The sequence below is a fragment of the Benincasa hispida genome, chromosome 10 (assembly GCF_027475165.1).
Source record: "Benincasa hispida cultivar pf3 chromosome 10, pf3_genome.v1.1, whole genome shotgun sequence".
In the NCBI taxonomy this organism is placed as follows: Eukaryota; Viridiplantae; Streptophyta; class Magnoliopsida; order Cucurbitales; family Cucurbitaceae; genus Benincasa; species Benincasa hispida.
Window position 1 is genome coordinate 31,894,354 of NC_143487.1, and position 72,089 is coordinate 31,966,442.

The window sequence follows — 72,089 nt, forward strand, 5'->3', positions numbered from 1 at the left end:
AAAAAAAAAAAGGATGGGGGGAGGGTAAGGGTTAGATTGAGATGTCAAAATCAGTCCTTTTAAAAATGCAGCTAAGCTAAGGGCTAATAGGAGTATAGGACTAAATTCAGTCCCATGGCTGCCTGGGTTGGGTACTACCCCCTCTTTACCTCTCTACTACTGCTCAACTCTGTTTAGGAATTAGCCCACACCTGACTGCTTCCTTTACACACTTAACATTATTATTTCATTAATTTACTTCTTTTTTTTTTTTTTTTTTTTGGGAGAATCTGACTACCTTAATCACTATTTATTTGTATTGTCAAGTTACATTTACACCCTCCCCACTTCAATAACTCTTTTTTATTTACCCTATTACTTTTTTTTTTTTTTTTTTTTTTTAATTAAAGAATAAAGGTCTAATTTTTTAAGTTTATCAACAGAATGAAAGAGTGGTTTAATTAATTAGAATTGCAAATAATGGGAGAGAGAACTGAAGTTAAAATTACACCTGCCCAGCCAACCAAATGCTATCTATGCTTTGTCAATTTTCTGATATATATATATATATTTTTGTGGTTTTTAAAATTTTATTTTTATGCTAAAGAAACTTTTTTCCCCTACTCTAGATTAGATAGATAGACCTTAATATATATGCCCATGCCCAACCCCTCTCTGCATTTACTCCCAATTTCACTTTCCAATATCCTTCTGTTCTGCCTTACTACATTTATTTCTAACCTTTCTTCTTTTATTTTTGTTTCACTTGGTTCCACCTTTTTCCCCCACTGCCACCACTTCAACTAATATTGTCCATGTGATTAAATACAAATACAACTATGACACCTTTTTATTGTTTGATTCCATGATACATATTGCATTTCAAAATCAATTGATAATAAGAGAAATAGTTCATATATATTTTAATTTTTGTGAGGTCCCCTTATCTTTTCGATGTCGAATCATCAACATATCTTTCAAGATAGTGTCTGTTTAAGCTTATTATTCTTAGATTGGATCTTTTTTTTTTTTAAACCAAATATTCGTTTGGATTTCATGAGCTTTGTACCATATTAAATAAATAGGAGGTTTTAATCTCAAAACTAGTTGACAATAAGAGAAGTAACTCGTGTATGTTTTAAAGATTGTGAGGTGTTCTCGTCTTTTCAATGTAGAATCCTAATCAACATGTGTTATAACCCATGTAACCTTATTTTTTTCATAAAATTTGCTGACACTCTAAGTAGAAAGTCAAATAAGTTGAATCAACCAATTTTAATATTGGCCACCAAGATGAATATTGTTGAGAAATGTTAAAAATGTAAATTACTAAAACAATAGGAGTTATCCAACCATGGGAGACTAGAACGTGTATTTAGCCTTTGATAATATCACATTATAGATGGATGATTTTTTTAATCTACAATATATAAGAAGTTACACTAATGACTACTTAAACCATTCTTAAATTATACAAAAATAGATGTTATAGAAGCTAAATTTATAAAGGTTACATGTAACTCGATATTAAAATTAGTGGGTGAGAAATATTAAGTAGATACTTACCTAAGTATAGGATCTAATTTAATAAAATGGAGAGTTAACATAAATTAATAAAATAAGGACAATTATCTCTATTAATACAAGATTAACATATATGAAGTTTAATTGAGAATGAAAGGTCATGAATTGAATTGGTGGGGTGAATGAACGCGCGGAGGCGGAGCGCGTGAAAAAGAGAGGGAAGAAGGTGGGGCCAGGAAAAGACAGCCGTCCTTTTTGACTAAAGGGCAGGACATGCTCATGTCTAATCAAGGATTCTGTATGGATAGAAGAATATAACTGCAATATCTTTTCCTTTTATTTTCCTCATTATTATTATTTCCCTTTTTCTTCTTCTTTTTTATTTTATAAAAATTAATAACATCTACGACTAAATTCAAGAATTATTAACCAATTCTAAAATATAGAAACTAAAATAATATATTATGAACTATTTGGAGCCTCGAATTGATTATTATAATCTGTAAATCATAGTAGTCTATGTTTGAGATGTAGACTATTTTAATATAGATTATAATAATATGTACTTGGGGTGCAGATTAATTTAGTATGAATTACAAATGAGGAGAGAAGATGATTACGAAAATACAGTAGACAATGATAATTTTACATATATATTACAATACTTTCAACTATTATAACAGGAGATCGAAGTCAAGTTGGGGCCCAAATATTCCATTGTTTTTTCTTTTGATTTTTTTTTTTTTACAAAATAAAATAAAAATGAAAAAGTGGTATGTTTATTTTGTTGTTGAAAGTACAAAGTTGAAGAGTTGGTGTGGTCAGACACTATTTTCCTCTCTCAACGGTCCCCTACCATTGTAGCCTTCCTGCCCCCCTCCCTCCCTAATATATAGACAATATTTATATTTATTCATTTATTTTGTAGTACAATTGAAGGAATGTAAATTCAAAACATGAACTTCCAGATTATTATTGCATTTATATGTTAATTGAGTTATGTTTGTTTTGCGATATTTATATTTGTTTATTGTGTCTCATTTGATTTTAATCTTAATTTACATAAAATATATCTAAACTATGTAGTTTTATTTAATCATGTTTTTCATTTTTATCTTTGTACTTTTACATTCATTTTGCAAAATATTCTTCAACTTTGAAATGGTTGATAAAAATATACTTTACATCATAATCAAGAAAGATAATTGACTTGGAAGCTGATGTGTAAATATGATAAATTGTAAACTATGTTAAGATTAAGATTGTTTTTATCATTTATTTCATAGATAGTTTCCATAACCAATTTTTAAATATTAGCAAACGTGTCAATTTCTGTGATTTTGTGGAATAAAATTTAAAATTTATAGATAAAAATAAAAACTTTTTGTTAGAATCTAGGGACTTAATTAAAAAAATACCCAAAAGTTTTAGAAGTATATTGTTGAGTGCCTTTTTCTTTTGTTTAATATCTTGGTTGAAGATTTGAGTTTGACTTGTGTAGTCAACACCATCCCTTGTCTTGTAGTCGTAGATTTGTCAAGTTTGAAGTTTGTTGGGATGAACTTATATGTTTTTGTATTATTACTTTTTATTTTATTTTTGGGTAAAATAATTATGAAGATGATGATTTAACTGAGTACATGTCAATATCATTGAGCCAAACTCACTCTGACATTATTATTATTATTCTTTTACTTACTTCATTGTATAGTTTTTCGAAACTCAAACTCCTTAATTAACCTCTAAACATAGTTTATTAAATTTGGATTTTATAAACCTTCAATTTAAATGCTAAATTCTAAACCTAGGCCCGAAAGTTGGTTATCGAAGAAAATGGCTCATTTATGTTTTTGGATCAAGAGACCCATTTAAAATAACTAGTATTTTACAACCATTTTGACATTTAGATAATATGAATACTACATCAAATAAAAATGTGGGTCAAAATATCAATTTTTACGACCACTCATTCAATTTTATAGGGAACATTGGTACAAAATTTATGAATATTTATTTATATTGTATTTGATAAGGGAAGTGATAAATGTAATTTTGTATTTTGGTGATTTTGGTGTTTGTTTTGTAAATACCCCTTCTTCCTACTCTGAAAAAATTTGTAGGGTCATTTTCATAGACTATGTTTGGTTCTCCTCTACTATCAATGAGGAGGCTTTTGTCTCGGACTCTCGTTAATTTTTTTTATATATATATATATAGATATACAAAATCCTAACATCACATTCATAACCAATAGGAAAAAAAAAAAAACTTAAGAGACATTTTTTTTTCAAAGACAACATTTAAGCCTCATTTGAAAACTATTTGATTTTTTTATTTTCAATAATAAAAAATGATAATTAATATCTTATATTTGTTCCAAACTTATTTTAAATACATAGTTATTTGGTTGCATCATATTTCAAATGATTCTAGCGATCATAAATATGTTCTTATTTCTTACTACATATTTTGAGGATTTTTTGGTTAATGACATTAAAGTCATTTGGATAATTCATCTTTCAAGTGTTTCTTGAAAAGAAGTTTTTAAATAATTCAACTTTTAACTACTTTTTATTTACTAATACTTTTTAAAACCCACATTCATAATTATAAAGTATGAGATGAAGGAATCGAACCTTTGATTTTGAGATCGATGGTACAAACACTATATTAATGGATAATTATATTATATTCTAAAAGAATTTGAGAATCACCTTATCATTAAAGTTTGTTACGTAGTGGTTCGTTTGAAATAGAAAGTCTTCAAACTTCTCCAAAGTGAGCATAATGACTACACAGACCCACACTTAGAATTTGTACAATTTTTTTTTTCTTAATTCATATTTTAAAAATATTATACCATATAGGCTTTCCACTTAAATTTAAAATTTCTTTACTCTAGATTATTTGTTATTATAAGAGAAATATGTGCATTTTTTTTAAAAAAAAAGAATTAAAAAATATGGTATTATTTATAGAAAAAATTGATAGGATTGAACTAATCCATTTAAAAATTTAGGGTACAGAAATTAGTTGTGTGAACAAATACACAAAATAAAATTTAAGTCATAAAATATGGAAAATTGTATTGTATGGCATTTTAATAAACCAAAACCATGATTTCAATTTTTTTGTAATTGCAGGTGTGACAACCATATGACAATCATATAGAAACCAGAATCAAATTTTCAAACAGAAGTTTTTTGATATGTATTCAAAAAAGTAAAACCTAGAGACACACGCTCAATTTTCAAATTTTTTTTATTAAAATTGCAATTGTTCCATAAAAAACTAATTAAAAATAACAGTTGAATCTACTCTAAAAGCTAGTAGCTAACACATTTTAAAAATTGTGAGAATAAACGTGATTAAAAAAGTGAATTTGAAAAATTTATTCACAATCAATCTTACTAAATACACGAAGTAGTTGAGATTTTTATATAATCACTTTTTAACGACTCATAGAATTTCTTCCTCACCGTCTCCCTATTGGATACATCCCTACATGGAATTTTGGACCTCCATAAGCGGCCCAACAATATGGGCTCGGCCCAATTTAGTTTAAGCACTTCTTAGGCCCATCATGATTCAACTCTTTCGAAAGTGTTTGGAAAATCATGGGCTGATTGATGAATTTGATTTCCAGCCTGTCTTCCCTGCCCTCTCCTCAAATTTCTTGACTTAAATAATTCATGTGTGTGGTTTATTTAGAATGAATTTAAATAAAAATTATATGTAAATGATTTATACTACTTTTCACGAAGTCAGAGGTTTAAAATTTTATATACTCACTTGTTGTACTAAAAAAAAATACTCGTTTTAATTTCTTACAAATGTACAACTTCTTTCCCTTTATAACCAATCGATGCTATTTTACTCTTTTTATTTTTTCAATATGCGCTTTTTCTCATTAGTTTCTCTACAAAAGTTTTTATTATTTTCATCTACACATTCTATAAGTGATTTATTAGGCAAAGTTTTTTCTAAACTAAATTCAAACTTAAATATTGTTAAAAAAAAAAAGAAGTTAATTCATTAAATCTAGTTGAATAAAATATTTACTTTTTAAAATCTAACATATAAACATTACTTCTATTTATAATTTTTAATTTTTATTAACTATGTTTTGAAAATTATTTTAGAGGCATTGACAAATTTTTTAAGACTATAAAAAAATGTTTTAAAAATACTTAATTTAGTTATTAAAATTTAGCTTAGAATTGGAATGTGTTTTTAAAGGAGGTGAGAAGCTTATTAAAAAAATTGTGACGAAACAAATATAATTTTCGACAATATAAAGCTAAAAGCAAAATAGTAATCAAAGAGGATCCTAGTAACCAAAAATCAAAACTCAAATTCACTCATTATGAGTTGATTTGGAATAATTTTTTAGGGTAATTACAATGGATATCATTTTTAGGGATAATAATTAAGTGTATAATAACATTAAAAAAATTGAAAATATAGCAAAGTCTATCAATTATACGGTCTATCCCTGATAAGACTTTTACCAACGACATGATCTATTACTGATAGACTTTTACCAGTGTTATGATCTAGCACTGATAGACTATCTAAGTTTTGTTATATTTGTAATTTTTTTGGTATTGTACTATATCTGCTAATAATTTGGACTTGATGGCAATATTTACAACTACTTAACTTAGGAAGTCATTATAAACAATTCTTAAATAAACCGCCAAAAGAAGCCAAAAACCAAATTTTAGAACTCCTAAAGTCAACAAAAATAAACATTAAGAAACAACATAGATAAAATCAATCTTGCTCCACTATAGAACACACTTGCAAACTTTTGCTATTCAAATTTATAGTTGAAAGAAAAGCCATAGATGAGACAAGATTATACAAGTATTAGTAATAAAAAGAGTAATGAAATTTGATTTATAGAGAAGAAGATGAGTTGAGATCCCATAGCTTCATGGTTGAAGAAGCAAAAAGGAGAAGCAGAAGCAGTTAAGGGAAAGGGAAGATGCGATTAAAATTAAGAATAGCATTTGATTTTAGAAGAATTGATTGTTATTTGGTTTGTTTGTTTTTAGAGTCGTCTTCTGTTTACCTTTTCTCTACTTGCTTTTTCGTTTTCTTCATGTTGTTCCCAAGTACTTATCATTATGTGTTTTGCCACCAACAAACTTCTATTCTTTTTTCTATTATTTTAGTTTACCCCTTTAATCATCATTCATTATCCTTTTTTCCATTACTTTACCATCCAATTATCAATTTTCTTTTAAATATAAATAAATAAATAAACGTTAGCTAGGTTCCACAAAGTTGGTCCTAATAGTTTTGTGGTTATTACAAATTATTGGATTATACTAGTATGTGAACTTGAATAATTTACGTTTATGGTGTAGAGTATTTTAGTCTGGTATAAGAAGTTAAGTAATGATATGTTAAATATAGTATTTTGTAAATAATTCGATCTTCTTTTAACATAAAAGACTTGAACTAAGATATGTTTGAATTGCTTAGAAAAAAGTGTATTTCAAAAGCCATTTTCATTTAAAAACTGTTTAAAATAAAAGGCACTCATGTGTTTGATTACATTTTCTCAAAAGTACTTATTGGAAAAATTACTGATAAATTGTGTTTTGATAGAAAGATAAGTGGGGTATTTATGGACTACTTTGAATCTACAAAATTAAGTAATTAAATTTTTTAACACCTTTGTTACGGTTTTCTTCTTTTAACAAAGTACCGCTACAAAATTTAACTCAACATTTGCTCTCTAGAAACTCATATTCAAAAAACTGTTAAATATTGAAAATGTTACAAGAGTGAATTTCTATGAAACACAAACACAGATACAGTTAAACAATACGAATACGATCAGATATGACGATCGCCAATTTTTAAAAAACTAATATACAAATACGTATAAGGATACACCATGGTTTTAATATATATATTTCTAAAAAAGATGATACTGGTATATTGAAGATATATTTTCTTTTTCTTAAAAAAATCTAGGATATAGATAAATTTAGCATACATGTTAATAATAATAGCACAAAATAGAATACAAATGCTAAAATACAATACAAAAAAGGCAACATTTGCAACATCTAAGATGTTGAAGTACAATAGTTAATAAAATGGAATAGAAAAGTTATTCATATTATGGTATGCAGAAGTATGAAGATAAACAAATAACTTATTCATTGAATTGTTGAAGATATCCGAACGGTTTATATTTTGGTGGACTTGTAGGAATTCAAATGTGAGGATGAAGATTAGATGATTCTAAGGTTTGACCTTTTATTTATTTTTTTCCTTTTAGTTTTGGACTCGAGCAATAAGCTTTTTAAATATGTTGTCTAGTTTTATATTGAAAAAGATTAGATGACTTGCTTGTTTTTTTTTTTTTTTTTTTTTTTTTTTTTTTTTTAAAAAAAATGCACGCGTAGAAATAGATACGTATCTAGGAAGTATCGATATTTGATACGTGTCTGATACGGATTCTTTGCCTCACATAAAGTAATTGTACTTCATAAGTGATTTTCTATCCAAGATTGTTTGGTTTTCTATGAACTCAAAATATTTCAATTGATGTCATATTAAATATAAAAGTAGACTATTAAACACCAAGACTCCGTTTGGTAACCATCTAATTTTTAGTTTTTATTTTTATTTTATTTTATTTTTTTAAAAAATTAAGTGTATTACATTATGTCCACCTCCAAATTTCTTCATTTGTTATTTGCTTTTTACTAATGGTTTAACAAACTAAGCTAAATTTTGAAGACTAAAAAAAATAACTTTTAATTTTATTTTTTTTAGTTTTTCGAAGAATTCAACCATTGTACATAAGAAAAATGTAAATCATTGTAAGAAAGAGAAAATAGACTTAATTTTGAGATCTTTCCTAGAATTGGCAGTCAGAATGATCATTAAAGGTGATTTCCGGAGTTAATTGTCAAATGTGGTCGCTAACGTTGGAAGGTGAAAGAGTTGGTTATGTAAATGCTGAGTTATAAATTGTATTACGGTAGAAAAAGGGGAGTTAACAAAAATCTTTAGCCCCATTTTCTGAACACACTCCACACTCCTCGAATGCTGAGTGAGCTAAGCCTATTCCAAATTGGGGGCCGAAACGGCCCTTAATGTTTACCATTTTTACTAATTATTTTTTTATTGTTAGTGAGGTGACCAATTAAAAAATCATGTTCTTGTTCTTAAGAGAGAGAAATTCCTCAAAATTTGTTGAATTCCAATTCAATTCGTAAACTCCTATGCCTCACTTTAGGTTTAATATTTTACAAAAAAAACTGCCACAAATAAAAATAGATGAGTTCAACATTTAGGTTTGATTTAATAATGATTTTAGTTTGAACATTGCTTCCCAATTTTTACACTTTTTTTTTTCACATTTCTTTAAAAAAAAAAAAAACACTTGCATTTTTAGTCGAAACAAATACTTTTGAAAGCTATTTTTTAGTTGACAAAATTTGACTTGGTTTTTGAAAACCATGCTAGAAAGTAGATGACAAAATAAAAAAACCTACAAGTGGAAAACAATGTTTATAAGCTTAATTTTCAAATCATAAAACTCCATCCCCTAATTAATTAAAAAATAGTGAACTAATTTCAAACATAGTTCACTGTTAAGCTTGTTTCTAGTGACCTAGTAATAGTAGAATTCTGAGTTTGAAATATAGTAGGTTTTGAAACTTATCAAGACCTAAGTTCTTGTGTTATATGCAAAAACATCCAAAATCTACCTTACTTTTAGTACACATATATATTCAAATTTCAAAATCGCATAAAAACAAGTATCTACATACAAAACCAAATCACGTGCACAAATTTGACATGAAAAATCAATATCAAAGCATTTCTAGGACCATGGAGGGTAAAACAAATATATGAAACGAATGTATAATTTACCATTTTTCTATTTTATTGCATAGGCACACAATACTTTCAAACATAGAAATGTAAACAAACGCAGAGTTAACAAAATATTATGCAAATCAGCAAGAGGCAGTACACATTTCATTAAAGAAATTGTTGTTCTAAATTGATGAAACCCCCAAAAAGTGAAAGAAGATTTACAGCAAAATGGGAAAATGTCACTGTCTTGTGATTAAATAAATATTAAGCTCATACAATATAAGTAAACACGGTATTAGAACGCAAATGTATGCATGGAAAATATTAAAAAATAAAAAAGGGGGGGAGTTAAATAACTTGAATTGCAATATTAAGCTGTAAAAAAGGAAAAATTACAAGATGATGATGACAAGAACTCTACAACAACAAAGTAAGTACGAAAGGCAGTCTTTTAACACAGAAGGTTAAGCAAATGAGTGAGAAAATGGAAAACGTAAGAATTTTTGTATGGGTTATTGACCTTTAGGGGTTTCTTGTTGTATTGTTGCAATTATTAAGTTCTTCTCAGCAAGACTTGGGAACAGTGCTTTTCTCAGATGAGTCCAATAGACAAGTCCAACATGAAACAAAACAACATCTTCAGAAACCCTAAAAGAATATAATATAGAGGTGGGGGCAGGGGGGGGGGGGGGGCCGCTAAGAGAATCTCCCTCCTCCTAAGTCCTTTCCCCACAACCCAACCTAAAGGGTCTTTTTATAAATCTAAATGTCAATTCTAACACCCAATATAATGATGTTTTATTTTATTATATGCTTTCTGTCTCAAAGGACTTGGGGTTTTCCTTTCTGTGACAACCCTATCAGACAATCAAATGGGCATTACCCTGTCTATGATTTTCAATGGGTTTTCTCAATTCTCAAACATATTTACATTATTTATTTATTGTTTTCTGAGGAAACCTATGATGCTTGTTTCCCTCTGACTTTTCTTCCTGCTCACAAACAACACTTCTTATTTTCAAACATTTTTTAATGCATTTTATCGTCTTCTGGTTCACCTTTTTCCCCTAAGTGCATAAAGTTCTGTCTATTTTGTTTTTAGTTTTCCAGCATATATTTCCTCAGTATGATGTGTATGTATCACTGTATCATATGAAGGCCATACCATATGAAAAAAACTGTACGTTTTGTAATAGAAATGAACCATCCAACAAGATTCAGAATTTTAAGAATAATAATTTTAATTCAAGCATACAAGTTTAATGCTAACCTCTAGATATCTCATAAGCAAAGACAATGCAAAATATACCTCTATGGTACAATTATGTGATTGTCAACACGTTTTTCATAGTCTAAAAGTTCCACCCCTGCCCCCCGGGTGTGTGTCTCTGGCCTGCCTATCCCTAAAGTTGAAAATCATTAACTCTCTCTTCAAGAGAGGGACAGGGAATGACATGACTAAAGAACGAGAGTGAGCAAAGTCTTAAGTATAACATGCCATCTACTTAAAATCTGCATCAATAAAACAGTGACATTTTTCTTTTAAAAAAAGGGAAATGGAAAAGAAAAAACATTTAGGAATTAGAAATAGAATCCCTCTGTTCTTGAGATGGAAAGAGAGTAAATGATGTGAGATTGTGGAGTACGATGGATAAGTCTTCCCAGAAATCATGGGGAGGAAAAATGGATGATTAAACTATATGAAGTGAGAAGAAAGAGGAGGTTGAGCGGAGCAATGTGATTTAGAGAGAGAGATTGAGGGTGATTCGACAATTAAGATCATAGAGTCAATAACATGTCACAATTTTAAATTCACAAACAAAAATATATCATTTAGGTAGAAAAAGAGTAAATATATGGAATAGTTTTCTGGAATAGGATAGGACTTTCAAATGATAGGCATAATAAAATAAAAGCTTGTGACATCAAATCCTTCAAAGAGATACACTATTTAACTACAACTTGTGACATCATAAAAGCTTAAAAAAAATACTTTCTTTCTCATTTGCAAGAATTTTCAAAAACACTTTTCCAGACATCTGCTTTAATTTATACTATGATTGCAAAACTAAATGCAATTATAATCAAGATTCATTGCACATATTATCTGTCATGACATCATTAACATTTAAGAATCCATAATTTGATAAGGCACTATACACAAATTGGTGTTTCATGATTAGAGTCCAGTGAACAATGTTTAGAGATGGTCCACAGTCCACACACTGAAGTTAAGAAAAGATAGGCATAATAAAATAAAGACAGTAACATATCCATGCACAGCTGATTTCAATTTCAAAGGTCCTCCCTCCTCCTTTGAAGATTGATTCCCAAATCACAAAGGACACACGCCCAAATTCTTGGAATATGCACAAACTAAATTCAACTACAGCTTCTGCTAAGCCCCAAACCAATTTGTTTTTTGAAAAAAAAAAAAAAAAAAAGAAAACCAAAGAAAGAGAAAGTTAAGCAGCATCGCATTCATTTGCATTGGTTTTGAGGTTTTTTTGGTTTGGATCTTCTTCTTTGGCCCCATCTCCTCCCCCCTCGATACCCTCTCAATCCTTCTCACAGACATTTTCACAAACACGCGAACTTCGAGACGCACAGCAAGACAAATCCTATCTTAGACTTTTTCTCCTTGTTAATGAATTTCCATCAGATCAAGCTCTCTCTCTCTCTTTCCATCTCTCAATCTAATTGTCAATTCCATATATATCAAAGAGGCATAGAGTTTCAAGTTTCACCTACCAAATTCCTAATTACTCTAGGGCTTAAACATAAACAATGCAGAAGAATCACATACCAGAGCCGAACGAGAAGAGACGGAAGTTCTTAATCAACGACAATCTCGACATTCTGATTGAAATCCTCAAGCGGCTAGACGGACCGTCGCTCGGCGTCGCCACATGCGTCTGCCGGCTCTGGTGCACCATCGCTCGAAGTGAATCGGTGTGGGAACAGGTTTGCTTCCGTCATGTAACATCGCCGCTTCCGTCGTCGGTGAAATCGGTGGTGGCCGCTTTGGGAGGGTACAAACGGCTGTACATGGTTAGTATCCGGCCGGTGCTGAGTCGACTCGGGTACTCGGACCTGGTGAGGCGAGTTTGGACTCAGGATGAGGTTCAACTTTCACTCTCTCTGTTTTGTGTGGATTATTACGAGCGACTCACTGGGAGTGGGAGAATCGGCGGCGACGCGTCCGCATTGTCCCTCATGTTCCTCTGCAACACCGTCAACGTCTGATTAATCTCAGTGGCTTTTTTGATTCTTTCTCCGCCGTCCGATCTGTAGACCAAATCCATAAAGAAAAACCAAGCTCGCTCCGGTGATTTTAGTCAAAAGGATTAAGATTAGCCTTAGCCTGGTATGAATATGAATATGAATATGAATATTATGATTTTTCTAATTATTATACACCCATTTTCTTAAATAAAAATCACAGAACCATTATTTTCTATATTTTGATTATTGCTGTTTGATTCATCTTGTGTTTCTTTTATTATTTTTATTCATTATTTCTTGTAACAAACAATTTATATATGCAATATTAGAGTCTTATTTATATCACTAATTTTTGTGCCTTTTTCTTTTCTTTTTGTTATTTTCTACATACTTTTGTTAAGAGAAAAAAAAAAAAACACAGTAACAAAATTTTGATTAACAAGGAAAATTAGTTTAATGCTAAAAAAATAAAATAAAACAAGGTATGTAAAGAACATGGTTTTGAAAGTCCAGAAGGTATTGAGAAAATTTTTATCTAGAAGAGGGCTGGCATTAGTGCTAGTTTAGAGACCAATCAAAGAATATAGACAAGACTAACATCTTTAATGAAAATATAATTCAATTGGAAAATTTATAATCATGTTTTAAAAATTATTATAAAATGCGTTGAAGAAATTGTAGAAAAAGGAACTAAATTCGATGTTTTTATTTGGGTAAAAATTGTTTTTGTTGGTTAAGTTTGTCCATCAATTAGTAATAATTTAGTTTTGTATTTTGAAATTTGTAATAATTTATTCTTTAAATTTTAACGAATAATAATGTAGTTCTTATATTTTGAAATTTATAACAATTGGATTCTTATTATAAAAAATTTTAGTAAAATTAAGTGTCAATTTTTCATCTTTAACAATTTAATCTTTATAATTTATAAATAAATCTACTTTTCTATTAATTATCAATCTACGTGGGTAAAAAATTTCATAATGATTTTTTACCATGGTTACAAATGGTAGGGACCAAAAAATATTTGCTTAACCTTTTTATTTTTGTTTGTTTGCCTCTAGACTAGAAAAAGTGATAAATGATTAGGACAAGAGAGAGATGGGAATTGACAGAAGTGGGTGGTCCAATAAATATTGGATCTTGGCTCATCACAGCAAGGCCCAATCCATCACATATCACATTTCATATGGGGTAGGGGAGGGTTTTTTGAATGTGACCTTTGGGTAGAGAAATTAAAGATGTCTTGCTTCCTTAGATAAAATGTAAGGTGGGGTGATAAAAAGAAAGAACCCCAAATCATAAAAATACATTATTTTAAATGTTAAACTCAAAAGCACAATTTCACATTAGATACTGAAATAACTCGACTGAACTCTATGCATGGCAATCGGAACATGATTAAGGTATCTTCTGATTAAAATACTTAAGGTTCGAATCTTCACTATCAAATGTTGCACTAAGCACAATGATTAACTCAACTCTATGCATGTCAACTTGAACGTGGTTAAGGTATATGCTCTTCAGATTAATATATATGTAGTTTCAAATCTTCACTGAAGGAACTTTGAAGTTCCATTGAGGAAGCGGGGATCCGTCCCAAAATTTATTTTTACATAACACAAAATTTATAGAACCTTTATGCATTATCACATCAAATTATACAGCATGCAAGAGAGGGAAAAAGAAATTTGGATTAGGGTTTCAAGAAACTTACCCTTGTAGATACCAAAACTTTCATGAACTCCCCTCTCCAAAAGGATCACAAACAATAGACCATGAACGGTAAAACCAAGGGGTACTACCACAAAAATTACCTTTGTGTTCTCTTGAGATGAGAATTTCTCAAGAGGTATGAGCTCTGAGATTTTTGGAAGAGAAGAAGAGAATTTGAGAGAGAAATTAGTGTGATGTCCTTGAGAAAATTATATAGAGTTCTCCCCATCAACCCAAAGAAGAAGAAGAAAACCACTCCCCTAAAAAACCACCATGCAATCACGTATGAAGTTGAGAGAATAGTGGATAGGGAGTTATAACTCCTTCGCTAAAAAATTAAATAATATAACAAATAATTTAATTACCATTTATCTATCACTCTCTATATATATTGGTTTTAGTTCTCTCATTATTGTATGATATTTAATATAAATTCAATTATACTAAATTTAATTATGTGAATCCAATTGACATAATTAATACTTGAATCATATTCAAATATTTATTTCCTCTCAAATAAACTTTATATAATGTATCAAATATATTATATTAATTATATCATATATAATTAAGTTAAATTATATCATATATAATTAATTCCCTCAATTAATTTGAACAATTCAAATTAATCTAAAATTAATTTCCAATAATCTCTGTTGAGTTATATAGGGGACCTTATGTGTAACGCCCGGATCCTTACACATTATGATCCGACCGCTACGACATGCATACTTAGACTTTTCTATCATGAGATGAGTTTTGGTTGAAATTTCAAAGAACAAATCTAAATTTTATTAATTAGATAGAAAAATTATATAAAAATTTATTTATCAAAACACCAGGATCCATAAAACATTAGCGTGGTGGTACAAAATGCATGTGCCTATAATAGTGAGTTTGATGGTTGGCCATTTGAGCGACGTCCAACTCTGCCATCTACGCTGCGTCCTTACCTACAAAGTCTGTAAAAATATAGGATGAGTATATAATATACCCAGTAAGTAGTTCTCACGTAGGGTAGTGACCAAATGCACAATCACAAGCAACATGTCATGAAAACATATGATTGGGACCGAAAACGTATAATAACATATGGTGGTCGGTTATGCTTCCAACAGAAATCTCTCCCCCTGATAGAAAGATGAGGACCTAAGCGAAAACTAGCCCATCTGATGATTAGCGGGTCATGCAGTCAGTAGGGCCAGAGTCGCATCCAACATCAACCATTAGCATAAACGTTATGCTTCCAACAGAAATCTCTCCGCCCTGATAGGAAGATGAGAACCTAAGCGGAAACTAACCCATCTGATGATTAGCGGGTCATGCAGTCAGTAGGGCCAGAGTCGCATCCAACATCAACCATTAGCATAACCATAAGATTAGACTGGAAGCATAACTTGCACCTAATTAAAACTTGATTTTAACGTAATCGTGAACAAACATAATGCATGGGGTCCCTTGTAGAGAAACGTGTTCTAAACATGTAATGCAATATAACAATTAACATAACCATGCAACATAATAAAGGTACACTACCATAGAACATTTAAAGAGAGGGTGAGATAAACTACTTACCTTGACTGTGATCTAATTATTCCTTATTATTCTTTATGATTTTATCAGCAGAGTTTTCCCTTTTTAAATCAAAAGAAGAAATTTGGGCAGCACTTTACCCAAGCTTTTCTCTTTTAATCTCACAGAACTTCCTCACTCACACTTACTTTTTCACACGATTCTTTGTTACTGAGATTTGTTTGAGAATGGGTTAAATCTTCGGCAAAGGGTCCTATTTATAGTAGTTTTCAGCTCTTCTCAGTGTGACAAATCATCGTACAGGTGGCTTCTTTAAAATTACTTATGGTTTATGGATTCCTCTCAATAAGACACCTAATCTTGGCTAACGTTTGCCCTTACGTCATCATTCTTTGTTTGTATTCAATTTTAGGGGTTTTCCATGTATAATCTATAAGATCGTGGCCAAATTCAACGCATAATTCGCGCTTCTGTCCAAATCTCGCTCATTCTGCTCTTAAAATCTCGCTCTCTCCCGTTTTCTCGCTAGGAATTTACTCTGTCCAGCTTTCTTGCTGAAAATCCCGCTCTTTCCACTCTCGCTCTCAAATTTTCTCTTTCGTCTCGCTTTCTCCAGCTTTCTCGTTCTCGCTCCCGCTCTCTCGCTCTCGCTCCCGCTCTCGCTCCCACTCTCTCGCTCTCGCTCGCGCTCTTTCCTACTGTCTCGCTAAGAATAGCTCTCTTTACTCTCGCTCTCTCCAACTTCCTTGCTACAATTGTCGCTCTCTCCAATTTTCCTTCAATCTCGCTCTCTTTACTCTCGCCAGCCTCAATCTCGCTAGCATCGCTCGCTGGGTTTCTCGCTCTCCAATTTTTCCTTCGATCGCGCAACTCTCTTCTCAGAATCTCGTTTTCTCCAGTTTTCTCGTTGGTGTGGCTTTCGCTCTCTCCCACTTTCTTGCTCCCGCTCGCTCCCTTATTCATTATCTTTTGAATAATGAATAAATTTTCCAATTTCCAATTTATTTATTTATTATTATTATTTTTTTCCTTCTAAATTTCCACCCCTTTAAATAAAATTTCGTCCTGCTTATTATTTGATATTTAATTTCCTGTATGCGTACAAATCTGGGTCGTTACATTATGGACCTGTAGATTTAAGCTCCAATGACATTTGAATAATGAATTAAACTTCTTTAATTAAATTATTCAACATCCATTAACTACCGATCATTCTGTTAAAGACTGACAGTTGCACTCTTCACACTACAGATATATTTCTGTGTTCATTGGATACCAAACTCTGTGTTCTGTTCATGTTCATTTTTTATATGTTTATCTTTGATGTTCTTGGAATTGTTATAACATCGTGCATAACAAATTTTGTTGTGTTAGATAACTTTTACTTTGAGGTCAAGACACAAACAAAGCACACAACCATATATGACAAGGACAAAGAAAAAAAGAACCAACCTAAAAAGATCCTAGTAAACATATTTTAAGGGAAAAAGTCTACATGAATCCTCTAATCAATGAAAGTATGTAACCATTTCGAACAACAAAAGAACACATAAATCAAACAACCTGACAGATCACTTGGGGTACAAGGTACTATGGATATGAAAGTTGTGCTCGTTTCAAAGTTAGCAGCAATACAAGTGACTCTTCAAACCTTTTGTTGCAATTAAACGATTATTTACACTAAAATAATAAATCCAAGCAAGCTTTGTGCCCTACTATGTGGTTATAAGCTAAAGGGTAGTTAAGGAATTAACGTCTTTGAACTCTAGCTTATCATTTTGAAGAACAGAAGCACTAAACATGTCAGAATACTAATGACTAATAAAATCACGATTTTGAAAAATGATATCGAACAAAAAAATTGAAAAAAAAATCATTTTGGTACTAGATTTTAAATCTAGTTTCATTTGGTTTTTAGGTTTCAAAATATTATTGTTTTACATCTAAATTTTGAAAATAGGTATGGGTGCATGTGTGCGTGCATGTGTAATTTGTCACTTTAGTCCTTATTGCAAAAAATATTATTCAAATTTAATGAAAATTCTTACACATATAGCTTGATAAATTGATCATTGAGAATCATTTTTTTTTTCATAAACTATAAAGATCAAATCATTACATAACATAAATAACACTTAATTTGAAAGAGATTTTTCATAATGGAGATTAAATTGTTATTTATTTTAAATTTAGGAACTAAAATAGTACAAATTTAAGAGTACAAAGTCTAAATCGTTAGCCACAAAATTTTAAAAATAAATTATTAGTAAAAGTTTAGAAACCAAACATGTTTTCTAACCAAAGTTTTGAAAAACCATCACACAATCATGTACGAAGTTGAGAGAATAGTGGGTACGGAGTTACAACTCCTTCCCCAAAAAATTAAATAATATAACAAATAATTTGATATATATATATATAATAACTACCTTATCATATATTATATATGTTATATAATATAACACATGACCTATAGTTTTATATTGTATCAAATACAATATAATCTATAGTTTTAGTTTTCTCATTATTGCATGATATTTAATATAAATCTCATTTATACTAAATTTAATTATGTGAATCCAATTCACATAATTAATATTTGAATCATATTCAAATATTTATTTCTTTTCAAATAAACTTTATATAATGTATCAAATACATTATATTAATTATATTATATATAATTAAGTTAAATTATATCACATATAATTAATTCCCTCAATTAATTTGAACAATTCAAATGAATCTAAAATTAATTTCTAATAATCTCTGTTGAGCTACAGAGGGGACCTTATGGACCTGTAGATTGAAGCTCTAATAGTATTTGAATAATTAATTAAACTCCTTAAATTAAATTATTCAACATTCATTAATTGTCGATCATTCCACTAAAGACTGACAACTACACTCTGCACATTACAGATATATTTCTATGTTCATTGGATATAATTAGTCAACAATACGATGACCCTTCACAAATTACTCATAAGTACAACTGGGCCAAAGTTACCGTTTTACCCCTATAGTTACATCTAACTCCTTAAGTACCACAAATCCCTCTAATGAACAATAAGTCATAGTTCAACTATGACCAAACCCCTCTCGGGCCAAGAGCGGGTGTGGAGCCACATTGTTCAAGCCTCGAAATCAGCCCTTAAGGGAGAAATTTATCTACTAATCCAGATATTAGGGAAGAAGTAAATTTTGTCTTGTATAGCTGTGTTCCCAACGAAGTAAATTTTGTCTTATATAGCTGTGTTCCCAGCTCTCCAATCAGACGAATCTCCAAAATGGTAGACTTATTGAGCCGGCGATCTGGCACTCTCACCCATACAAATCAAAGAACTGCCTTCATAGGCAGGAGTTCACAACTCACTCAAGATTCAGATCATGTTACCTATGGTCATCCTGGTGAAATGTAAGTTTCTATTATTAACGGTATTATATTATGAGACTAGTCATTTCGTAGCCTGGTCTTATACAAACTCTATTGTATAGAATACCCATGTTCATATGTCTTTACATGAATGATCAAGATCAGATCATTTGTAACACTTTATAACAATTGTAACATCTACAAAGTGGGTCGTATTCGTAGTGTCACCAAGATAAGGTACCCAACCTTATTCATCTACTACAGACCATTTAGGCTACCACTTAAACATGATCCACCTGTATATCTCTACATACATGTTTAAGCTACAGAAGATAACCTTGGATGTTAGTTTATTGGTTTTGTGGGTTAATGCTACTAAATGTCGAATAAAACATCTCATATTTTATTAAATAAATAAAATATTTGTATATTATAATTACAAACTATAGAACCCACGAGATTTAAGGCATCAACCCCAACAATCTCCCTCTTGTCCTAAAGCTAGTATTGTGTACAATATAAAAATCACACTAATATAAAAGTACACATAAAACAATAAACTAGAGCATAATATGCGCCCAGTACAAAATCTCCCATTTGCCCTAGACTAGATGTGACCTGCCACATAGACCCATACTCTGCAAGTGACTCTCAAACACCTTAGCCATGAGGACTTTTATAAATGGATCAACAACGTTATGCTCCAAAGCTATCTGCGTGACGATCACGTCCCCTCGATGCACAATCTCTCGGATGAGATGATACTTCTGCTCTATGTGCTTCTCTCGTTGGCTCCTAAAACTCATGTACTTATTGTCGAAAGTAGCAAGCATATGATAGAAGAATTCAGGATAATTAAGCACTCTAATTCATTAATTTTAGCAACAAATTAAACATGTTCATTCAAAATAAAGAGGGTTTCAAAAATACCTTTGAAGAACACCTTTGATCTTCAAATTTAGCTCTAATTTCCTCAAAAACTGGTTGTGAACCACCACAAGATCTTCCCTACTATTCTCTAGGACCTTAGATTGAGTTGTGGGGCTCAAATAAGCTGGATCGAGGAATTTTGGAGGAGAAAGCTAATTGGTTTTCTTCAAGCTAAATAACCCTTCTTCTAGCTCTTTTCTTAACCAAAATCTAATTTTCATCAATCACAATCAGCTGAAATCAATTGGTTTTATCTCTTCCAGCCATGCAACCATATTGCATTGAAAAAGGACAACTCTTACTTAGAAAATCAAAATAGAATTTTGGTGGAATTGTGATTCATGTTGGAAAAACCCACTAAAGTTGGGTTTTTCTAATTTTTCAATTAAATTCAATTTTAATCAAATTAAATCGAATTTCCCAATTGTAAAAATCAATTTCTATTTTAAAAATGATTCAAACCAATTAATTGAATTTTTATTAAAATTAAATTTTTAACCTAGTTTTCCAAATATTAAGTTAAACAAAATTGATTTTCCAATTTGAATTTTCACAAAATTCAAATTTCAATTTTAAAATTAATTGATTTAATTAATTAAACAATTTAATCGAATATATTAATTTAATATCAAATATTAAATTAATCAAACACCAACTCCACTACCATGAATCTTCTATTCATGAAATTAATATTTAAATCATATTTAAATATTATTGAATTCTTCAATTTCGTTTAATTCAATAATTAAACCAGTAATTATATCATATATAATTACTAATTTCCTTAATTCGAATTTGAACGTTTCAAATTCACTCATCACACTATTCTAAGGTTTATTTTGTTTGTGAGCTAGTAGGAGACCTTATGAACCTACAGATCATGGGCTCCAACGATCGGAGATTAACCAGTTAAACTCTTTAACCTAATTAATCACCATTTGTTAACTACCGGGCCACTCCACTAAAGCCCAATAGTTGCACTCCCTTAACTGTAGATATATTATGTCCACTTGATATAACCATAATTAGTAAGTTAATCTTTCACAGGTTGTTCGTAAAATGGCTGGGTCAATAGCTATTTTACCCCTAAGATTACCTCTTGTTCCTTAAGTCCCACTGATTCTTTAATGAACAATTGGTTTGAGATTCAATCTTTAAAATGAGTCCTTTTCGGGCCAATGAGAGGGTGAGGCCCCTTGTTTAAGACCTGGAGTCAGCATTTAAGGGAACAACATCTCTACTATCCTTAAAAGCGGGTAGGAGCGAATTCCATCTTGCACCCTATGTCTCCAGCTATCTACCCGGTCTTACCGCTAAGATGGGAGCCTTATTGAGCCGGCGTTGTTGTGTAAACCCTCATCGATGCAAATCTATGGATAGTCGCAAGTAAATAGGAGTTCATAGTTAGCTCAGGATTAAGATTAAGTTACCTAGGTTATCGTTTTGAAATAGTTAGTCTCAGTAAACAATATTATAAAGTAAGAGTGACTTATTTCTTGGTCCGATCTTATACAAACTCATTGCATAGGACGCCCCCACTCCTCATGTCTCCACATGAACGAATTAGAATCACTTCATTTGTAGCACTTTACAAAAAATTGTATCACCTACAAAGTGAGCCATATCTGATAGTGTCCCCAGGATAAGGTACCCAACCTTATCCGTATACTGTAGACCATTTTTTCTACCTACTCGAACTTGATCCACTTTTATGTCTCTACATAAAGTTTAAGTACTCATGTAATAGCCATGGATCTTAAGTTTGTTGGCTTTATTTCTAAAACCAAATGAGCAATTCATATATTCAATAACTACTTTATTGAATTAAACTTCAATAATATCTTTATTGATTAACAAAATAAGTTTATTGTTTACAAACCATAAATTTTAGGACATAAAACCCAACACTTATTAGCTGGAAAAGGGCATAATGACCCTAAGTTTGTAATTTATGTTTGTGATTTGGTGTTGTGAACTCTGGCTGTAATTATATATACAAGTTGGTGATGGGTTAGCCTTTTTATATGAAAAGTTCTAGTTACTTTAGAGATTTAAGTTAGAATGCATGAACGATTCAAAATATTTATATTTGTCTATCAGGTGATAGAGGAGCAAGAAAATAGATTACAGTTCTTAGATGGGCAATAGGTGTCATAATAGGGTTGACATCTGCTGTCTTGATATCTCGTTCTAGGACAATAGGGTAGCTTGGGCGGGGGTATAACACGTAGCTCGATATATACCTAATCTCGAGCCTCAAACTTTTCCTTTCATTTAGTGCCAACCAAGCCTTTCATTAGCTGTTGTGCCCGCTATAAATTTGATCTTAATCCTAATATCTTTGCATCATGCCCTTGCAACCAAAACCCAACCTCGCTGACTTTTTCCAGACTTTATTCATAATCTAGAACAAGAAGGTGTGGTCAGGCATATTCCTTTCGAAACGGAAAGGGGCTATAAGAGGCCAATCGATGCTAGAGATAAGTACTTTATTTGTAGACACATGGCACCTAAAAAAGCTAGAACTCTAACTTTCATATCCCTTTAAAACAATTCCTTCTTTAGCCTCTGATACATTCAAACAACTCCATTTTGACCTTTGATTGGGTTATCATGAAACTTCTAGAGGATGAAAGGGATGGTGAAGGAAGATGGAGGTCGGACTAATAAAATTATTATGTTCTAAAATTATTCACCACAAATATCGTTTCCGATGCAACCATCCCAAAGGATTTTTGCCTTCTTCCCCCTTGAAAATCAGAATCTCTCATTTTCTAAATCGCATATCAAATAAAGGAACATCTCCGCTCACAATGTTCATTGTACCTTTGATATGTTTCTATTCCTTACTCACGAGTTACTTTCTGTTACTAGTTATTGTTTTTTGTTTTGGCTCGAACTAGAGACTCCCTGCCCGTTAACGGTTCCTCTCCCTGACCAACCTTCAAAACCTTGCATAATCTTATGTTCCATAGTTATTCCTAACTCCTCTTTAACCTGATCAAGTTTCGAAGTGATTGTGGCTTCAACTCTATTCTGTATTTCCACAAATCGCTGATCTATCCTCGCCTCCATATCCACTTGCAACAAAGTAAATTATTCCTCCCATGCAATCACTTAGGCTACCATCTTTTTTTTCTATTCTATAAAGAATAGTGGCTTTGATATCAATATTATAAATCTCAAACTATGTATTCACTATTTTGACAAAACCAAGGGAGTTTCTGAAGTCCCCTCTCCTCAATGCTCAACAGAGCTACAAAAAAGGGTAAAAATACCAAAAGATAAAAATAGTTTTCCTTTACTCAGCCTCTTAAATGCCTTTTCTAACTAACAAAATGGCCCACCACAATCAAACACACACTCATAGTTAACTATTTTCTACTCCTCACCATTTATATCATTGCATCATTTTTCTCACTTTTTCTTTCTTTCTTTCTTTCTTATTCCTGTGTATAGACCTTGGTACCTTGGAGCCTATCACTTGATAATCTAACAAATTAATTGACACAAAAGCCATTGGGTTGAAGTGGATACAAGTTTCATCAATCAAATTTTTAGATGAACATAACAAGCCTGTTGAAAGTAAATAAATTGGGTCATTTTGTTATTAATCAGCCCAGTGGATATATATAGGCCCAACTATCCAGAACGATCCAAGTAATACGATGAAAGTAAATTTACAAGTATGCTCATATACACCTTTAATACTAATAGGACCTAAACAATGTAATAACAACCCACTAGGATCTCTTCCAAAACAATCAATCAAATAATTGTTCTCTAAAACACCACAGATAAATCACTAAATAATCACCAAGAAATCAACCAAAAATGGACGACAATAAACCATACAATTCTGGAAGACTAAAAACAAAGAGTACACATGAATTATATGTGGGAAACCCGTTTGATGTGAAGAGTAAAAAATCATGGGCCTTGTGAGAAGTCCACCCTTGTCAACTTCTCTTATTATGATAAAATTTAGGGAAAAAGAACTCAATTAGTCATACAAAGGTTCACTACCCACCAATACTTTCATACATAAAAGATGAACACTTTAGAGATAAAAAAATTGAAAATCATCTAGTTTTACAAATTCTATTTGGCAACGACTACGGACAAACAAGAGGTTCAAACAAAGATCCAACCGTTCAAAATGAGACCCTATGTGTCCCAAACAGGTTGACCAAATTTTAGCACAATCCAACATTCAAACTCGCCAATCGACAACTTTGTGGAAGTTGTCGCTGAAAAACCGAACTGCTGTCTTTCTCTCCGATTTTCTACCTTTTTTTTCACTATCTTTTTTCGTGAGACATCTCTATATCACATAAAAGAAAATCTAGGGATTTCAAGATGAGCCAGTCTAAAAAATTAGCCCAAACTAGGCTCACAGAACACAAGTTTAAAATAAAGTTTTGCTTGTGCAACAAGTGGGTTGGACACTCACAACAATCTCCCCCTCTAGCCCAACATGGAGAAGACTCAATCATATTCATGATCCCTTGAACCTCATCCCGGAAGGCTTACTACAAAGATCAATCTTGCTTTTAGGAACTACCTTAGTTAACATATTTGCACTATTCTTGTAGGTGTAGACTTTCGTCAGATTCAATCTTTTTCCTTCAATTACATCTCATATCCAATGATACATTGAATTCTTGCTCAAATCTATAGCACTCTGACTATCACAAAATATTACATACTCATCTCGCTTCAAACTCAACTCTTGAAGGAACCTTTTAAGCCATAACATCTCTTTGCTTGCTTCCACTACTGCAATATACTCCGCCTTAGTTGTGGACAATGCTACGCATTTTTTAGATTGGATTTCCAAGAGATGACTCCCCCTGAAAATGTAAAGACATAACCTAAGGTAGAATTTTTGTTATCAAGATCACCTGCCATGTCTGCATCAATATAACCCTTTAAGCATAGGTTTGCCACCTCCATAATACCAACTCAATTTGGAGGTATCCTGCAAGTATTTGAAGATCCATTTCACTGCTTCCCAGTGAGTCTTACTTGGATTAGATAGAAAACGACTCACTAGACTGACTGCATGTGTAATATTAGGTCTAGTACACACTATAGCATACATCAAAGAACTAATAGCAGAAGAGTAAGGAATGGATGACATAACTTTTTTCTCTTTCTCTGTTGTAGGGCAAGCTTTCTTACTTAGCTTAAAGTGAGTCACTAGCGGTGTACTAACAGGCTTAGCATGATTCATATTGAACCTTTCCAGCACCCGTTCAATATACTTCTCCTGGGATAACCACAATTTTCCAGCTTTCCTGTCACGAGCAATCTCTATATCTAAGATTTGCTTTACAGAACCCAAATCTTTCATGTCAAATGACTTGGACAAATCTTTCTTTAAATTTTGAATCATATTTATATATTTTTCACCTATCAACATATCATCTACATATAAAAGAAGAAGGATGAAGTTGTATGCAGGAAACTTTCTAAAATACACACAAGAATTAGTTGTAGTTCATTTATAATCATTGCTTATCATAAACAAATCAAATTTCTTGTACCACTGCCTTGGTGCCTATCACAGCCCACGACTCTTCTATAATTTTCAAACAATTTTATTTTTTCTTTTTTCTTCAAATCCTTCAGGTTGCTCCATGTAGATCTCCTCATGCAAGTCACCATGTAAAAAATTTATTTTTACATCAAGTTGTTTATCTTAAGATCAAGACTTGCTGCTAATCCTAACACTATTCTGATTGATGTCATTTTGACCACCAGAGAGAAGATCTCATCAAAGTCAATGCCCTCTTTTTGGATGTATCTCTTAATCACTAATCTGGCTTTGTACCTCACTATCTTCTCACCATCCTTCTTGTACTTGAAAACCCATATGTTTTTCAACACTTTCTTGCCCTTTGAAAGCTTCACTAGCTCTTAGGTTCCATTCTCTTCCAGGGAATTTATCTCATCCTTCATTGCATTGAGCCACTGGTCTTTTTCATCATGAGACAAGACCTCTTGATAGTTCTCTGGCTCTCTATCTTCATTAACTAGAATGAACTCTGAGCTTGAATACCTTTCTGAAGGCTTACGCACTCTGGTGGACTTTTGAGCCTGAGTATCCTCCACTTGGGGAATAGGTTGCTCCCCTTGCTCATGAACTTCTCCATGATTATTTCTTCATATGCATCTTCCTCATGAATTTCTTCATCAGATGAAGACTCATCAAGATCATCATCATCAGCATGATCTGGTACATTACCATCAGGTTGTATCTCACCAACATTATCATGTACATCATCAACATTCTCATTTGTCAGCTGAACAATAGGAGTATATGCAGAATCATTAGTAGTATCAATATACAACTCTAAAGTAGAAGTGTACCTTGTACTAAGAAGATTTACACCCTTTTTGTGTAAAAGAACACTATATTTCTACTTTTCACTACTTTTTTCTTTTCTAGATCGTAGAGCTTATAACCATACTTTTCATCCCTATACCCAACAAAAATCATGGATTGGTCTTCGAATCAAGCTTTGACCTCTGTTCTTTAGGCACATGCATGTATGCCTTGTTGTTAAAGACTCTGAGATGCAAATAAGTGGGATCATGTCCCTTCCATGCTCTCTCTAGAATGTCTAAACCAAGAGGAATTGATGGATATTGATTCATCAAATACACGACACATTGCACTGCTTCACCCTAAAATGTCTTAGAAAGATCAGACATTCTAAGCATACACCTCACCTTCTCCACAATGGATTTGTTCATCCTCTCAGCAACTCCATTGTGTTGTGGTGTGACAGGCTTTGTTTTCTTATGTCTAATGCCATGTTGTGAAGAATAATACTTGAACTCATTTGAAGTATACTCACCACCATTGTCAGATCGAAGACACTTCAATTTTCTTCGATCTCCCTTTTAATCATGACGTGAAACTTCCTAAAAATCTTGAATATTTGGCATTTTTTCTTCAACATATACACCCAAGTTCTTCGAGTCACATCATCAATAAAAGTGACAAAATATTTATTGTCACCAAGTGACTCCACCTCAATAGGCCCACAAATATCAAAATATATTAACTCTAATTTTCCTTGCCTTCTGGTGGACTTTCCAGAAAAGGAACTTCTATGTTGCTTACCTGCCAAACAATGATCACAAGGGTCAAGAGAAACCGTTTTATCAACAGGAATAAAAGATTTATGTTGCGATGTTAATGATGCGTATATTATGAGCTATACTGGATTGAAGATACGATATCAATATTATACGTTTAGTTGCAGCAATCATGCACTAATCACACGGTTTCTCGTCATCAAGCCAAGTATAACAAGATTACAAGTTTCTTAGGATAACCCAAGGTCGAACACGGGGATTTGTAATAATAGAGTGACTAGTGAATGTGGGTATGCGGCAAGTAAATATTGTTAGAATAATGTCAAGTTCATGCGATTAACTAATTTATGTGATATAAATTTCTAAACTAATAGAGAAAACCATGAGATAAATTTTAAGAGTAATTTAGAGAAACAACAGTCTTAACATGAAGGAAAATATCTGAAGAAGGCAGGGTTTGGGGAAGATCAATACCACATCACTAAGCTTATAATGAGAGTTTTCCTTGGCACGCAATTCAGGTTATTACATACCTCTCAGTGGTTAGCCACACTTATCATATTTCTATGATGCATGGATAAAATTGCTTTGAGTGCAAGGTTGTTTCTCTCTCTAGAAATACTTCTTGCTTTGCTTAATGAAATCCACAACTACTTTCCTTCTCAGGTAGTTAGTCATAACTACTTGACTCAATGAGTTCTCATAGGTAAGCATTTTAATATTCATACATTAAGCAAATAGGATAACTCCCACAAATTCTACTTAGATCATGGTATTAATCTTTCCCCTCACCCCGTTGAACTTAGCTACTCATGATAATAGATAAAGTGGAAGTGAAGATAGAGAAGATGATGAAAGTGGACATGATGATATTTCAATAGAAATATTGTTGTTGGATACACAAATGAGTAGTCTCTTAAACAAAATGCAATACAACAACTAAAGAATTGAAGAGATAAGGTAAGGGCTATTGTTAGCAATCTCTTGCTTCCTACAGATGAATGTCAAGGCTACTGGTGATATAATGGTTAGGTGAATGGAGAAGGCCTTCTCAGACTCTTGCTCCAGCAAGGCTCCGATGAAGAATCATGGTGAAGTATGGAAGTGGAATTGTCTCTCGTAAAAATCTCTGTCTCTCCGTCTAAAGATTCTTCTCCCTTGATGGCGTCAAAGCTTTATTTATAGAGTCGTGCATTGATAATTGGTGGGATTTCTGCTCTGATAAATTGCTATCGTCTGACGCGGTAGGTGAGAATGTCAACACTGCTATCATGGTCAATCTTCTGAATACTTGCCAGGTGATCTGCTGGTGCTGGCTCAGAGATCTCGAAGCATGCGACCAATTATTTATTTATTGGATAGGGGTTCCGTGCATACGATGAAGTTCTGTGATTAGTCTGCAAAATAGAAATTTTGGTGCAATATAACTCATGATATGCGGTCAGAGGGTGTTTTTGAGATACTTCAGCGCAAGTTTAATATGTAGCATAAATTTTTAACAAAATTGATGCATATTCTTCTTATCTATCCTCATTATTCTAAGTAAAAGACTATAATAACTTGTATTTTTGTAAATTATCAATTTATCTGCCAACAATTTAATCCTTTTATTGCTCATATGCCCTAGCCTTCGATGCCATAAATTTGGAGAATTCTTTTCTTCTACTGTATTCCACTTAGAACATATGCTCAAATTTATTTTATACAAAGAATAACACAACTCACCTTGAACAACTATTATTGAACCTTTAGACAATTTTCACTTACCATCGCAAAAGCTATGTCGAAATCCTTCTTGATCAAGAACATTTGCAGACAATAAGTTAAGGCATAAATCAGGAATATAGTGTACATTCTTTAATGTAAGTGTGTGCACCCAACACTTGTCTTCACACGAATATTACCTAACCCAACTGTGCTAGCTGAGCTCTTGTTTCCCATCTTCACATTATCAAAATCACAAGATTGATAGTTCATGAAATACTCTCTTTTGGGAACACAATGGTATGAAGCACTTAAATCTACCACCCACTCTGTGTTTGAACTCATTCACTGGCTGCACAAATCAAAGTGACAACATTATCACATGAGAAATAGTTGTTGCAAAATTTTTATCATCTTCCTCTTTTTATGAGTCTTGCTTCTTACTTTATTCTTTCTTCCAACGATATCAAAACTTTTTTTATATGGCCAGGTTTGTAATAGTAATGACATGTCCTAATCTCTTTGTCTCTAGACTTGGACCTCCCTTTTGAGTTACCACGATCTTTGGGTCCCTTACTCTTGTTTCTTCCATGATTCTCAACAACAAGAACATGTGAATTATCAACTCTTATCTCCTTTCTTCTTATCTTTTCATTGAACATGCTTTATTTGGTAACATCCAAAGATAAAATACCTTATGGAGCAGAGTTACATAGTCACAATTAAGGTTTCCCAACTATCCGACAAAGAACTCAACAAGAACAAAGCCTGTAATTCATCATCAAAATCAATCTTCATAGTAGTCAGCTTATTAATAATATCCTGAAAGTCACTCAAATACTCAGAAACAGATTTCCTGCCCTTTAATTTCAAATTAACAAGTTTTTTGATTAAAGAAGCTTTGTTATGTATGGTCTTCCTTTCATAAAGACCTTCCAATTTCTTCCACAACTCATATGGGTTGGATGTCAAACCCCCTCCTAGATTACCCTCTTAATCTGGAAGAGAGTATGAAGGTGGTTGTTACTAGCCCTACTGCTAACATTCACCACCCTAGCCTTCCAACCTAAATACCAACCTGTTAAACATTAATAATGTACGCATACAACATGCCTCCTTAAGGTTCTACATGAGAGTATATGAACATATGCAAACGGTCATGACATAACATCTACAGAAATAATATTTACAGCTGGGCCCAAACATCACTAACAAGGCCCTAGTCCCTCACAAAACATGTGTACATAAACAGACCATCAACCTAAGTCTTCTTAACAAGCCGAGCCTTTCAGTGGCAAGCAGCAGTAGGATCAACCTTGAGGAATCTAACCATTACCTGAAAAAGGAAAACATAGAAAATCTGTGAGCTAGTAGCCCAGTGAGTGACTATAGAATCATATTACACCATGCATTATATCACTATAAACATGTAAATATACCGATGAACATCTCAAGAAACTTTCTCTAAATATAACATTAAGAACCATTCTTAGACATCATTAAACATCATTATTCCTTAGTTGAGAACGAGCCTACATCGCTCTCACTCCCAACGTCTATTACCGGCCAAGAGACCCATATTTCGGCCTCCCTTTGGTGGTATATGGCCTAGGAGACCCATACTTCGGCCTCTCATTCAGAACTACCTATGTGCACGTGGAGTTTTCTAAGTACCGTCAATACCTTAGGTACTATTACCCAGATGCCTTCTCCGTATCCTTCAGTACCGGGTTATTTCCTAGCATCAAATTAAGTTTCATTGCATGCTAGTTACACAAGGACTCATTCTATCATAGCCCTCCTCCAGAACACATGCTTCATATTAGAAACTTAACTTTTGTAATAAATTCACAACATACCTTAGCCTGCATTAAAACATATACAAGTCGGAGGAGATATGCTAAGCTATTCATTAAACATTTGTTGCTTGAGGAAATATGAATTCATCATCAACATCACTGTAACTTACATGGTCTTTTATGCATAAGTATTGAAATCATTAGATTCATTTAGTCACTCACAGCTCGTCGGGGATCTTGATGGTTTATACGCCTCTCCTAGCTCTTCTTGGCCTGAAAGGACATAATTCCCAGTTAAATTCCTTAGAATTCTCAGCAAAATACCTCAGATAGTTCGTTTACTAATGAAACTTTCATCAACAAAATCAGCATTACTAGCGAGATAATCATCATGAGCGAGTTTATCCTCATGAGCGAGATTAAGCATTTCACTAGCAAGTCTTCAACCTAGCGAGACTTACCTCCTCTAGTTAGCTTTGCTTCCTCACCAACGAGATTCAGCCCAAGGTTTCAGCGAGATTTAGCACAAAAATCAGCGAGATTATCATCCTGAGCGAGATTCTCATCCTCTTTATCTCGCTCTCGCTCTCTACGGTGAGCTATTTGCTTGTTCTTCCCAAGCAGCTGTTTGCTTATGTACAGATTTTCTGTTTCAACTTCAAAAATTCATAATTCAAAATCCAGAACTCTTTTCAAGAAACTTTCTTCTAAAACTTGTTTATAATTGAGTTATTTCTTACCTTAAAATTTCAGCAAAAAATTCCTTGTAGTTTAGCCTAGAGCTTCCAATCTTCACCTCGAGCTCTGATTAATCCGAGAATCTGCCCCCTTCTGAAAATTCTTCATTTTTGTTCTTCTGCTCCTGAAATCCTTCTCCAGCAAGACAACCTCGAAAACTAGATTCTCCCAACTTTCAAATGGCACTAATTTCACTAAATTTGCTCATGCCAATTGCCAAAACTAAGCTTTTGAAGTTCCACTTCCTTTTAATCTTCCTGCCGCCTCCCGAGTTCAAAGATTAAACCGCCACGTCATCCCACACTTAGTGCCTCCAGCCAAAACCAATTAGTGAGCTTCCTCATTTAATGTGTTTTTCCTTCCCTTCCTCCATAACTCCTATAAATAAACATGGATTCTCACTTATTAAATATTTTATATAACATTCCTTTGGCTAAACATGCTTATCTAGGAAACTTAGAGTTCGGGGTTTACAATGGACCCTTTAGACGCATGGTTAAAAATACTAATATCAACCCACTACCTAATAGTCGCCAAAGTTTTTCTCTTTAACTTTCCCCAATCTTTTTCTTCCATTTTCTCTGGTTTTATAAGTTTAGAAATTGTGTCATCTGCTTTTGTGGTTGTTTCAATTGGATCAAACAAATTTGTGCAATATAACACATCCTCCATTATCGGTCTCCAGATGGAATAATTTATTGGTGTATCTTTTATCATTGAACTACCTCTACCATTACTAGTAGATTCCATAACAATGATTAAATTAAACTCTGCTTTGATAATAACCGTTAGGACCTAAACATTATAACAACAACCCATTAGAATCTCCTCCAGAAAAATCAACCAAATAATTGTTCTCTAAAACACCACAAATAAATTACCAAATAATCACCAAGAAATCAACCAACAATGGACAATAATAAACCACAAAATTCTGGAAGACTAAAAACAAAGAGCACACACGAATCATACGTGAAAAACCCTTTCGATGTGAAGAGTAGAAAACCACGAAACTTGTAAGGAGTCCACCCTTCTTAACTTCTATTATTATGATAAAATTGAGGGAAAAAGAACCCAAATCAGCATACAAAGGTTCATTATCCACCAATACTTTCATTCATAAAAGATGAACATATGAGAGATAAAAAAATAAAAATCACCAAGTTTTACAAATTCTGTTAGGCAGCGATTACAGACAAATGAGAGCTTCGAACAATGACCCAACCATTCAAAATAAGACCCAATGTGTCCCGAACAAGCAGACCAAATTTTAGCACGATCCAGTGATTCAAACTCTCAAAATTGACAACTTTGTGAAAGCTGTTGTTGAAAAATTGAACTGCTGTCTTTCTCTCCAATTTTCTACCTCTTTTTTTTTTCACTCTCTTTTTCCTTAGATCATTCCCATATCACATAAACGAAAACTCAGAGCTTCCAAAATGGTCCAATCTAAAAATTAGCCCCAATTGAACTCACAAAACACAAGTTTAAAATAAAGTCTTACTTGTGTAACAAGTGGGCTTGACACCTACAACAAATACTCCCTGTCAATATGGAGTGTAATATTTATCACACCTATCTTGGACAAAAAAGGAAGAAAAACTTCGGATGATAAGGCTTAAGTGAAGACGTTAGCAAGTTGCTTTTGGGATCGAATTGAAAGCAGTTTGATAACTTCTTTGATAAGTTTCTCTCAAATGGAATAACCATCTAACTTAATATGCTTCGTACGCTCTTGAAACATCAAGTTTTAAGCTATATGAGGTGTAGCATCATTGTCACAATATATGATGGCAGGAGATATGAGAGCAATCGGTAATTCATTCAAAAGTAGTGAAATCCAAATCAATTCACATTTAGTAGTAGCTAAGGCTTGATATTCGACTTTACAGAAGATTGTGAGATGGTCGTTTGTTTCTCAGCCTTCTAAGATATAAGAGAATCTCCTAGAAAAACATAGAACCCAGTAGTAGACTTACGAGAGATTATACAAGAAGTCTAATCTGAATCTGAATAAGCCTTATGTGAAACCTCGATTTCAATTTCTCGACTTAAGCAGGTAATTAAAGGAATTAACTAAGTAAGAGTTAGATCCTATGTAAAGAGGAAGGAAAATTTCTAAGTGTTGAATAGATTTTCCTTAAGTAGCTTTGAGTTAAGCCTTAATTAGTGAAATTTGGCTAAGTGTAAAGTCAAAAGAAACCATGCTGTGGTGTTAGGAAACATTAACGCATGAGATGATACTGAGTTAGTAGAGGTTTAAAAGAGAGTAAGCATGAAAGCCAAAGGCAACCATGCGTTTTGTGAGGTTGGACGCATGTTGGCTGAAGCATTGGCAAGAAGCGTTGCCAAGATTTACTTATGCGTTGAGGCTGCGTGAGCGAGAGCGGAGAAAGTGAGAGAAACTTGAGTACAAGGCATTGGGTAGATGATCGTGTAGCTTTGCGCGCGACGCTAAACGATGTAAAGCGATGCACTACACGATAAGAGACGACACTATACAATCAGTGTAAGTGCTAGAGGATAAGCGTGGAAGCTAAACAATAGTGTTATGCGATAGCGTTAAGCATTGAGTGGGCACTAGAGACAAGCTGAGCACTAGATGATGCGTGGACGCTGAGTGATAGACTACACGATGGCACTACACGATGAGCCTGACCACTACATGATAGGAAGAATACTAAATGATGGGCATTGCGCGATAGACGCAGACGTTGGGTGATGATACTATGCGATGAACGAATGCGTTAGATGATAAGGCATCAGTGCTGCACGATGGAGCTAAATGATAGGCGTAGCAGCTATGCGATAGGCTATACGTGAGATCGTTGAGAGTGAGATATAGCTAAATGATTGAGCTACACGATGGGGCATTAGTGCTATGTGATGGACGCAGGCATTAGACAATTATAGCGAGAGGCAGCGAGAGGGCTGAATGTTAAACGATAGCGAGAGATTCATTGGACGATGGAGCTAAGTGATGAAGTGCAAGAGCTGTACAATGGACTGAACGATGGAGCGGTGTTGAGGCTTGTGTTATGCAAGGCTGATGAGCTCATCCGAACAAATGTCTATACCGAGAGGTGGTTGAAGCTTGAGTTAGTAGGAGTTGGATGAATAAAGTTTCATGCAAAGGAAATTTTATACACGAGGAAAACTCAAGTAGGTGAGTGACATAAGAGTAGGTGAATGGCAAGGAAGTAGGTGGTGGCAAAACATGGTTCAAACATTTCAAGATAGAAGGTGTCTTGCATTGAGGCTTAGTAAAGGTGAGAAGCATCGTTTCCTTTGGCCTATAAATACCACCACAAGGTGTTTCTTCAATTCATATCTCAAAATCCTCTTCAAAGAACATAAGGAAGCGTGTTAGAAGGTGATTGGGAGGAGACCATGCGTTGATCATGAAGGGCAGTAAAACCCAAACCCTAATTACTTCAAGTAAGATTAAGTAATGTGATGTCTTCTAATGAGCTAAATGAAGCCATGCCTTAGGAAGGGTAGAAGAAGGAAGCAAGAATAAATAGGCTCTTAGGTAGCTAAGTGTAAAAGTAGGACAAAACCCGGCTAGGCTAAGGAAGGTCATGCTTGATGATGGAATGCATAATAAGCATATGAACGAGACCATGCCATCTAATAAGGTGTAGTGCTGAAGTAATATTGTTCGTGAAGTTAGAAAAAGGAGTTTTGCTAAATCCTAGCCTTCATCACCAATAGTGGGTCAGGTGGCACAAGGAGGGTTCATGCTGGATTTTAGGCGGTAATATAAGCTAGAAGGTTGTATTCATTGGGTCGGTTTGGACAAACTACTTAGGCTATTTGTGTAATTTTAGTAGCATTCAAAAGCTCTGTGTGTCTATTTTCTGTGGCTGGGCTGCTGGAAGGAAAACTCGTCAGAATAAGACCAGAGGAGCAAAATAAAGATGAAGAGTTCGTAGCAAGACCATGCGTTGATCATGAAGTTCGAAGAGGAGGAGATGCTGTAGGACAGTGAAGTCTGAAAGTAGCATCAATTTGGGACGAGGTGTTCTCCTAGAATACTCGTGCATTTTGAGAGATTTCAAAGCCGCCTAAAAGCTATGAGAGTCTAGTTTTCAAGTAGGGCTGCCAGAGAAGAAGCTCCAAGGAATTAGATTGGAGAGTGAGGAAAAAATAGAAGGGTCGAGCTGTCGGGTAAGCTTGGGCCAGTCTTGATGTTTTGAAGATTCCGGCCAAACCACGAGAAGTTCTGAGCTAAGATTTTAAGGTAAGTTTCTTGAGACATTTTAGAGAATGTTTGTAGAAGGAAGTATCTCGAGATAAGGCTTAGAACTATGAGTAATCTGAGCTTTAATTTTAATATGGAATTTAGGGTTCAAAAGAGGAGCTCGAGAAGACCAAGGAACTTCTAGAGAAAGCTTCATACCTTAGCAAGGTGAGTGGTACTTTCCTTCAAGTCTTAAGCATATCTTTTGCAGTATTGTACATGCTTATTTTATGAATGAGTAAAAAGTATGAGAAATGAGATTATGTGATCAGGATAGTCAGGGGGTCAATAGACCTAGTTCCTGAGCCCCAAATGGAACCTCATGGAATGGTCAAAGGACCAAGAGATCTAGTTCCTGAGCCTATAGGAGGAACCTGATATGGGATGGTTAGAGGGCCAGCAAGCCTAGCTTCTGAGCCCATGAACGGGGAGCTATGTGAACATAGAGGAAATAGGAAACAAAGGGAACACAAGAGAGTAAGCGTTTATGATTAGTAATAGTTAACTATCTACCATGTGTGTAGGTAGAGATCAGACTCATTCAAGGATGAGGTTTGAGTATTAACCTCATATTTGTGATATGCTTGTATTATGAGTTATAGATTCTAGAAGTTGCTTACCACTCACTGAGCTTTGTGAAGCTCATCCTTTTCCTTCATGTTTTTCTTCCCAGGTAGCGAAAGGTGAAAAGTTCCAGAGTGTTGCTAAGGTTAAGGTCTGCCACAGCCACAGTCACACTTCCGGAGTTTTAAGAGTTGTTGTTGTAAACTTTGTAGTTAAGTCCTAGAGTTGTATAAATGTTACATTGTTGTAATAAAATGGGCCTAATCATTCAGTTGTTCTTATGTCCTTGACTTAAAGTTTACTGAGAGTAAAGAGGTTTTAGTTGGGTAGTAGGTATCGCAAAAGGGTGGTATCTGCGGTCCCTCACACCTCTCCTGAGCTCAGGAGACGGGCTCGGGGCAGGGTGTGACACCTTAAGCTGGAAATTAGTACATGGGCGAAGAAGAATACCCTGACCAGAAGAATTGTTCAGATATCGAAGAAGATGATGAGCAACATCAAGATGGCTCTGACGAGCTAAGAAAAATACTAACTAAGTTTATTAACTACAAAGGCAATGTCAGGCCGAGATATAGTAAGATATAAAAGTTCGCCAATCAAACAACGATAAGTTGTTGGATCCTTTAATAAGGGCCCATCATCAAGAGATAATCAAAGGTCGGGATCCATAGGACTATGTAAAGGTTTACAAGCCAACAAGCTTGCATCTTCAAGTATTTCCAGTACACAATGCCTCCGAGAAAGAAAAATACCTTGAAAAGAACTAGCCAGTTTTAATCCCAAGAAATAATGATGATCTCCAAGATCCTTAAGCTTAAAAATATTATTCAAATGGACCTTAAGGTCTTGTATAATCTCAACAGATGCACTAGTTATTATAATATCATCCATATAAAAGAGTAAAGCCATAAAAGTAGTGTTGGAATAGAGAAACATGCAATGGAAGAAAACAGAATCATGAAGCATTCTAATTCCTTAATTTTGATATCAAAATAAGCATGTTCATAGGGTATTAAGAAGGTTTCAACACATACCTCTGAAGATCCTCTTCAAACACGAATTTGATTTTCAATCTTTCAATTGAAGTCTTGGACCACGACGAGATCTTCTCTACTATTCTCAGCCTTGAATTTGAGTGGTGGAACTCACAATTGGGCTGAATTTGTGAAGGTTTTGGTGTAAGTTTAAAGAGAGGGAAAAACAGTTTCTGCAGAAACTAGTTTTCAGTAGCTTTTTCTCTTCAATCTCCAAATTGAAGAGTTTTATCATTCCCTTTCATGCAGGTACTCAAGAGACCAACTGACGCTTCTTCAAAATGCATGGAATCAATGGGCAAAGTGTGTTAAGTTAGGCGAAATACCTCCTTACTCCACTAAAATGTGGAAAAATCCACTACCAAGTTCAAAATTCCAATTTCCATTTTCAATCTTTAATTTTAATTCAAAATTTATTAAAATCAAAACCAATGTTTCAATTTTTGAAATTGAAATAAAAATGAAAATTAATTTTGATTTTTAATTAATTAAACAAATTTAATTAATTAAATAGTAGTTTAATATCAAATATTAAATTAACCACACACCTAATTTTAAACATGAATCCCATTTATGTAATTAATACTTAAATCATTATTTAAATATTATAAACTCTTCAATTTTGTTAAATTTCAATAAATTAAACATTAATTAATATATAAAATATAATTATACAAACCCTAATTAGAATGTGAACTATTCAAATTCAAACCCTAAATTCAATTTGAGCATTTCAAATTGAAATTCAATTTGAGCATTTCAAATTGAAATTCAATTTGAACACCTCAAATTGATATCATTCCAAATTCATTCAATTTACCAATTCAAGGCGTTCATGTTTTATGAGCTAGTAGAGAGATCCTATGGACCTACAGATCATGAGCTTCAACGATTTGAGATTAATTGGCTAAAACTCTTTAGACCGAATTAATCAATATTCGTTAACTATCGAGTCACACCACTATAGCTCGATAGTTGCACTCTCCTCACTATAGATATATTTATGTCCATTTGATTTAACCATAATCAGTAAGTCGATCATTCACAGATTATTCATAATAACAGCTGGGTCAAATGATGTTTTACCCCCAAAATTACGTCTTGCTCCTTAAGTTCCACTGGTCTTCTAATGAACAATCGGTTTGTGATCCAATCACTAAACTGGATCCCTCTCGGGCCAATGAGAGGGTGAGGCCCCTTGTTCAAGACCTGGATTTAGCACTTAAGAGAACAACCTTCCTCCTATCCCTAAATCGGGTAGACGTGAATTCCATCTTGCACCCTTGTCCTCAGCTATTTACCCGGTCTTACCTCTGAAATGAGAGGCTTATTAAGCCGACGTTGTTGAGCCAATCTTCACCCTTACAAATCTAAGGATAATCCTAAATAAACAAGAGTTCATAGTTAGCTCAAGATTAAGGTCAAGTTACCTAGGTCATCTAAGTGAAATACTCAAGTTACCTAGGTCATCTAAGTGAAATAGTTAGTCTTAAACAATAAACAACGTTATAAAGTAAAAGTGACTTATTTCTTGATCCGATCTTACGCAAACTCATTGCACAAGACACCCCCACTCCTTATGTCACCACATGAATGAATTAGGATAACTTCGTTTGTAGCACTTTACAATATATTGTAACAATTACAGAGTAGGCCACATCCGATAGTGTTACCGGAATAAGTACCCAACCTTATTCATATACTACAGATCATTTTGGCTATGTACTCGAACTTGATCCATCTTTATGCCTCCACAAAAAGTTCAATTATTCATATAATAGCCATGGATCTTAGTTTATTGGATTTAGTCTTACAAGTTCAATTTACAAATTCAATAACAACTTTATTGAAGAAATGTTGAATAACATCTTTATTGATAATAGAAAATGTTTAACTTTACAAACTGCGAGTTTTAGGACTTAGAACCCAACAAGTAGAACCTGATCCTCTAAAAAATAATGAATGGTCTGACTTTGATTGTTTGAATCCCAACAAAAACAAGGCGTGAGAAAATTTATCAAACCATTGTTTCGAAGCTTATTTCGTTCCCCCTTAGGTTCAACCACATTATGTTTATAACCATTTTAGCAACCAGTGAAAACGTTTCAATATAATCAAGGCCTTCTTGTTGAGTGTATCCTTTGACAACTAAACATGCTTTATTGTACCTATTGAAATTAGGGTTTTGCGCTCTAGGGGTAATTTTGTCTTTTTCATTGTACCCTAGGGTTTTCCTGTTCTCTATTTAAGCTGTTGGTCTACTATATTCCATTGTATCAGTTTCTAGTAATAATTCCCTTATCCCGTGGTTTTTCTCGCTAATTAAGGTTTTCCACGTAAATTCTTGGTGTGTTTTCTCTTTTCCCTATTCTATTTTTCATCATGGTATCAGTGCATGGACATGAAACCTTGGCCACCATTGAGGAAAATTGAACAGGAGAATCCCAAACCAATAATCCAGATATAACCATTGTTATCCAAAAAGCCATTGATAAATACTTCCTAACCCTTCTTCCCCACTTTCGTGAAGACCAGCCACCACGACCTCCCTACCCACTGTCGACCGTTCCCTTCGAGCCAACCGCCTTCTTCAAAGACCCAAACACCAGTCACCAACCACCAGCCACAAAACCCACTGGAGTTTTGTCCGACTGCTACCCTTTCGAACCAGCCACGTGGGGATGAAGAAAGCCTTCCATTTCAGACGTGCGCAGATGAGGTCGACCAGTGATCAGCCGCGTGACATCGGTCCAATTGGTCCTAGACGCCACTGACTGAAGCTGTGGAGAACCGATCTATTATACCCAGGGCCGATTGGACCAGATCCGTGATGCCTGAGCTCTGATTTGCTATATCCGATGCTGATTGGTTTAGATATGTGATGTTCGACGCCGATCAGTCAAGTTTCCATCCTTCGGGAGTGCCGTCGACCTTCTCCTCTCAGATCGGAGCCTTATCCTAATTTTTGCCGCACCAAAGGACAGATGGAAGAGGTATGGGTACTTTCCAGCCAGGTATGAGCAACCGAATGGGGCAGTTTTCGCCGATTATGGATTAGTTTGGAGGAGGCAAGTCTTCATCATACCACCAGGACCAAGGAAATATAATCCAAGATCAAGTTACCCAGTTGCAGTTGTACATTAAACAATAGAACGAGATGTTTCAACAACCGCTTGCTGCTATTGAGGAAGTCATGGGATCGAAATCCAAGATCCAATCAAATATAAATCCATACCCTGAAAACTCGGTAACTTTGTTCCCTACTTACTCCTCAAATTTATGTTCTGGAACTATAGGCAGTTCTTCTGGAATTATTATAAGGGAAAAATTGAATGGTGATAATTCTTTCTCTAAAGATCAGTGCTGGAAAATCCACGGCCGACGCCCTAATGGTAAGAAACGATAGCCAAGTTGGGCTCTCGTAGGTGAATTTGTTACTGAAGATACTCAGACTCAGAACCAGGAAACTACTCAGAACACTACTACAGTGGGTGTAAGTGCAATCGCCCATACAGGTACTTCTCAATCTTTTGGTCTTGTGAGTATAACTGGTAATAAACCGTGGATATTAGACTCAGGAGCCATAGATCACCTCACTGGTTCTTTTGATCAATTTTTATCTTATCAATCTGGTGTTGGAAATGAAAAAATCAGAATTGCAGATGGGTCCTTTGCTCCTGTTGCTGGAAAAGGACGAGTGTCACCCTTTGCCGGCTTAATACTCCAAGATGTGTTGCATGTGGCAAACGTGTCTTACAATCTGTTATCTATTAGTAAACTAACAAGAGATTTGAAGTGTCGTGTTAGTTTCTCACCTGATGATGTTGTTTTTCAAGATCTGACCTCGGGGATGACGATTGGCATTGTCTGGCATGACAAGGGACTCTATTTCTTTACTGAAGAAGCTTCCTTTAAGCTATGTGATAGGACTAGTTTGTTTTCTTCTTATTTTTCCATTTCTGAAACTGACTATATGTTATGGCATTATCGTCTTGGCCATCCTAATTTTCAGTATATGAACTATTTGTTTCCTCATCTTTTTCGCAATATTAATATTTCTAAATTGAAATGTGATGTGTGTGTCCAGGAAAAACAACCTCATGTTTCTTTATCTTCTCAGCCCTATAAGCCCTATAAACCGTTTACTCTATTCCATAGTGATGTCTGGGGTTTTTCACCAGTCTTACCATAACTGGGAAGCGTTGGTTTGTAACCTTTATTGACGATCATACTCGTCTAACCTGGGTTTTCCTTCTGACAGATAAATCAGAAGTCACTTCAGTTTTCCAACAATTTTACAATTCCATAGAAACCCAGTTCAACGCTAAAATCTCTATTCTCAGAAGTGATAATGGTCGAGAATACCTTAGTAACACCTTACGAGAATTCCTTATCTCCAAAGGGGTTGTCCATCAGAGTTCTTGTGCGTACACTCCTCAACAAAATGGAGTGGCCGAATAGAAAAACCGTCACCTGGTCGAAGTTGGCTGCTCTCTTATGTTGTCAACCTCTCTTCCCTCTTATTTGTGGGGTGATGCTATCTTGACAGCAGCCCATCTAATAAACCGCATGCCATCCTGGGTTCTAAAATTCCAAATCCCATTAGACTTTTTCAAAGAGTCTTACGCAAACTCCAGACTTCTTTTTGATGTACCCTTTCGTGTCTTTGGTTGTGTGGTGTTCGTCCATACACACGGACCTAATCGTACTAAGTTTACCCCTCGGGCACAAAAATGCATTTTTGTAGGGTACCCTCTACATCAGTGTGGGTATAAGTATTATCACCCTCCTTCCAGAAAAAACTTTATCTCTATGGATGTGACCTTCTTTGAAGATCATCCATTCTTTCCCAATGGTTCTCTTCAGGGGGAGCATTCCAGTGAAGAAACCAATTGGGGTCTCAACCTTTCTGCCTTACCTAAACCTGTACCCATCCTTGATGTCAGTGTCAATACTAATACACCCATCTTCCCAACTGAACAAGTCCCTTGGATCACGTACTATAGAAAGAATCTCAGGAAGGAAATAATGCCACCTGTTATCTCTTCGGCTCCAGTTCATGAGTCTGAACAGAGATCAGTTCCAGGTACTAGTAGTCCTATCCCTGATCATGATAATAAATGTGATAACACTGATGCTTGTGTTGAAAATATTGAGAGTAAAAGTAGGGAAGATAATGCCAACAATGATGTGATTGAGACTGATGATGGTGCAGAGACAGATGAGTGTGTGACTCTTGAGGATATGGTAGAACCTGAAAAAGAAGCTTCTCTTATTCCTGCTAGAAAAAATGTTGAGAGTGGGAAAATAACAGAATTGGAGGGAGAATGCAGTATGTCAGAAGAAAATAAAGATAGAGATGAATCCCTTGATCTTCTGATTGCCTTGAGGAAAGGTACGAGATCATGTACTAAATATCCGTTGCAAAGTTACTTGTCCTATAGTAATTTATCTCCTGAGTTCAAGGCCCTCACTACAAGCCTAGACACAGTGGTGATACCAAACAGTATACACACAACATTGGAAAGTCCTGAATGGAAAACAACAATTATGGAAGAAATGAAAGCTCTCGAGAAAAATCATACGTGGGATCAAGTCAATCTTCCAAATGGTCATAAAGCAGTCAGATGTAAATGGGTATTCACAATAAAGTATAAGCCCGATGGAACTGTTGACAGATACAAAGCAAGATTAGTGGCGAAGGGTTTTACTCAGACGTTTGGGGTTCATTATTCAGAGACCTTTTCGCCAATTGCAAAGCTAAATATAGTTCGGGTCCTCCTTTCCATTGCAGTTAATAAGGATTGATCCCTTCACCAGCTTGATGTGAAGAATGCTTTTTTGAATGGAGAACTGGAGGAAGAAGTCTATATGAGTCCTCCCCCAGGATTTGAGAAACAGTTTGATCACCGAGTTTGCAGATTAAGAAAGTCCTTATATGGGCTAAAACAGTCACCAAGGGCTTGGTTTGGCAGATTTACTATGTTTGTAAAGTCTCAAGGATATAAACAGGGTCATTTTGATCATACTCTATTTACTAAAAAGTCTGTATCCGGGAAAATCGCAGTTTTGATTGTTTATGTTGATGACATTGTTATTTCAGGTGATGATACCTCAAAGATTGACCGATTGAAGGCAAAGATGGCTGAGGAATTCGAGATCAAGGACCTTGGAAAACTAAGATACTTCATCGAAATGGAAGTAGCTCGATCAAGAGAAGAAATTTCAGTTTTCCAATGAAAGTATACTATGGACCTGTTCAAGGAAATAGGTATGACGGGGTGCAAACCAGTTGATACCATTATAGAGGCCAATGCAAAGTTAAGTAATATAAGTAAAACTGTTCCAGTGAGCAAAAAAAGATATCAGCGACTTGTTGGGAAATTAATATATCTTTCTCATACTAGATCCAACATCTCTTATGTAGTAAGTATGGTAAGTCAGTTCATGCAGTCACCATACGAAGAACATATGAGGGCAGTAGAGTGCATTTTGAGATATCTGAAAACTTCTCCAGGGAAAGGCTTGATGTTCAGGAAAACTGAAAAACGATGTATCGAAGCTTATACCGATGCTGATTGGGCAGGATCTGTAGTAGACAGAAAATCAACATCAGGATATTGTACCTTTGTGTGGGGCAATTTTGTTACATGGAGAAGCAAAAAACAAGGTGTTTTTGCCAGAAGCAGTGCTGAGGCAGAATACAGGGCCATGAGTCTGGGAATCTATGAAGAGATCTGGCTTGAAAAAGTCTTGAAAGACCTTGATCAAGAGCATACCAGTCCAATGAAACTCTACTGTGATAATAAAGTAGCCATAAGCATAGCAAACAACCCTGTTCAACATGACAGAATAAAGCATGTGGAGATTGACCGACACTTTATCAAGGAAAGACTCAATAGTGGCAACATTTGTGTTCCTTATATTCCCTCTAATCAACAAATTGCAGATGTCCTAACAAAGGGGCTTTCCAGACAGTTGTTTGACGCTTGTGTGAGCAAGTTGGGACTTATTGATATCTACGCCCCAACTTGAGGAGGAGTGTTGAAATTAGGGTTTTGCGCTCTAGGGGCAATTTTGTCTTTTTCATTGTACCCTAGGGTTTCTCTGTTGTCTATTTAAGCTGTTGGTCTATTGTATTCCATTGTATCAGTTTCTAATAATAATTCCCTTATCTCGTGGTTTTTCTCCCTAATTAGGGTTTTCTACGTAAATTCTTGGTGTGCTTTCTCTTTTCCCTACTCTATTTTTCATCAGTATCATTAGAGTTAAGCTTTACCTGATATATCCATTTGCAACCAATAGAGTGTTGTCAGGGTGGAAAAGGCACTACAAACCATGTATGATTGGACTCCATGGCTTGTAAGTTAGAGCTCATTGCCTGTTGCCAATGTGTGTGTTTAGTAGCTTGATGAAAGAACTAAGGTTCATAAACAACAGAAAGTTGTAAGACAAAATTTCGATAAGAATTCGACAATTGATCATAAGACAAACAATTCTGAAAAGGGTATTTGGTAGCATGCGACATATTCTGATTCTTGGATAGAAGAAGGTTGCAATGATAATCTCTTAGATAAGAGGGAGGCTTTGAAGCTCGAGAAGATCTCCTCAAATTGACAGTTTGTGCTTCAACAGACTCATTTACAATAGAGGACTAAAAAATATGCATGCCAACATCATTCATAGCCATAGAATTATCAAACAAATGTACATGCTATGAAGAATTATCAACAACTCGTGTAGAACCATTTTTATTGCTATTTGGACCATATTCATTATCGACAACACTTGTAGGATCATCGATCATATGCATCTCAGTATTGGCAGAGGTGACATTTGTCAGCAATATGAAAACCATTAGGCACACCAACAAAATCAAATGATTTAGGTAAAAGTATATCATCAAAAGTCATGCTCAACTTATCATTATCAACAATAGAATGAAATAGATAAATGTTCTCATGAAAAATGACATCCTGAGATATAAAGAACCGCTAATTTTCAATGTCATACTACTTGTAACCTTTCATTCTAGCAGGATAACTAATAAAAATAGCTGGTATAGCCCAAAGATCAAACTTAGTTCTCTATGATGATAATGTGGAAGCAAAACACAAACATCCAAATGACCTCATCATAGAATAATCTGGTGCTTTCCTATACAACCTTTCATAAGGGGTTTGCCACTTTAGAATAGATGGTGTGTGATTGATGAGAAATGCAGCAGTTAAAATACAATCGGTCCAAAACTTTATAGGAACATGAGATTGGAAACGTAAAGCACGAACATTCAACTAATGTTGATGTTTCCTTTTAACAACAAAGTTTTGTTTCAAACAATATAAGAAAACTAATGAATAACACCTTTAGAACTAAAAAACTTCGTGAAAGCCAGTTCTGATGCATTATTAGATCTAAATTGTTTAACAGACACACCAAACTGAGGAACAATAATTAAGGCTTCACTTTTTGTCTTCATCTTAGATGTCCATGTAAATTGAGAAAAATCATCCACAATAGTCAAGAAATAACGATAACCATCATGAGAAGAATGTTGATAAGGTCCCAAAATATCACGGTATATTAGTTCAAAACTTTTGAGAGGCTACATGATTATTTGATTCAAAAGACAACTTCTTTTGTTTAGCTAGAGGACAATTAGAACATAGAGATGAAGAACAAAAATTCTCAGTATCAACATGTATGACATCCTTGATTGCAATCACATGTTTATTAGAAGGATGACCAAATTATAATGCCAAGTATCAAAAGTTACATTTGAACAAGTAATATATGAAATTGGAGAATTAATAGCCATTGCCAATCATTCTCAAAGAGGACTTGTCCTAATAACACAATATTCACCATCAAATCTAGCATCAACAGATTGAAGAGTCGAGGCAATGATGGATATGAGATTGAATGAAAATGTAGGTATATATAGAACATTCTTCAATATAAGATGCTGATTAATACAATTATCCTCTTAAATTCCACACTGATTCTAGAACCATTAGGCAATGATATAGACATACCAGAAACAGATTTAAAATCGTGGAAGTTTTCTCGAATTCGACTTATATGAGACGAAGCATCGGAATCAAGAATCCAACTATTAGATAATGATCCAAGATGAGAAATAGAAAGACATATACCCACCACATGAAAAGTCGATGTAGAAGAATCGGAAGAATTTGCCTTGTTCATATGGTTTTAAAGAAGGGCAAGAAGATTGTGGCATTGTTCATTGCTGATGGAAGCCAACGGGTCTGTTAAAGCAGAGGAATTCATAATTGCTGAAATAGAGGATGTAGTCAATTTTGTTGCACTCGAAGACGCAAACGAAAATTGTTGATTCCTTTCACGATAGCTAGGTGAATATCTGTGAAGCTTATAGCATTTATCTTTAGCATGGTCTGGAATATTACAATAGGTGCAAACAGGACACCCACGTCATTTGCTTTGTCCTGAATTTTTCTGAGGCTTTGAGGACTGATTATTTGAATTGAAAGATATAGGACTTTGAAAGGCAAAGGCAGCAGTAGGATTTAGAGATAGAGAGTTAGGAACTGATCTTTGCTCAACTTCTTGAGAAACTAATGCAAAGGCCTTGTTAATTGAAGGTTCCAGTTCCATCAAAAGAAATTGAGTGCGAAGCTGAGCGAAAGATTCACTTAAACCTATGAGAAAGCACATTACATACTAGTCTGATAAAAATTCACTAGATTTTCAACTCCACCATAGGTTTATTTGCCACAAGTACATGAAGAGCGATAAGAATTCTATCTTGAACCCTATGTCCCCAGCTATCTACCGGTCTTATCCCTAAAATGGGGGGCTTATTGAGCCGGCACTGTTGAGCCAACCATCACCCATGTAAATCTAAGGATAATCCCGACTAAATAGAAGTTCATAGTTAGCTCAGGATTAAGATGAAGTTACCTAGGTCATTGTTTTGAAATAGTCAGTCTTAAACAGTAAAAAAAATTATAAAGTAAGAGTGACTTATTTCTTGGTCTGGTTTTATACAAACTCTTTGCACAGGACGCCTCCACTCGCATGTCTCCACATGAATGATTTAAGGTCACATCGTTTGTACTAAATACAATGTGGGTTACACCAATAGTGTCTCCAGGATAAGGTACCCAGCCTTATCCGTATACTATAAACCGTTTTGGCTATCTACTCAAACTTGATCCATTCATATGTCTCCGCATAAAGTCTACATACTCATGTAATAGCCGTGGATCTTAGTTTATTGGATTTAAGTTGTTTCTAAAATAAAATGAGCGATTCATATATTCAATAACAACTTTATTGAATAAACCTCATAATATCTTTATTGATAACAAAATAAGTTTACAAACCACGAGTTTTAGGATATAAAACCTTACATGAAATACATGAAGGAAAGATTATTACCAAAACTATAAGATGGATTATTACACATGACCCTCATCTCAGGTTGATGACATACAAGGATTATAGGATTAATGGATGTTGCTACAACACAAAGTCTCGTGACTGCAACCGAGCTATTCAAAATAGTGGGGTTATGTTAGTCATCACGACTATGCAAGTGCCTGGTGCCAAGGATACAAAACCAGTAATTGTCGACATGTCTTTTTATGGTGTCATTCAAGAATCAACATATTTAAGGTTCTATTATTTAGATGTGATTGGGTTGAAAATCATAACAGAGTTTGAATAGATGATCTTGGATTTACATTAGTTGACCTCAGTCGAATCAGACATACTTCAGATTCCTTCATCTTAGCGACACAAGCAAGACAAGTTTTCTATGTTGAAGATCCTAGAGATTCACAATGGTCGATATTGTAATACCACCACAGAAAGACTTTACTGACACATGTTATGAAGATGAACTTAGAGATACTTCACTGCATTGTCTTGCAATCTCAAAATGGAAAATGCCAATTGACATGGACGAAAGTGAAATTCCTTATACTCGAGATGATTGTGAGGGCACATGAGTTAACAATTAAAAGCTTATCAGTATGTATTTAGCGGTATAACAACTTTTATTTCCTTTTGTTTAGTGGTTCACACTTTTAGGGCATACTCTGTTGGGATTGGTGTCCTAATTCTCTTTGTAATCTTGTAGTTTGTAAACATTGTATAAACATATTGTTGTTAATAAAATAAGTGTTATTTTATAAGCGTATACTCAATCCAATAAACTAAGATCCAAGGTTATTCCATGTAATTTAAACAAGTATGTAGAGACATACAAGTGAACCTTGTCTAAGTAACAACCTAAACAGTCTGTAGTAGATGGATAAGACTGAGTACCTTATCCTGGTGACACTACGGATACAACCCGCTTTGTAGGTGTTATAAGTGTTGTAAAGTATTACAAATGATCTGATCCTAATCATTCATGTGAAGATATGTGAGCAGGGGTATCCTATACAAAGAGTTTGTATAAGACCGGACCACGAAATGATTAGTCTATTTATATAATGCCATTAATAATAGAGACTACCGTTAATAATAGAGGCTTACATTTCACTAGGATGACCATATGTGACATGACCTGAATCCTGAGTGAGTTGTGAACTCTTGTTCATGAAGGCGGTCCTTTGATTTGTATGGGTGAGAGTGGCCAAATTGGCAACTTAACAAGTCTACCATTTTAGGGATTCGTATGACTGGGGAGTTGGGAACATAACAACACAAGACGGAATTCACTCATTTTTCGATGCAAGGCAAGTAGATAAATTGCTCCTTTAAGGGCTGATTCCGGGTCTTGAACATAGTGGCCATACCCTCTCCTGGCCCGAGAGGGACTTGGTCATAGCGGGACTATGACTTATTGTTCATTAGAGAAATTAATGGTACTTAAGGAGTTAGATATAACTATAGGGACAAAACGGTAATTTTGGCCCAACTGTACTTACGAGCAATTTGTGAAGGATCATTGCACTGTTGATTAGTTATATCCAATGAACAAAGAAACTTATATGTAGTACGAAGAGTTCAGTTGTCGATCTTTAGTGGAGTGACCGACAGTTAACAAATGTTGGGTAATTAAATTAAAGAGTTTAATTAATTATCCGAGTACTATTGGAGCTTCAATCTACAAGTCCATAAGGTCTCCTCCTAGGAAGCATAAATACTTCTAATTGTGCAGAGAATCGATATCAGATACGGATATGATACGGATACGTCCAGATACGTGTCTGATACGTGATTTAAAGTATCTGATTTTTTAATTTTTATTTTTAATTTTCAGATACGCGTATCTGCTTCCAGATACGTGAAGGGGATACGTGGGTCAATTTTTTGTTTCAAATTCAAGCTCTACCATTTAAAAAGCCGAACCTATAACCCATTTTATTTTAGTGCATGTTTAGGAGTGATTTTAAAATCATAAAAAATCACTTTTTTTCATTTTTAAAATTACTCGAAAACACAATTTTAATTACTCAAAATTAATTTAATTTTCAATTTTAAACTTTTAAATGCAATTTTCATATCATCAAAATTAGTTTTGAAGAATTAAACATGTATCACGGTGATTTTGAAAATGACAAAAGTAATTTCAACCATTTTAAAATTACTTCCAAACAAAAAAGTCCACTTAAGTTGAGCAATCCAAAACAAAATAAATTAAAAATGATAAAACAAAAAGAATTTTAAATAAAAACCCGAAACGTAATTAAATCTTCATTCTTCCCTTCTCTCTCATTATCTAAATCATGATACACACCTCCTTCATCCTCAACTTCATTATTCAATCTTCATCTTCTACTTCTTTCCTATCGTCTACTCTAGTCACTCAATAATCACTCGACATTACTGGATTAAAATATGTATTATAGCAACACACACACGCACGTACGCACGCACGTACACACACACACACACACACACAAAATACGTATCTTCAATGTATCCGTATCTTAGTTTTTTAAAAATTAACGTATCGTCATATCGTATCGTATCGATATCATGTATCCGTATTTAGGTCCCCTCTGTAGCTCAACAGGGATTTAATTGAGAATTAATTTTGGATTAATTTGAAGTGTTCAAATTAATTGAGGAAATTAATTATATATGATATAATTAATATTTGATACATTATAATTTAAGGTAATATGAGAGGAATTTGAACATGATTCAAATATTAATTATATGAATGAGATTCATGTAATTAAATATAAATATGATTTATATTGAAAGGAATTAAATATTTGGATATGATCCAAATATCAATTATATGGGTGAGATTCATATAAGTGAATTTAATATAAATGTGATTTATATTAAATGCCATGTATTATTGAGAGAAAATAAAATCTATAATTTATGTTGTATTTGATGCAATATAAACTATAGGCTATATGTTATATTTGATATAACATATAGTGTATATATAATAGGAGTTACAATTCCCTCTCCTTACTCTCTCAATGTTTTTATGTGGGTTGTAATGAAGGCGGTTGTAGATTTTTCATCTTCTTCCTCAATTGGCTCTAAGAGGAGTTCTCTCCAAGAAAAAGTTTATAAAGAAGAAAAGTTATTCTCTTCCCTCTCCCCCTCTCTATCTCTTTCCCTCTTCCAAGGATTCAAGCAAAGCCCATAATTCTTGCTTGAATCCTTTATCCTAAGAGAATACAGAGGGTTCTTGAGTGGTGGTATTCTGCGTAGAGAAGTAGATCAGCTCGTGATTCGTTTGAAGGAGTTCTTGAAGAAAGGGTTCTTCAAAGGTAACGGTTTATGAAACCCTAGGTATTTTATTTAAAGCGTGCTATAATTTTGAGAAAATGCATATCGCGCTCTATTTTTCTGTAAAATTTATGTTCAATAAAAAATGAAATTTGGGTCAATCTTTGCTTCCGCTCAAAGGATCTTTTTCGAAAATTTTCTTCAATTGGTATCAAAGACAGGTTGTAGGTTTCTGATTCCAAATTCTATTCTTTTATTGAATCACTTTTATAGTAATGGTGGATTTTATATTATGCATTCTGGTCCATGCAATGAATGATGATGAATGTGGTTTTATTGATGGATGCTTCGGGATGGAACTCTCTATTTTAAGGCTTTCTTTATTTAAAAATTTGGTTTGTAAATGCCCCTGCGTTTTTGGGCATTAATCTTGCAATTGAGTCTGTAATTTGTAAGTTTGAGTTATTTGTGCTGTTCCTGGGAAACTTCAAAGAAGGGTTGTAAAGCAGAGTTTTGATGGAGAAGTCGAAGCTACAAGATCGCATAGAAAAAGCTACAAGATCGAATAGCAAAAGCTATAAGATCGTGTAGCAAGAGCTACACGATCGTGTAGCATTAGCTACAAGATCGCATAGCAAGAGCTACACGACCGTGTAGCATTTGCTACAAGATCGCATAAATGTTTGCTACGCGATCGTGCACTCTCCTACGATGTGCGCTAGAGCTATGCGATGAAGCTAGGAAACGTGCGATGAGGTTTGCGATGGTCTTAGGCATGCGACCATGGGAGGGATGCGATAGCCTCAAGGTGAGCTATGCGTTGGCCAAGGTTGGGCAATGCCCTGTCTGAAGGAGGCATGCGACCAAGTGATTGGAAGCATTGACTTGGAAGTTGAGCCTTGCTTTGATCGCATAGTTTCTTGCTACACGATCACTGCATGGTGGTTCATTGAAGGGTGGTTTGATTCGAGCAGTTCAAGGCCCGGTTCACCTGTTTCAAATTGGTTGACTTGAATTTATGTAATAGTTAGCCTTTTAAGTTTTTTTTAGAGGTCCTATCTCGGCCCATCAACTATTAGTGTAAATATACATGTGATGTATGTTTAATATTATATGTTATAATGTATGTCATATAGTTTTAAGACCCACTATAGGTTATGCATTTAATTTCATGCATCATTTATATTATAAGTGTTATAATATATGTATATGCATGATTCAATTTTATAGCATGCACATACATATATAATATAATTGTTATACTATATGCTTGCATGCATAAATAACATAGCCATGTATCATTTATATTATAATCTCTATTATATATAGTTTGAATGTATGCATGTGATGTATGCTATTTAATTTCATTACTTTGATATATATAAGTGTTATGTATATGTAGTAATGAAATGAACATTGCATGATGCATGACATTACTTTAGGTAATCTTATAAATGTTATAATTTTATAAAGTATGTCAATCATTGCAATATAGGTTTTAATTTGTTTCATTTACTTTATAACAGTTATAAATAAATGAAATTAGAAATTAAAATCAATAACTAAGAGTTGTATGCAAACTTAGGTAAAATCATTTTTTTAAAATAGTTTAAAATTATGATTGAGATAGATCTAAGTTCACAAATTTCTGATGAGATTAGAAATTAGATTAATCTTTTTAATCGGTTTAATATGATTAAATTGATTTTAATAAAAGATTAAATTTGTAGCAAATATATCTATAGGGGATCTTTTGTCTAAGGCGGGTTCTGACTAGGCTAGGGTACTTAAGCTGATGGAAACGAAACACCTCTACCTGGGTACCTGAAAAGGTTAATTAGATATATTTGCTACAAGCATACAATTGTTGATTAACATTTGTTAAAGTGTTTAGCGAATATTAATCAAAATTGTCTAACTTTCCAAAGTAAGTGTTGCTTTTGGGCAAACTTAAACAATCACTTAGTAAAAATAATTTACCGTATTTTTCCTAAGTAAATTAAACCCTAGGTTGTTAAAATACTTAGTGGGAGGAAAAGATGTATATGATACGTCATTTTTCACTCACGTTTCTCCCTTAATATTCACACCGTGAGACTCATGCTTGGCCTTAAGGCACCTTGGGAGCGTCCCTTTCGGATGGTGTTTGCATGGGTCAATATCAAGGTGAATGGAAAGAGTATTTATAGCAAGTGGGTGAGGGATGTGTGTCAACATGTCCTACCGTCTCTTTCATTGGTTTGTACTATGAGGCCTTCTTGCACGGCCTCGAGGCGCCCTGGGAGCATCTCCCTTCGAATGGTTTGTGCAGTAGGTCAATATCAAAGCGAACTTCAGAAATGGATAGGATCACTTTAGTTTTTGCCCTAATTAGTTTTTTTTCTTCGATTGGCTCATTGGGGCGGAATTCTAAAATCTAAAATAGAGGGTCACACTTACGAGAAATTATTAAGCAAGTTAATGATTTCTTGACCAAATAAATGTTGACTGATCGTTATAGGAATAAGAGTTATTCTGGTGTAATGATTAGTGCAGAGTGTCTCAATTCAGTGAAGGGACAACTGACTACCCTTCGTTGGCTTTTGTCCTAAATCACTGAAGCATCACTGAAAAATTAGATGTTAAATGGGGTTCATTTAGGTTTTGCTAAAATTGATTGAATTTCTAAAGAGTTATGTTAAAATTTAATGTAGATCATTATATTTAATTTTCAGCAAATATGTCAAATAGTGATTTTCTGTTAGTTGCCTTTTCTAGTTTGACCGATTTTAATTACACGACGTGGAAAGGATCCATTAAAATTTTTTTCATGGTAAATGACCTTGAAATTGTCATGAATGAGGATTATCCTCATGTCCCAACCCCTGATATACCACGAAATATTCGTAATGTATATGAGGTGTGGATGAAGGCTAATTCGAAGGCTCGAGATTACATTTTAGCAAGCATACCTGATGTATTGGCCAAAAGATTTGAGAACATGATCATTGCACACGTGATCATGGAATTAATGCGATAATTGTTTGAATGAAAGTTCTCACCATTCAAGCAAAACAGGATTGATGACAATGAAACTAGTAGTATCAGTTCCCAAGATAATCTCCAGTCTATATTGAATGTAAGGGACTAACAGAGAAAGCAATTGTTGCCAATTTTGATGAAGTTCATCGACGAGGATTGTCCTCTGAAATGAAATTTGGAGTTTATGATTTGGGTTCTGGAGCTGATCCCACTACTCTCCAAAAAAGGAGGAACTACATAGAAAATAAATATGATTCATTTGTTTTGGAGATGTTCTTAGTAGAGAATGATGATTCTGCTTGGATAGTTGATTCAGGAACTACTAACCCCGTGTGTTCTTTCCATCAAGGATTTAATTCTTGGAAATAGCTGGAAGTTGGAGAGATGACTCTAGAGTCAGTACTGGTGAGGTCGTTTCAGCTATTGTTATAGGCAAGCTTAAGTTATTTTTGGACAAGAAACGATACATGTTATTAGATAATGTATATGTAGTTTCTCATATCAAGAGGAACCTAATTTATGTTTTCTGTCTAATTGAACAAAAATATTATATATCCTTCTCTGAGAATAAAGTGTTTATTTTTAAGAGTGGAATGGAGTTAGATTTTGTTTCAATGAAAAATAACTTATATGTACTAAGGCCGTTAGTCGACAACAACTGTAAAAAGACCAAGAATTTCTCCTAAAAAAATGTCCATCTTTGGCATCTAAAATTAGGTCACATCAATCTCAATAAGATTGAGACGTTGATGAAAATTGGACTTTTAAATGGTTTAGAAGAAAACTCTTTACCAGTATGTAAGTCACGGTTTGAAGGCAAAATGACCAAACGACCTTTTATTGGAAATGTTATAGAGCCAAAGAAACCTTGGAGCTTATATATTCTGACCTTTATGGTCCGATGAATGTAAGAGCACGAGATGGGTATGAATATTTCATCTCTTTCATAAATGATTATTCTAGATTTGGTATCTATATGCAATGCAACATAAGTCTGAAGCTCTTGAAAAGTTCAAGGAGAACAAGATTGAAGTTGAAAACTTGTTAGGTAAAAAGATAAAAGCACTACGATCTGATCGTGGTGGAGAGTATATGGACTTAAGATTCCAAAAATATATGATAGAACATGGAATAATGTCCCAATTCTTAGCCCCAGGTACACCTCAACAGAATGGTGTATCAGAAAGGAGAAACAGAACCTTGATGGACATGGTTCGGTCTATGATGAGTTATGCTCATCTTCCTGATTCATTTTGGGGATATGCAGTAGAGACTGCAGTTTATATTTTGAACATTTTTCCCTCAAAGAGTATTTTTGAAATGTCTTTTGAGTTATGGAGAGGTCGTAAAGATAGTTTATGCCACTTCAGGATTTGGTGATGCCCATGTGCTAATGGCAAATCCCAAAAAGTTGAAAATGAAGGAACTCTAATTAGAGAGAACCTATGAGGGAAGCGGATCGTCCAAACTTCATCGTGAAAGAACTCATACATTCACAGTCATACTAAATAGATTATGCATTAAATATAAATTACAACATGCTTCTTGAAATAAATACAAAGGTTAGAGAGATAATACCTTTGAAGAACACTTTCGTCAAGTATATCCTTTGATCAGTCACGAACGCAACGAGCAACTCGAACTCCATTGAACAGTAACGAGCATCAACTCGATCCTCGAACAGATCCAGACATAATCGCTAGATTACCTTAGTATTCTTGGTGTGAAAATCCAGGAGTGGTGGGCTCTGGCTTATTTTAGTTAGAGGGAAGGAGGAATACGATCGAGTAAAGGGTAGCACTATCATGTAGAAGGTGGAAGTCTATCACATAGACGTGTAGAAGGTGGAAGTCTATCACATAGACTCGATGCTCAATTGTTTAGTTAAAAGCACTATCATATAGTAAACTCGATGCTATCATATAATCACTCGATAGTTAATTAATGTAAGTCGTGTTTTGTAGAATGATTAGAAAAATCATTTTTCATCTTTATTCCACTAATTTTCCATAAAACCGTATAACCACCCACTAAAGGTGGTTATTGGAGAAAAATAATTTAATTATCAAATAATTAATAAATTATAAATAAATACAATAACTAACTTATCATATTATACTTATAACCTATAGATTTAATATTGCATCATATACAATATATAAACCATAATTCTTTTCTCTTTTTATGGTACTTAATCTAAAACATATTTATATTAAATTTAATGACTATGAATCTAATTCATAGAAATTATATTTGAATCATATTCAAACATTAACTCATCCAATCATACAATAATGTATCAAATACATCATATCAATTATATCACATATAATTGAATTAATTTAATTATATCATATATAATCAAATTCCATCCTGTTAATTTGAATATTTCAAACTAACCCAAAAACTGATTCTCAACTTGAATTCATTGAGCTACTAAGGGGACCTTATGGACTTAGAGCTTAAAGCTCCAACGGTATGTGAATAACTGACTAAACTCTTTAATCATATAATCCAACATCCGTTAACTGTCGGACACTCCACTAAAGACTGACAGCTACACTCTTCGCACTACAGATATATTTCTGTGTTCATTGGATATAACCAATCAACAGTACGATGACCCTAAATCGATCGTAAGTACAGCTGGGCTAAATTACCGTTTTGCCCCTATAGTTACATCTAACTCCATAAGTACCACTGATTCCTCTAATGAACAATAGATCGTAGTCCCACTATGACTAAACCCCTCTCTGGCCAAGAGAGGGTGTGGCGCCACATTGTTCAAGCCTCGGAATCAGCCTTAAGGGAGCAATTTATCTACTTATCCCTGCTTCGGGGAAGGAGTGAATTCCATCTTGTGTAGCTGAGTTCCCAGCTCCCCAATCAGACGAATCTCTAAAATGATAGGCTTGTTGAGTCGACGATCTGGCCACTCTCACTCATGCAAATAAAATGACCGGTCTTATAGGCAGCAGTTCACAACTCACTCAGAATTAAGGTCATATTACCTATGGTCATCCTAGTGAAATGAAAGTCTCAATTATGAACGACGCTATATAACGAGACTAAACATTTTGTGGTCTAGTCTTATACAAAATCCTTTGTATAGAATATCCCCGCTCTCATGTTTAATACACGAATGATCAGGATCAGATCATTTGTAGCACTTTACAACATTTCTAACACATACAAAATGGGCCATACTCGTAGTGTCATCAGGACAAGGTAGCCCTCCTTATCCATATACTACAAACCATTTAGGTTATTACTTAAAACACGATACACTTGTATGTCTCCACATACATGTTTAAGTTACAACGATAACCATGGATTTTAGTTTATTGGTTTGTGGTTAATGCAACTAAAATATCAAATATTTCATAGACTGAAGTGAATAAAATATCATATATTATAAATCATAAAATGTTTGTTCATACAAGTGTTTACAAACTACAAGACCCTACGAGATTTAAGGCATCAACCCCAACAGGAACCTCGTTCAAAAGTGTGCCTATTTGTAGGTTACCCCAAGGAAACGAGAGGTGAATACTTATGTGATCTAAGTGAGAATAAAGTGTTTGTATCAACAAACGCTACCTTCTTGGAAGAAGACCACACGAGGGATCAAAAACCACAAAGTAAAATTTTTTTAAGTGAGATTTCTAATGAGTCTACTGAGACTTCAGAAAGAGTTGTTGAAAGGGCTGATAGATCAACAAGGGTTGTTGATGTCAGTTCACCTAGTCATCCATCTCAAGAGTTGAGATTTCTTCGACATAGTGGAAGGGTTATGAACCCACCTGTACACTACATGGGTTTAACAAAAGCCCAACATCATAGCTGATGATGGAGTTGAAAATCCATTGTCTTATAAGCAAGCAATGTAAGATGTTGACAAGGATGAATGGATTAAAGCCATGAATCAAGATATAGAGTCCATGTATTTCAATTTTTTCTGGGAGCTTATAGATCAACTTGATGGGGTAAAAAATATAGGTTGTACATGAATCTACAAGAGGAAAAGAGGTGTAGATGGAAAGGTACTGATCTTTAAGCTAGACTTGGGCAAAGGGTTATACCAAGTTGAGAGAGTGGACTATAAAGAAACTTTCTCGCCTGTTGTCATGTTAAAGTCTATCAGGATTCTCTTATCCATAGCTACATATTATGACTATGATATTTGACAAATGGACGTCAAGACTGCCTTTTTGAATGGTAATCTTGAAGAGACCATCGACATGAATTAACCAAAAGGATTCATTGAGTAAGATCAAGAGCAAAAGGTTTGCAAGCTTGATCAGTCCATTTATGGACTGAAACAAGCATCTCGATCTTGGAATATAAGATTTGATACGGCGATCAAATCTTATGGCTTTGATAAGAATGTTAATGAGCCATGTGTTTACAAGAAAATCATCAACAACTCAGTAGCTTTCCTCGTGCTGTATGTGGATGATATCCTACTCATTGGGAATGATGTAGGTTTTTTTTACTGATGTAAGGAAATGGCTAGCCACCCAATTCCAAATGAAAGATTTAGGAGAGGCGCAGTTTGTTCTAGGGATCCAAATTACAAGGGATTGTAAGAACAAAATGTTGGCCTTGTCTCAGGCCTCATATATTGACAAGATGCCTGTTAGATATTCGATGCACAATTCCAAGAAGTTTTCAGGCATGGAATTGTATTGTCTAAGGAACAGTGTCCTAAGACTCTTCAAGAGGTTGAGGAAATGAGACGAATTCCCTATTCATTGGCTATTGGTAGCCTTGTGTATGCAATGTTATGTACTAGACCTGAATTTGCTATGCAGTAGGGATTGTCAGTCGATATCAATCAAATCCAGGATTAGATCACTAGACAGCGGTCAAAACGATCCTTAAGTATCTTCGAAGAACGAGGGACTATATGTTGTGTATGGAGATAAGGATTTAATCCTTACAGGATATACATACTCTGATTTTCAGACTGATCGGGATTCTCAGAAATCCACATCAGGGTCAGTGTTTATTCTGAATGGAGGAGCTATAGAATGGCGAAGCATCAAGCAAGGATGCATCGTAGACTCCATTATGGAAGCCGAATATGTAGCTTCTTGTGAAGCTGCTAAAGAGGCTATTTGGCTTAAGAAGTTCATTACTGATTTGGAAGTTTTTCCAAATATGTCTTTGCTCATCACACTTTATTGTGATAATAATGGTGCTGTGGAAAATTCTAATGAACCAAGGAGTCACCGAAGAGGCAAGCACATAGAATGAAAATATCATTTGATTCAGGAGATTGTGCATCGAGGTGACGTGATTGTCATGAAGATTGCTTCAAAGCACAACGTTGCTTATCCGTTTACAAAGGCTCTCACGGCTAAAGTGTTCGAGGGTCATCTAGAAAGTCTGGGTCTACAGGATGCGACACATTGCCTAGGGCAAGTGTGAGATGTTACTGGGGTATAGTGTATGCCATAGTTTATTGTGATTTTGTACTTTATTTGTATTGTACATTAGACTCCTTAAGCTTTAGGACAAATGAGAGATTGTTGGAATTACTGTCCTCAATTTCTTTGTAATCTCGTAGTTTGTAAACATTGTATAAACATATTGTTGTTAATAAAATAAGTGTTATTTTATAAGCATATACTCAATCTAATAAACTAAGATCCGAGGTTATTTCATGTAATTTAAACAAGTATGTAGAGACATACAAGTGGATCTTGTTTACATAATAACCTAAACGGTCTGTAGTAGATGGATAAGGCTAGGTACCTTATCCTGGTGACACTACAGATACGACCCGCTTTGTAGGTGTTACAAATTTATAAAGTGCTACAAATGATCTAATCCTGATCATTCATGTAGAGGCATGTGAGCGGGGGTATCCTATACAAAGAGTTTATATAAGACTGGACCACGAAATGATTAGTCTTTTTATATAACGTCGTTAATATAGAGACTTGCATTTCACTAGGATGACCATAGGTGACATGATCTGAATCTTGAGTGAGTTGTGAACTCCTGCTCATGAAAGCGATCCTTTGATTTGTATAGGTGAGAGTGGCCAGATTGTTAACTCAATAAGCCTACCATTTTGGGGATTCGTCTGACTGGGGAGCTGAGAACATAGCTACACAAGACAGAATTCACTCATTTCACGATGCAAGGTAAGTAGATGAATTGCTCTCTTAAGGGCTGATTTCGGGTCTTGAACATAGTGGCCACACCCTCTCCTGGCCGGAAAGGGACTTGGTCATAGTGGGATTATGACTTATTGTTCATTAGAGGAATCAGTGGTACTTAAGAAATTAGATGTAACTAAAGGGGTAAAATGGTAATTTCAGCCCAACTATACTTACGAGCAATTTGTGAAGGGTCGTTGCACTGTTGATTGGTTATATCCAATGAATAAAGAAATTTATCTGTAGTGCGAAGAGTCCAGTTGTCGATCTTTAGTGGAGTGACCGGCAGTTAACGGATGTTGGGTAATTTAATTAAAGAGTTTAATTAATTATCCGAGTACTATTGGAGCTTTAATCTACAGGTCCATAAGGTCCCCTCTGTAGCTCAACAGGGATTTAATTGAGAATTAATTTTGGATTAATTTAAATTTTTTAAATTAATTGAGGGAATTAATTATATATGATATAATTAATATAATGTATTTGATACTTTATAATTTAAGGTAATATGAGAGGAATTTGAATATGATTCAAATACTAATTATATGAATGAGATTCATGTAATTAAATATAAATATGATTTATATTGAAAGGAATTAAATATTTGGATATGATCCAAATATCAATTATATGGATGAGATTCATATAAGCGAAGTTAGTATAACTAGATTATATGTTATATTTGATATAACATATAGTGTATATATAATAAAGTAGTTATTATACATACATACATATATATATAATAAAGTATGTATTAAAAGAATACCACTCACCGTTAGTTAATAGGATTTTTCCCCTTCTCCAAATTCCCTGGGTCCCCCTGGTTTCTTCCTAGATCTCGAGCCTGTATTATCCCAATAATCAACTTAAAAGCTTATGTTTATGGTTAGAATAATCTTAGAATACCTTCTTGGCCCTAAACAACTTACAAACTCTAACTAATATGAAACTAGGCCTTTGAGTACTCCTGGACAGCAGTGGGCACAAGGTAGGCCTATCCTAGGGCAGTTGGGTGCATGGTAGCTCTTCTAGACACCTAGACTTCTCTGCTCAATGCATGGACTTCAAGTTGGGCGCATGGTTAAGTATGCTCAACGCATGACCTTCCTCCTCAACGTATAGGCCTCCCCTCGAAAACCCTAATTCTCTCCAACTCTTTTCTTTTGAATCTTCTTGGAGGAAATTTAAGTTGTAAGGTGAAATGAGACCTCCTCAGGGTATTTATCGGTGTTCAAGTTTGTCCTGTCACTTTATGTATGCTCCCAATGCATGACACCTCATGTGCATGGAAAACCTAGGAATCAACACTATACAAAGCCCAACACAACACCACTTGTTACCTCCTTCTCTCATGCAAGACTTAAGCGTTTTCACCATGCATAGGCCAACACATAGCTTCCTTTGAGGTGGCACTTCAACATCTTGCATGCCCTCCCATGCATCCACCTCATCCTTGGCTCAGTCCAATACCTCATTTGGTTAAGGCACGTACCTCACTTTGCTATCAATTTGACCTTGTTCCCCAAGTAACTCAAATCAATGCATGGTTCACTAGGTTTGGGTGCATGGTTCCCTAACCGTACTACCAACTTGTCTCCTTCTCATAACGTAGTTTCTTTCTTTGGGTTAATAGCATGGTTATGCATCTAACTATGTGTTTCTCACAAGGTATGCGTTCAACTTATGGCAAATTATGTTTTCTTGGTGTAACTCTGTCTCAAGGGATTGTCTTATGCTTCCATCTTGCCCTTCGTAGACCTAAAATGGAACCATAAGGTCTTTCTACGCATTCAACTCTTCTCCTATGCATCCAACTCTTCCCCATTCCATTCTTCCTTGGTTTTCAGCTCCTTCTCATAACATAGCTTTCTCATTTGAGTTCAAAGCATAGCCATGCATCTACTTTACCTCTCTTCACTTCAAGATATGCATCTATATAGCCATCTTTGCACCAACTTCATCATCTATGCACCCAATACTCCAATCTTTTAGGTTTCTTCCCCTTATAGAGTCATATGTTGTCCAACAGTTCACCACAACATCCCCCATGCATTCACCTTACTTCTTTATGCGTCCAACCCTAATTTCTCATTTGGTTGTGCATAGCTCAACGCATGGTTTACTCAACATTTAACCAATTCTTCTCTATGCTTTCACCTTGTCCTTCATCTCAATGCATGGTTCCTTTTTGTCCCTCATTTCAATGCATGATTCCTTATGCTCACAACATAGTTCCTTTTGCTCATATATAGCTCCTTATGCTCACAACATAGTCTCTTATGGTCATACCATAGCTCCTCATGCTCATAGCATAGTTTCCATGCATCCAAAATTGTCCAAAGTTTCTCTTAGAATGCACCTACCATGCTATGAGTTGAGCTTCCTTAGCTATACTAGGACTTCACCTACTATGCTATGACTATACTATCAACTATGCTATGACTTTTCACCTATGCTATGACTTACTTCCTCTGACTACACTATTAGTTGAAATTCTCCATTCTTTCCTATGTTATGAATCCAACTTTCATTCTCATAGCATAGTTTGGACACTTGGTCAATTTTTTTACTCCAATCTACTATGCTTCAAACACTTAAAAATTTTCCTAAATACTTTTACTTCCTCCAAAGCATAGTTTAGATACTTAGCCAAAAATTTTCCTTTCAAGTCTGAGTTCCTCTCCCAACTTAAGGAATCTTGTGAGGTTTCGAGTGTTACAAATATATTAGTGAATTATCAAGTGATTGCATGGAATGTTAAAATTATACTTATATTGTTATATATCTATACTAATTTGAGTATTGAAATTTTATACTAATGTATAAAGAAATGTATGGATTGACGGGATCTCTTTTGTGATGCAAGCAACTTATTTATGTCCAATAGGTATGTGACAATGTCTTTACATTTTCCATTTGTATACCCGCCAAAAAAAGGAAAAGAAATTAAGTTTCACTATTGATTGCATATTGTTTGTAATAATTTTTTAAGTTTCTTCTTTTTGTTCGTTCTTTAAAGATGCTTTTTGTTACCACATATTACATATTTACTATTGTTTTGGAGAATTTTGTTGAATATTTGTTATGATGGTTGACATGGACATATTGTAGGTAAATGTTATTACATCAATGCTCTAAATGTAAAGCATTTACCAAATTTGGTTATGGGCGTTCATACTTGTGGTATCGGTTATAAACTCTATGTTAGGCAAGATTGATGCATTGAAAAAATTGTTGACACTGGAAAGATTAAAAAAAAAAAAAACTTCTTATATTGTTATTATTGTCGATATTGATGTCTATAGTTGAACTCTAAACTTCATAATTGGTTTTCTTAACAAGTTTTTGTAAGAATCTATTGGAGCTGTGAAACCATGGAGCAACTGATATGTTTATAATATTTTTTGTAGGGTTAATGGTTAAACATGTATTTAAATGTACTCAGTTGTAGCTTATTATAAAACTTTTATCAATGGCTATTAGTCGATCTTTTATGTAAAAATATTATCAACTTCATGACTATTATATATATATATATAAGTATTTTATATTTGTATTGTTCTTGTGGTTAAATAACATTAATTCATTGTGAAGATCATATATCTAATGACAGGGTTAAAAAAAATAACTATCAAAAAATGTATTTTAGTGACAATACAAAGGTATAAAGATTTGAAATTCTATGACAATAAAAATATGTCATGATAGAATATTTTTTGACATAAAACATTATTCATATATTCTTGACATTGAAAAATGTCACGATATATTCCTTTTTGACATTGTATAACTATTGTCATGCACTATAATGCTACAAAACTAAGCAGATTTTGGGTTAATTGATGATAATGACAATGTGTCATAGTAAACTTAACAACGACAATTTGTTATTGTGAGTAATCATTCGTTGTTGACAATTATGTATTGTCAGTAAAGATTCAGTTATGACATTTTTTTAAAATTGTCATCAACTTTCATACCTTTACGAGGGATACCATGACAGAAAAATAACTATCACGAATTTTCATTATGAAATTTTTTAAATGTCATGTAACCATAGTTTTGTTGTAGTGTTAACAAGTAATATGCAGTAAAACACAACAAAATATTAGACATTTTCATGATCTCAAATAATATTTGTTGCTTCTACATTGATGCTCATTTTCTCTTCAGGAGATCTAAATGAATTTGCAACATATAAATATTTTATATTTTCAAGATTAATTTATCTTCTCAGGAGATTTGCATAGTTTGCTTCTACACATATTGTTCTAATTTTCATTTATTGAGACATGTTAAATTTCAAAAAGAAATTAAATGTACGATAGGTACAAGACATATACCTCATTTGTATCACATCTAAAATGTGGAACTTTTCTTTTAATCATTATATTACTAGTGAATTACAACGTACAATGCACGTATTTTTCATTTTTTAATTTTTTTTCAATAATTTAATTTAAAAATTATTTAAATAACGTAGTTGTATTTGAGATAATTTTTATGAATTCAATATATTTTTATACAATATAATTATGAATTATTTAATATTTATTTTGGTTATGTGCTATTTAAATTATTTAGTTTATTAGATTATTTTTTGTTTGTTTTAGCTTATAATGATACATCATTGTTAATATAATTAAAATGTAACTGAAAAAGTAAGTATTTTAACCATTGTTCCATGTAATACCAAAAAAAAAAAAAAAAAGGATAATGAACTAAACAACTTAATTTGCAGATTCAAAACTTCTTTATATATAATGTTTTTTATCCAGAGATCTTTTGATTTCACCATTAGTTTTGTTGTTGCCATAGAGATTTCTCTTGATAATGCTACATATAGTTGACGGTGGGAAAAGACATCCCGAGGAAGATAAACTCCTACGTTTGGGATTATCTGTCTTGAGCCTTATTGATAGTCATTGCAAAACAAAGTCTTATTGTGAATTATTTTCTCTTGAACTTGGATAGATATCCTTCGTCGTTTGCAGGATTCAATGGTATTCGTGGTAGAAAATTGAATAGTTTTTAGTTAATTGTATTTTCTTGATTTGATTCCAAAGGTATGATTTTACCAAACTTTCATTATTAGTCTGTTGTCTTGTAGCTCGTGAAACAACAGGTAACACTTGTCGAAAATCTCCTCCAAATTCAACAACCATTCCACCAAATGGTTCTGGACCATCCATATTATCTCTAAAAAGTTTTATCAACTGCTTCTATCGTGGCCTTTTTTGCCATCGGTGCCTCATCCTAAATAATTACTTTTGCTGGCCTAATCAATTTTGCCTTATTACTTTGCTTAGAAATACTGCATACAAATGACTCATTTGCTTGTAATGGTATATTAAATCTAGAATGAGCTGTTTGTCCTCTTGGCAAAATTAAAGCAGCAACGTCTGATGTTACTATTACAATTGTAATCATCTTTCTTGATCTTAGTAGCTAACAAAGTACGATACAAAAATGTTTTCCTAGTTCCTCCTAGACCATCAATAAAAAATACGCCACTTTTATTACTCACTATGCGAGCTTCTGGTCTTGATTCAACTTTGACGAAGCTTGAATATCTGTCTGATACTACAATTGATTTTCATCAACTATTTCTTTTATATAACAATTGTTTCCATCCATTGGCATATGTTTGATTTTTGGCAAATCATACATAGTGATTTGTTAGCACATTGACTCTAGGAATACTTTTATGTCTTTTCAAGTAGGTTGTCTTTGATATTCTACATTCTCTAGCTCATCTTTTCTATAATCTTCTGACAATTCATGAACTCTTTTTCCATTGACTATCAATAAGAACTCAAATGCTGTTGGTCCGTTTAATAACAAACACAAGTAATACGTTTCTTTATCCTTTGGATTTGCTCCTACAATACGTGATACAACTATTCCTTTTTTCCGCTCTTAAATTTGTTGTTGTTTGTCCCATACGTAATGTTCAGGAAATTCTTTCGGGGCATTTGTTTTCGAGACATGATCCCAACTAATAAATTTGAAGAAACTTTAGCTGAATACTTTTCTTGAGCTGATACCCATCTTGCATCTTGCATCTTGATAATCTCTTATTTCATCAATACTTTTATTGTCAACATCATGTGATATATATACTGCTGCTTTATCACGTCCCTTGTAAATATACTTTGTATAAATATTTAACTGCTTACAACCTTGAGCATATTTCGACATTAATGTGGCAATTGTATCTCAGAAGTAGGTATGGATTATAAGGCACAACCCATCGATTATCAAAAATCTTCTTTCTTAATGTTACAAAAAATTAATTTAAGTAGAAAGATATTTTTCAAGAACTAAATTCAGTAACTTAACCACTATTATGAAAGATATTATAAAAAATAAATATAACACATAAAAATTGATATTATTATAAATACCTGTGTTTCATCGTCCCTCCTCCTATATATTGGGTACGCGTCCTTTCCTTGCATTGTTTTCTAGAAAAATTGTCGTGGATAATGGAAATTACATTTTCCATTAATCATGCAAGGACAAGTTTTGTTATTTTCTCCACATGGGCCATTGTAGCATGTGCTCTGCTACAAAATTTGATATAGACTACGATCATATAACCGTGATTTCTTGGATTAGACTATAGATTTGTGACCACGGTGTATTCCAATGTAGTCTATAGTATATATCATGGTTAACGTTGGTGATGGTCTAAATTATATACCACATCTAACGTCAACCATGGTCTATATAGTCATAGACCATGACCATTAATTGTGGTCTATAGATAGACCACGACTTATATTAACCGTGGTCATAATTGATAAAATTGATTAATACCACACAAAAAAATAGTCTTGGTCTACCACTACAGACTATAGTTGACATCAGTTGTGTTATAAACCAATAGTTCATCCAAATTATATCAATTAAATGAAATCTTCAATTCACACGAATAAGTTCAACTTTAATCAACTAAAGTCCAATCAAATTATATACATAAATGAAAGATAAGAATATAGTAACTTAAAAAAGCACTAAACCTATTAAGCAGACTAAAACTATTATAGATCATTTTGTACATAAAAGTATTTTAATTTTGAAGAAATTGTTCCCACTCATTGTGTATTTCAGCAATCTCAACTTGAGCACGTGTCCTTCTTTTTCATCTTGATAAATTGAAAGAAAAGGTACAAAAGATAAATGTTAGTGTGAGAGTTTCTGAACCTAACTTAGATGACCAAACAGAACGCAAATATTCAGCAAAAATAAATCGAAAGCAGTAAAGAACGCCAAGATATCTAGTGGTTCGATCAGTTTGGTCTACATCCACTTTGAGAAACAACTTGAATTAATTTATTAATGAGCAATAAAGGAATTTACAAATTACAGATAATCAACGAAATCACCAATTTGTAATTTCAATATCAACTGATACCGAGAGAGACCCGCGCCTTTGAAACAATTCGTCCGCCGCTGTCCGTGGGTGTCGAGTTCTAACGTGGGTGAGCGTCCGCGGCGGTGGCGTGGGTGTTCGACAAGATTGTTGGGTGTCGGCTTCGTGGAAGTGCAGCAGCCGGTCGAAGAGCCGCTCGGCTGGACGGTGGGAGCAGCAGCCGGTTAGATCCGGTTTAGCATGTGGGTGCGCTGGTCAGCTCCGGTTTAGCGCGTGGGTGTGCCAGTCAGTTCCGTTTTAGCGCATGGGTTTGCTTGCAGATCTAGTTTTGGTGGTCCGCCGGTCAGAGGTGGGTAGCACTTGGGCTGTTTAGCAGCCGGTCAATAAAATGTGGATTGTTGGGAATGCGACCAAAGTTCCACATTGGTTAGATTAGAGGAGGATCATGGGTATATAAGTGAGAATGACTATCTCCATTGGTATGAGGCCTTTTGGGGTGAAACCAAAAGCAAAGCCATGAGGATTGTGGAGATAGTTTGAGGGTCGTTGTCCCTATCAGTTAGAATATAGAACTTTAAATTCTCATAATTACTCTCATTTTCTCAACCATGATAAAGGAATTTAAGAGTAGAGTGCTCGCATTAAACTAAACTTTCAATTTAAAGTAAAAACTTATATGAACTATTGACATATATTATACCACTAGAGATTTTAAGATTAAAAATTGAAGCCTTAAAAGTGATACGATGAATTGTTATTGTATGTTGCAAATGTGATAATTAATTCTTTTAGTCCTTGAAAGAACTAAAAGTTACAATATTCTAACTCTAACTAGAAGACAAATAACATCATAACAAGTTATTATATTATGATAATAAATTGACAAAATCATTGAAATAAAAAAGTTACAATATTCTAATTCTAACTAAAAAAAAATTAACATCATAACCAGTTATTGTATTAGGATAAAAATTTTTTTTTACCTTCTTTAGAGACAAAAATGAGGTTCTCCTATAATGAGACAACAAAACAACCAAAATCAGAAACATGTTCAGGATATTTAATTATTTTTCAATTTGTGCCTATTAAAAAATACATTTAAAAAAAGAACTAAGAATGTATACTAAATATTACTAACATGTTTCAACAACACAACAAAAAATGTTGAACAATTAGACCCAACAACTAGAAATTAAAAATCAATTTGAACAATTATGAGAGAAAGCAAGAATAACCTAAATGAAGAAATAGTGAGAAAAACTTGAACAAAGTGGATTGATGTTGAATGACTTTATTATGTTACTTGATAGAGAAATTGGAGACATTCTAACTAAATGGATTTCTAATTCAATCCAACTATCACAAACAATATTGGTCAACATTAAACTCCAAAAGACTAAAGAAGTTTACTAGATGGATTTCTAATTCAATAGGGTAGTGGGGAAAGATAGTGGTTTCAAATTTCATAGGGGTGGTTTTAAGCCACATATAGAAATACCTATTTTTAGTATAAAAATGGGTAACACCAATACAACCATCATTTCGTGATTTTTTTGTTTTTTACAGCTAGTGGGATTTTTTTAAGTGAAAAATTTTAAATATTTGAAAAATATGATATCACTATTTTAACCTATAAATTTAATTTTAATCTCACATAAAATTATCATTAGAGAACATTTTATTTTTATGGTACAAATGTTGATTTTCAACTACAGTATTTTTAAAATATAGTTTTAAGATAGATATTCAACTGCGGTATTAACAAATTATTTTTAAGTAAAAGAATACAAACAATACAATCTAACCATAGATTAGAATTCATATTTGTCGTGGTAAAAAGTTAAGATTAGACTTTCTATGGTTGTCAGTATAGTCTTTAATTGGCTTTTAGACCACAATTTTTATTGAACATGATGTAAAGTTAATTTTTACACCACAATTTTTATTGCTTGTAGTGTATAGTTAGTTTTTACACCATGGTTTTTATTGATCGTAGTGAAAAATTAATTTTTACAACACAATTTTTATGTTTGTAGTGTACAATAAGTTTTTACACCATGATTTTTATTAACTATGGTATATTGTTATTTTCCCACTATGATTTGTATTGATTGTGGTGCAAAGTTAATTAGTACACCATAGTTTTTATTAGTTATGGTACAAAGTTAATTTTTACATCATTATTTTTTTTTTATCGTATTTCAAATGTAGTTTTTACACTATGATTTTGGTGGACTATGGTACAAATTTAATCATTACACCATAGCTTTTATTGATCGTGATGCAAAGTTAATCTTTACATCATAACTTTTCCTTAATCATGGTGCAAAGTTACATTTTAACATCATGACTTTTTTATCGTGGTGCAAAGTTAATTTTTACTTTGCACCATGACTTTTAGTGATCGTAGTGCAAAGTTAATTTTCATACCATAGTTTTTATTGACCATGGTGCAAAGTTAATTTTTACACCACGATTTTATTGACATTGTGCAAAGTTAATTTTTACACCATGACTTTTACTAACCATGGTGCAAACTTAATTTTACACCACTATTTTCAAAACCCCATCGTCCATAACATATCTTTAGACTATGGTTTTTAATTTCAATATTACCAGCATGTGCATGTGTGGGAAACCTCGTTCTTTAAATTCAATCAAACATATGAAAGCGGCAACTTTTCCAAAGATTTCCTTGCGGACAATTTGGTCTTTTAAGTCCATTAACTTTTGTCTAAATACTCTAAGTTAGATATGGTCTATCTTGAGATTGTTGCCTTTCCGTTAGTTCTTTTATTTCCTTCCTTTCATCATTGTATGTCATTGTTATGAAAAGATCTGGCTTTCCTGTGGACCACCAATAAATGTTGAAGGTAGAACGACATGTTTTCCAACCTTGTCTCTCCTGCATTTACAACATCAACAATCCCCTGATACAACTCAGAATGAATTCATGATTGTTGTGTTTTATTGAAATCAAGCCTGGTTGTTTCAAGCTTTATGTACATATCAACAATATATTATTGGAATACTCGTCTGGCTAGAAGCAATAATGATTGAGTAGATGATCGTATTTGCAGCTTTAAAACAATAATATTCTCTGCATGAAATTGTGGGCGAGCGAAGTTTTGAAGTTCCTATGAAAATTGTTAAATAAAATATTATATATTATGAATGTTATACTCACAAGAAATTTAAGCACATATAAGTTGTTAAAATTACTATGACAAAGTAAACAAATCTTGATTTTCACTATTCATTATATTGGACATACGGATTGTCTTTTAAAAATTCTACCAACTTTTCAGTAATACTTTCACTCAACCCAACATCTCTTAATCTTTCCATACGATTTTGAATTTCGTTCATGGTATCATAAATATATAGTTGAAAGAATATTGGCTTCTCGCTTGGTAACAGACTTAGGAGGTCGTGATATATTTGTCCTTGTACTCTAAATGCGTAAACTTCTTTATGTGAAGAAGCTACACCTCTATCTAAATTTACACCAAAGAAAATACTATTATAAACCAAAATATTCTTCCTAAATAAAACTTCTTCAGATTGAGTCGTAAATAGATGAGCAAGGTGTTTAGGTACGATAGTTTCAGCAAGATGTACCCAGATGATAAATTTTATTATTACAAATGAATGCACGTATTAACTAAAATGTTTAATAGAAACTGACCATTGAAGCAGCGAAATGATGGAGTCTCATGCTCAAATTTTATTGCCTTACAAAATGTACATGGTCTTAACTTTTTTAGCTCATGTATAGGATAGTGAAACAGGTGTTCAAAAGATGTATATTAAGTTAGTACATCAAAATAATTTTTTAAAAGAAATATCTATATATGAATTTTGAGATATAATATAATGATAAAACATTACCTAGGATTTCATTATGCCACATTGTTTAAAGCAAATTATTCATAATTTTAATAGTTTAAACTTTAAAAATATATATACATTTCACGTTATTATATATATTATTGTGTTATCTATAACTATTTAAACCTCACATTTAGTTTTGTTAGTTTAGTTTTAAATTATTTTTAAATATTCAAAATATAAAATTTTAAATAATTAAATAATGTTTGAAAGAATATAATTTTATATGACATAGAAGATTAATCCATTGAAAAGATTATTTAAGTTAAAACGAAAAACAAAAGTTTAAAAAATAGAAAATTTGTAAACAAAACAAATTTTCATAAATCAACATTTGCACTCTTTCTTTCTTAGGCATTTATTTTAAGTACAATTAAAAATTAAACAATCTATTTGTAAGGAGCCTCACAAAATGAAAAACTTTCTCATCCTAAATCTTACTTTTACACACTTTTCAATAATTATCTTCTTATCCCACATGTAAAAAAACATTTGGTTTCCAAGATTATTCCAACCTATTTATATATGGAGTCCCACAAAATGACACCTATCCTTATAGGTGTCAATTGTTATGAAACATTATTTAAACCTAACCTATACTTTAG

At 33.7% G+C, this 72,089-nt stretch overlaps 2 protein-coding genes across 2 annotated transcripts; both read left to right on the forward strand.

The window, feature by feature from the left end:
* Nucleotides 1–7,785: 7,785 nt before the first annotated feature.
* Nucleotides 7,786–12,931, forward strand: LOC120089243 (F-box protein SNE). The gene has a single exon (XM_039046666.2). The coding sequence runs from the start codon at nt 12,145–12,147 to the stop codon at nt 12,601–12,603; it is 459 nt and encodes a 152-aa protein (XP_038902594.1). The 5' UTR covers nt 7,786–12,144; the 3' UTR covers nt 12,604–12,931.
* A 27,555-nt stretch (nt 12,932–40,486) lies between these two features.
* LOC150033266 (uncharacterized) lies at nt 40,487–43,569 on the forward strand. The gene is made up of 4 exons (XM_090306355.1): nt 40,487–40,721; nt 40,845–41,340; nt 42,126–43,104; nt 43,150–43,569. The coding sequence occupies exons 1-4, from the start codon at nt 40,487–40,489 to the stop codon at nt 43,567–43,569; spliced, it is 2,130 nt and encodes a 709-aa protein (XP_090162481.1).
* The last annotated feature ends 28,520 nt before the right edge of the window (nt 43,570–72,089 follow it).

Bases quoted from the DNA above. Each gene is read 5' to 3' on its own strand.
- LOC120089243 (XM_039046666.2), top strand. From the start codon at position 12,145: ATGCAGAAGAATCACATACCAGAGCCGAACGAGAAGAGACGGAAGTTC.
- LOC150033266 (XM_090306355.1), top strand. From the start codon at position 40,487: ATGTTTCAACAACCGCTTGCTGCTATTGAGGAAGTCATGGGATCGAAA. The intron at 40,722-40,844 runs GTAAGAAACGAT...TCGCCCATACAG, and splicing joins CCACGGCCGACGCCCTAATG to GTACTTCTCAATCTTTTGGT. The intron at 41,341-42,125 runs GTATATGAACTA...CCCTCCTTCCAG, and splicing joins CTTGGCCATCCTAATTTTCA to AAAAAACTTTATCTCTATGG.